Here is a 72089-nt window from a genome sequence, read left to right on the forward strand (position 1 = left end):
CACAATTTGTGGCTGCCTCTACTGGACCTGGCTTCACCTTGGAAGGACCAGATTGCTCTGCAAAGCTGGCTTTTATCACCACTGGTCCCGGGGTTGGGCCAGCAAACGTCCCAAGGCACCCCCGATGCCGCCCCTGTCTGCCTCTGCGGGCCGGCCAGCTGCCTACTAAGCGTAGCGACCGAGAGAGCCTCTGGCAGATTCAAGAGGATGGAGCTAATGGGTCTTTGGTGAGGGGGGTGGTGCTGCTGTCCAGACTTCAAGGAAGATGGTAGGTATGGCCCTGGACCCAGGACCAGTGAGTCTGTCCTGGATCTTGCCCAGACTTGGGCAGGTCAGAGCCCCTAGTATTCAGAAGGTTGTGGTCTCTGGGGCCCAGAGGTTGGGTCTGCTGGAAGCCAGGAGGGTGTTTCTATCTCCTGTGAGCGGGGTGGCGCCAGTCAGGTTCATGGCAAAGTGGGGAGAATGACTCCTCCCCCCTAACTAGTCACTAATGCCCCCTCAGCCTGCCCAGACTGTTACACCCCGCCCCAGGCTATGCTGCTGGCTCCCTCAGTGAGGCGACGGAAATTCCTATGGATGGAGCATGAGAAATTCCTAAGGGCAGGGTGTGAGGAATTTTTAAGGGTGGGGTAATTGCTTTTCTCCAGGCTGCTTGGAGGGCATTGCTCCGCCCGGAAAAGATGTGTACTGAGATTGACTTAGCACTGGAATACAGGCAGTTGTCCTCCTGTGTCTCTTCCCAGAGCCACAAACTCCAGGCTTTCTTCAGGAGACTCCAGACTACACCACCCTTTCTCTGCCGAATCCAGGGTGAGTGGCTGTGAATGCAGTTCTGCGTGTTGTCTCCTTAAGAGTGTGTCTGTGCCTCCAGTGGACTCTGCCTCTCTTTGGGGAAGAGGAAGCCACCCCCCACCCTCGCCCCCCCCCCCCCCCCCCCCCCCCGCATTCTATGTGAGCGTCTCTTCGGGGCTCTGGTACTCTGGGCTTGGGAGCCAGGCCTGGGGTTTAGACCCTGCGTCTCTCTGCGGGAACACTCTGCAGCTGAGGTACACCCCTAGTGCATTGCCCATGGGAGCAGGGACAGCCTTTTCCGCTTCTCCGCCCTTCCTACCAGCCTTTACATGGCGTCTTTTACAGCCCCTTGGTTATATATCTCCTCTTCAGCCAGTCTTCAGTTGGTCAGGGTATGTCCTCCGCGCCCCACCCCAATTTTGTTGAATTTCCATTTGCGTTCCGGGAGGAGGTGAACACAAGATCCACCTACTCCGGGGCCAACTTGAAAACCACTGGGTAGTTTTCTGGAGTACGGAAAATGGCATGCTTTCAACTGTTGATTTGCAAGATCCTTGTGATACAGAGAAATCTGATCAGATCACTGGGGAGGAGCAGGGAGGGGCTGTAGGAGGAGGCTGCTGGAGGCAATGGTAAACAGTCTAAGACAGATTGGCTGAGAAGCTGGATGCCTCTGGAGCACATGGAATTATGGGCCAGATTTAAAATAAAAGGAGGGCAGAGACTGGCTCTAGGGCACTCCTTGAAGATGCCTGGATGATCGTGCTACAGCTGCCTGCAGACAGTATATTGGATTGCAGAAGGAACTCCGGGCACAGCCTAGGATCAGGCTGGCCTGGCGGAGGGTGGCAGGGTTATTCTTTGGGTGTTCTAGAGGGGCTGGGCTCTGAGGCAGAAGCCTGCCATTCTTCCAAAATTGTGTAGCTTTTGTATCTTAGGTTGTTTTAGTTTGTAAACAAATCCTAGAGAAATAAGATAAATAAAAGTGAACAGGGGGGAATGATAAGGGAATCTAGGAATTAAAGATTTTAGCCTTAACTGATACGCTTAAGTGACTAATGCACGTGGAAAGCTGTTATTCCAAAATTGTGTAGCTTTTGAATAAAGACTCCTTTCCTTTTTCACCAAATCTCTGTCTCCAGAACTAAGCCTGGAGGGCGGTGGCAGGCAGCAGGACCCCGCTTGCTGTTTGGTAACGCTTGGCCCTCAGGGAAAATAAATAAATAGATCGTGAGAATGTTCTAAGGTGAGGAGAACTAAAGAAAAGCTGAGTGAGGGTGTAAGTTAAGCCAGCTCAGGCTGGGATGTAACCCAGGAGGCTGGACTCCCTGATCCTCCCAAAAGTGAACTGACGCTTTGCTCCCGGTTAGAGAGACAATGCCAGGCTTCCTTGGGCACCGGATGGGGAAAGAGGCTGGACCTCCAAAAAACAGCCACACGAGGGTACCCTCAAGACAGGAGGAAATGACATTAATAAGGAGTCTCTTATGTTGGGTACTGAATGCATGCCAGGCACTGTGGAAAACATTCTCCATACATTCTCACTTCTTTTTGTTTTTACAAATATCCCTGTGTATACGTGAGGACTCCAAAGCTAAGGAAGCAAACAAAAAAGGTAAAGCAACTTAACCAAGGTAAGCACAGCTAAGTCATGGCTTGAGGTATATCTATAGGCATATTTTTATTAGATCATGCCTGTAATTTGCCTCAGATTATGACAAAGAAAGGTGCCAGTTAAAATTTTAAGCGCAAGTTGGAGGATAATTGGTTCCCAGAGAGAAAAACATCTGAAATGCCATGTAAAAACTGTCAGTCAAGACAGCCCTTTCTTCTTGGTTCCTAAACAGAGTTGGAGCAAAGTACTTGTTATGAAGAAAATTTCTTATGTTTGACCCCCTTTACCCTTTATTAGGAACTTGTGATGGAAGAAGTTTTGACCTTGGGTGGTGGGCACACAATACAAAATACAGATGATGTCTCATGGAATTGTATACTTGAAACCAATGTCATCCCAATAAATTTAATTTAAAAAAATAAAATTCCTAAGAACCTTAATAGGGCTTCTGAAATTCAAACTCAAAGCACATCCTGAGGCTCAAAGTGGAGAAGTGTTTTGCTCTGCGACTCTGTCTACATATCCATTTAACTCCAAGGTCCATCTACTTTGAGGAACTTAGGCCCAGTGATTTAGAAATATGCAAGAACTGCTGGGGGAATAGCGCCTTCATTGCTCATGCCCATCCTAAGCACAAATATCACCAGTTATGTTCCCTTTTATGGGTCCTATCTGCTTCTGAGAGATGGACAGCAAAGGGTCAAAGAAATTCTCAAACTCAGGGAAGGCGTGAGGGGAAAGAGACAGAGAGAGAAAAAGGAATTAGAAAAACCAAGATCTCGCTTGTCCCCTGCCCTCAGTCACACCCAGAAGTGGCCTAGGTGTGTGCCCTATGGAGTTGGGGGAAAGAGAAGGGAATGGGGTTGTGGAGGGCTCCAACAGGGATGGTAGCTGTATTTTGCATTGTTTTATCGCCATACATATCTAAACATCGGAAACGTAACTAAGGCAAATGTTATTTTTTGGTTCATTCTGAGTGCTGTGTACTGGAGTACAGGTTCTCTGACTCACTATAATTTCCTGTATGCTTTAAAATCTGTTCATGATTTTAAAAGGACGGAGAAAGACAGCTTCAGGTTGATGAAAGACCTCACGAAGGCTTGAACTTGGATCTTAGAGTATTCAGAGAGGGCCCACAATAACCAGGATATAGAAAGGTGACAATGGCAAGGTTGGCAAGGGCCAAGGCATGCAGCTCACTATAATGAAGCCATGTTGAGGAGTTTGCACTTTGCTGGAAGTGAAACCAGGAGCCCTTCTGAGGTTTTTTTGTAAGGGAAGCAAAAGGAACCATTCATTACTGGTGGAGAAGGAAGGGGGGTTTGGTCGAAGTGGGTGACCAGTTAGGAAGCTATGGCAGGAACCCCAGCGCCAGGGGAGTTGGAGAGATTCCAGTGGTGTTTGGGAGGGGGAGGGGATAAGGGTTGCTGAACAACGAGATAGTGGCTGGGGGAAGGTGTGGGAGTGTGAGAGGAACGAAATGAGGGTGCCCCTCCATTTTTATTTCATTTGAGTACCTGGATAGATGGCGATGCTATTCATTGAGACGGGGGAGGCTCCTGTGGGAGGGCCAGAGTTGGGGGGTCTAGAGGGCAAGAGGTGAAAGAAGCTCAGGAGTTCCAATTTTGCCGTTTAAGGATGAATGCCTGAGACATCCAGGTGAAGATATAAAACAGGCAGACTAAAAAGTATGGGATCACAACCTCATAACTTTTTCCACCCCTCCCCAAAAGTAGGACCTTATACTCTTCCCTTCTCTGCAATCTGCTCTTCTCACTTAATCATAGCGTATTTGGGGGTTCCCCCTAAATCAACCCACATAGACATAATTCATGCTTGTTAATGGTTGCATAGTAATCCATGAAATGGCTGCACTACAAATGTCTTCATTCACACCCCAACTGATGAGTGCTTGTTCTGTGTCCTACTTGGCCCAATACGAATCCTGCAATAAGCATGCTTGTGCCTGTGTCCTGATGTCCTGCGCTCTCATATCTATAGCCCCCCAATTCCCATTCTTTCTCTGCACCACATGTTGGTCTCCAACGGACCATTTGCTAAATGTGTTGTATTTATTCAAGACAACTTAATAATCATTGTTATTATTTGTTAAATAATAGAGGCACACCCAAGCACTTTCCCGTTCTTCCTAAACAAACACCTAAGGCTGCTTTTTTGTTGGCCTGTATCCTGTGATTATTTTCTTTTGGGAGGATTTGTGGGCTCAGTGTGAATCGGCAATTTCCCCACTCCAAGATACAGTTCTGCTTTTATTCTCTATTCCCCTGAGCATGCTTCCTACAACTATGTCAATGGGAAATTCATGGAAAGAGTGTTCTTTGTGCAGACCCCCTTTTTCAGTGTTTTGATTGATTTTTGCACATAGAGCTGATCTCTCCGTCCCCCGATGGGTACTCCCCACTCCTTACCGCCTCCCATTCTTTTGTACTCTTTTCACCCTGCTCTCTGAATGGCATCCCCACACCTTTCTACTTCTCCCTCCTGGTAGGAAGAAGGAGGTGGGCCATATGAAGTGGAAGAGGAGTACTGGCTCCAAGCACTCTTTGAATGTCTCAGCATCTGAACTTACCTCTTTTGAAAGCTCCACTGAGAAATGAACAGGAAGAGAAGTCCAAACCTTAGCACACAAAGTCTTTGTTGTCCCATTTTAAACCACTTCCATGCACGTGCAGCCAGGCGCACCGAAAGCAGGACTGAGTGAGGACATTGAAGCTGGACCAGGCAAGCCTAGGAGGGAAGTCATGTTTGAGGTCGGTGTGTTCAACTGTCCAGTCCTTCTCAATGTCTTCTGACGACTCGTCATTTTTGACCCAACTTCTAGGTGTTGCCCTGTCTCAGGGAATAGCGCTGTACCTTCTTCTGACCATACTCTCTCTAGGTGATCCTGCCTAGGCTCATGGCTTTAAGTACTATCGGTTTCCTGTTGTCTCAATAATTCTGTTTCTGCAGCCAACATTGATAACGAATAGGCTCCAGACCCCAACGTGCGCAAATAAGAGCTCTTGACATTCACCCCCAACTTTCTTTCTCCCTTCTCCACATCTACCACACCCATTCCTTGTATTGTCTGTGACCATACATAACACCTCCATGACCAAGACTTGCAAGAAAATACTCTCATAGTAATCATTCGTCTATTAAGTTTGTCTTAAGTATGACTTAAGTATGTCAATTAAGTCGTATACTTACGACTTAAGTAAATTTGTCATAAGTATGACTGCCTTCAGTCCATCAGCAAGCAATGTCTCTTCTCTTCTTAAAATAACATGTGAACCCATGCACGATTCTCCAAATTTGTGCTGCCGACCTGGGCCAAGCCACTGCCATCTCTCACCTGGAATACTGCAAGAGGGTACAAATTGGTCTCCCTACTTTCCTTTGTGTCCTGCCCACTGGTACTATGATCCACAGAGAGTGGCCAGAGAAAATGATTGAATATGATTAGATCGTGGCACTCTCTTGATTCCGTGTTCTCTCTGGCTCTCCAGAGTACTTTGAGTGAAAACCAGACTCTTCATCATGGCTCTTTCCCAGCACTGCACCTTCCTGTGTTTCCTCCATCTCCTCTTTCATTGGGCTCCAGCCACACTGGCATCTTTTATGCCTCTCTGGTGCCCCCTCTTTTCTGCCACAAAGCCAAAGGAGTTGCAAGCTTCCTTGCTGGGCAGGTTTCCCCCCTGGTTCCTAGCTGAAATGGCCACATTTCATTGTCCTCAAAAGGGCCATCCCTCAAGTTTAACACTTCTCTTGAGTTCTAGCTAACGTGTACCAAATAATCCTGTTTATTTCTTTGAGGGCACTTTAAGTACGTCTACATTCCCTGATGTGTTTGTTGCCTGTCTTCCCCACCCGAAGATAGGATTCCTGAGTGCAGAGACCCTCTGAGTAGAAGAATGCCTGGTACACTGTAGGCCCTCCATAAATGCTTGTGGAATCCTTGAGTGAGTGGAATGAATAACACTTCCTTCCACAAGAAAGGGACCTCTCCCTTCCTCCAGTGAAGCTCCACAGGGCTCTTCAGTTTTGCTTCTGTCACAGTACCTACTGGTCAGAACACTTCTCATTGCAGATGACCAGGAATTAATGGGAAAAAAAAAAGGAGGAGGGAGCCCCATAGAGGCATCTGGGAGAAAGGTCTTGGAGAGCAATGCCTTAGCTCCTCTCCTTATCACTTCAGTAGCCCTGTTTCTGTTGCTGGAGGTTCAGGGGCCTAGGGATTGTCTTCAGGATTGACAGGTTTGGGGATTTGCTGGCCACAGCACAACTTCCCAGAACCTCTCCCTGCCCCCTGCTGTTTCACTGATCTCTATTGGTTCTGTGGGCTGTAAGTCAAAGGCAGGGAAGGAGCTCTTGTTGAGTCCTGGTCCTTGAATATGTCCCCCTTGTCACTTCTGTTCCCTAACAATGGGCCAAGAAGTTCTTTTCATCATCCCCACACCCCCTAACCTCTAGCAGTCATGGCTCCTCCCTTAGCCTGTGCCTCTTCTGGTCCCTCCTTGGATGGCCACCTGGTATGGTGATGTATAGCTGATCTGCCTCCTGCATACAGGTTACCTAGACCGCCCCACCCCGCCGCCGCCAGAGATGGCTCCTAACAGCAGTGACAGTGATCACTTTGGTCAGGCACCAGCTGTACAACAGGCTTCTCCTGAGTCTCTGTCTTTTCCCTTTGCTGGCACTAGCCCTGTCCAGGGGCAGAGGGCCGGCCTTTGCAAAGTGACGAGGTACCTGTCTATGTGTCTGCCTCTCAGCCACGTTGGGATGCGTTCCAGGCAGCAATGGGAAAGTTCTTACTGCCTCACACTCCACAGTGACTCAGTCAGTTTCACAGCTTTAGGGTGGTTCTATCTTGTGCAACTACCCAGATCCAGCCAATACGACCATCACAGAAAACAGCTTTCTTTACCCAAAGAAGGTGGTGCATGGATGGGAGTGAGGAGGAAGAGAGAATATGTGCAGGGCAGATGCAATTCCTTGGCCACGTTAGTCCAATTACATAGCACCTATAGCCCTCTGCTGGCATTTCTGTTATGTATATGGGCAGCCTGAGCTTTAGTGGAGTGAGACGCCCTGAGGGAAGGCACTATGGTTTGATGTTTCTTTTTTTTTTTTTTTTTAATATCTGACCCCCACTCCAGCCCACAGTTCAATGCCAGGCTCACGGTATGCCTCAAAACCCTGTTTATGGAAGGAAAGGAAGGACAAAGGCAAGGGTTGTTCTGACTCTTCACACAACTGGGAACTGGGCACATCTGACTGTCTTCCTTTTGTTCTGTCAGCTCTCTGTCAGTCGTGTGTGTGTGTGGTAGGGCACACATGCATCTATATGTGTATTGATGCACCCTGTCTTGTCACGATATAATTGACATATAACATTGTTTAATTTTAGGGTGCACATCATAATGATTTGATACATGTAGATACTGTGAAATGACTACCAGAATCAATTTGGTTATCCATCACTTCACATAGTTCCACATTTTCCCCCTTGTGATGAGACCTTTTAAGATCACTCTCTTAGCTACTTTCTCTATTGGTGTTCAATTTGTACGTCTTCTGAAGCTGCGATCATACCGATTCCCTCCTTGAACGTGCTGAGTGGTGACTGTCGGCTTGGGTATGGAGTCCAAGCACTGTACCCTGCTTTTCAGGGCCCCACACTTTCCAGCTCCCTCTCATGCTGGAGACCATGAGCTCTGTGCAGTCCAGATTTCAGGCATGAACATAAGTGACCACGCATGTGCTGGCATGCCACAGGGACTTGGACACAGACTGATCTGTCTGCCTGGAATGCCTTCCCTCCTGCCTCAGCACGGTAGGCTGCTACTCATCTTTCAGAGCTCACCTTTGGAGTTTCATCTTCCGTGCAGCCTCGCTTGATTCCTACCAGGAGGAGTCAGTGGCGGGGTTCTCCTCTCTAGCGGAGGTGGGACTGTAGTCTCTGTTACATGATACTCTAATGGTCGCTCGCTTGCTTGTCTCCTCAGCATTTGGCCTTGTGTGGTCTCTGTGTTCCCACAACACACACTGCTCACCTTTTCTTAACCCCGCCCCACAGCTCCAACACAACAACGCACACTGCTCACTTATCACGTGGCTTGTCCTTAGTCCCCAGTGCCAAGTACTGATCAGGCTTCCATAAATAGTTCACTAGGTGGTGAACTGGGACCAGGCACCTCATTCTAGAGAGATTTCCGGTTTGAGTTTTGTTTCGAACACGGATGTGCATTTCTTGGTTTGTTTTGGGAACCTCAGCACCTTGAGGTCAGAGCCAAGACCAAAGAAGCCCCCGGCTCTGGACCAGGCCATGTCCCCCAGTCCTTGGTTCATGTTTCTGCTGGGTATCAGTGAAGACAGCAGTATGGACAGGGGGCTCTTGATTCCTCCACTGCCAAGCTGCATTTGTTGAAACTGGGGAGTGGGAGGAGCTGGAGGGCTGAAGAACCCAGGTCCCTAGGTCTCCCATGGTCTGGGGGAAGGACAGGGTTTCCAGCCCAGACTGTGTGCTCCCAAGGACAAGCTCAAAACCAGAAGACTGTGTCCTTATGCCTGCCTCCCAGGGCCTTGCAACCTCAAGGACGGACATGCAGCTTGCTCCATGGATACTAATGGCATGGCACTATGAATGTATGAATGCATGTTCTTCTGTTCTCTATTCCCTCTTTTGCAAGTGTTACAGAGGAGGCAAAAAGTTGGAAAAGGGGGAGGGACCTTTGAGAAAATGGGTCAGCAGGCTGCAGGAGAGCTTGCCCCACTTGCCCCAGCTCCCACTCAAAAAAGGAGTTGTTTCTTTGGGGGCAGTGATGTTGGAGAGAGTGTGTGTGCCCGTTGAGGTGGGAAGAATCCCTGAATGTGAGAAAAACATTTTGCTTGGCTCTGCTCAGGCCAGGCAAGTGTATTCACAATGCCACTCACCCCCTCTTACCACGTAGTTGATTCAATCCCTTAAATGTTCTTTGGAGAGAGGAGGGATCCAACAAAAACACTCTAAATCGAACCTGCAGTCCCTCAGGGCACCGTGGAGCCCTTTCCCTGCTTCTTTATAATATTTAGGCGACCTGAGAAGCTGAGGACTCACACTCACGTCACCCTCAACCCAAGCTTCCCGGTCCTACCCCCTCCCACCTCCCGCAGCCCCGCAGCCCCGCAGCCCCGCAGCCCCGCAGCCCCGCAGCAGCCACAGGGGGAACCAAAGAGACAGAAGCTTTCCCAGCTGCCCGGACCGCAGACGCCAACACCCCCTGCCCCCCACCACGCGCCGCCCTCGCGCGCCCCGCACGCTTGCCCACGACTGAGCAGCGGCAGCAGTAAACTGGAGGCTGCGGCGACTCGCAGAGGCGCGCTCCTGGCAGTGTTTGCCGTCCCAGGTGACTTGGTCTCGCCAGGTCTGCTGGCCCAGGGTCCCCTGCCCCAGCGCGTCCCCGGCTGGGTTCCGGCACCCACCAGCCCTCCTGCCCTCTCCCGCCTCTACGATCCCCCCGCCCCCCAGATTGCGGGAAGGGAGGTCGCGACAGCGGCCCGGCAGCACCGGAGACCGTGGCGACAGCGGCGACAGTGGCGGCGGCGGTGGCGGCAGCGGCTGCAGCAGCGGCGGAGGCTGCGGCGGCGACCGTGGCAGAGGCGGTGGCGGAGGCCTCCGTGGCAGAGACGGAAGCAGAGGTGGAGACTGAGGTGGAGGCCGAGGCCTCAGTAGAGGAGGCAGTGGCAGAGGCCACCCTGGGGGGAGGCGGCAGCCGCCGTGGCCGGGGAGGAGGCGGAGGCCGCTCTGGCGGCAGCAGCGGTGGCGGTGGCAGAGACCAGCGCGGCCGAAGCCGCTGCAGCAGCAGAGGCTGAGGCGCCCGCGCTGGAAGAGAAGGATGCGGCTGCGGCTGCGGATGCGGATGCGGATGCGGCTGCGGCGGATTCGGCGGCGGCGGCGGCGGCTGCAGCCACCGCGGATACGGAGACGGGCGGGGGCTCCGAAGAGAACCCAGACTTTCCTATGGCCTCATTGTACGTGGGGGACCTGCACCCTGAGGTGACAGAGGCAATGCTGTACGAGAAGTTCAGCCCCGCGGGGCCTATCCTCTCCATCCGCATTTGCAGAGACAAGATCACCCGCCGCTCCTTGGGCTACGCATATGTCAACTACCAACAACCGGTGGATGCCAAGCGGGCCCTGGAGACCCTGAACTTTGATGTCATCAAGGGCAGACCAGTGCGCATCATGTGGTCCCAGCGGGACCCCTCGCTGCGCAAGAGCGGGGTGGGCAACGTCTTCATCAAGAACCTGGGCAAGACCATCGACAACAAGGCGCTGTACAACATCTTCTCGGCGTTCGGAAACATCCTCTCCTGCAAAGTGGCCTGCGACGAAAAGGGGCCCAAGGGCTATGGTTTCGTGCACTTCCAGAAGCAAGAGTCCGCCGAGCGGGCTATTGATGCGATGAATGGCATGTTCCTGAACTACCGCAAAATTTTCGTTGGGAGATTCAAGTCCCATAAAGAACGAGAGGCTGAAAGGGGAGCTTGGGCCAGGCAATCCACCAGTGCTGACGTCAAAGATTTCGAGGAAGACACCGATGAGGAGGCCACGCTGCGATGAAGATATCCCAGGAGCAAGCCAGCCAGCAGAGCCAAACCTTGGCTCCCACCCGGTTTACAACTCCCTCTTTGTCCCCCTAACCCACCAGCAGTGTATTGTATTGGGAGTGCAGCGCGCTCGCGCTCTCTCTCTCACTCTCTCTCTCTCTCTCCCCCCCTTCCCTCCCTCCCTCCCTCCCCCTCTTTCCCTCCCCCTCTGCTGCCCTCCTTTTCACCCTCTATCTTCTCTTCTCTTTCCTTTCCTACCCTCTCCCCACACCCACCAAGGGCGTTGTGAATAATCGTGCTACTCTGTGCCATTTGATGAATTAGAGGCTGCCTCTTCTCCTCCTGGTTTGGTTTTAAAAAGCACCTTCTCTCTTTGTTTACTGCACAGGTGATACAATTTCATGGTAGAAACATCAGAAAAGAGAAGGAAATCAGATGAGGGGAAACCAAGAGAGTAATTGCTCCCCCCTTATCCTGCTACCCAGAGAAAACTACTTCTACCTTTATCGGTGTGCTGTTTTTTCCAGGCTGTCTTCTCTCCCTCCCGTTCTCACCCCCCACCTCTCCTTCCCTTTGAACACACTGTTATAGACTGGTTCACGTATGTGGTGTTTCTTAACCTGCTTTTTCACAAACTAAAACCAAACAAAAATCAACCCGCTGAACTTCTTTCCATGGCATTCAACAGGCTCCTGGAAATGTCATATTCAGTGCCTGCCGAGTGTATCGATGGATCTTAACATTTCTGTAACCATTCCCGCATTTTTGGACATTCAGGTGGTGCCTAGCTCTTTCCTTATGTTTAAACCCAACACCGCATACTCTGATGAGTGACTCCTTGTCAAGCCAAATCTTTGCTGGCATACCGGACAGTCATATTAACTGCGGAATGGCAGGATCCACATATGGACATTTTGAAGACTTTCCCTGTCTGTTGCCAAAAGACCCCTTCATGAGTATTGTACCGATATGCATTCATGCCCACCAGCGCAGCTAGTAAAAAAAGAGTATGCCCGTTTCCCCTGCATAGTCTCCTGGTAACTGTAATTGATGTGTGTGAGTGAGTGAGTGAGTGAGTGAGTGTGTGTGTGTGTGTGTGTGTGTGTGTGTGTGTTAGCCAGCTTGATGAGCTGCAAACGGCATTTTGCTGTCTTTGGTTGTTTTGCTGGATTTAAGTACCGCTTATCACCTCCTTCCCCTGTGCCTCCTTCCTACCATTTTCCCATTGTCAAGAAAAAACAAAACCCTCAGCTTCATTGCAGAAGAAAATAATCACAAAGCAGACAAGTTAGCAGAAGGAAATTAATGTCACCAGTAATCAATCCTTATGACCACCCATGTCTTCCTGAATCATTTTTAAGTGCATATGCCTAACAATTTTCACGTGGTATATATGTGAATTTTAATGTATATACTGTTTCAATATCTGCTTTTTCATACATAAATATACAATGTGTATATATAGAGATGTATAGTTAGATATTCTCAAACTTCTTTTCATGCCATTAAATATTCTTCTAAAATAGTTTCCATGGTGGTTTAGTGTTGCAGTGAATGGGCTAGATAGAGGAATGGGCTAGATAGATGTATGTATGCATCTATTTCCATATTTAGATATAAACATGTCTTTTTTTCACTGCTTTATTATTGTTGAATATATGAGTGTTTTTTTCCTAATCTAAATCCAAACTTCTAATAATATCTAGTGCACATACCTTGCTTACATTCAAGATTATTTCCTGAACATTGCTAAAAGACAAATTGAAGGCTCAAAGAATATGGAAGGTTCAAAATCTTTTTTTTTTTTTTTTGCACCAGTAGTGCCCTGTTGGTGAGAGTGCAGACTGGTGCAGCCACTGTAGAAAACAGTATAGAGTATTCTCAAAATATTAAAAATGGAACTCCCTTTTGACTGAGCGATTCCACTTCTGGGAATACATCTCAAGAATCCCAAAACACTAATACAAAAAATATATGCACCCCTCTGTTCATAGCAGTGCTACTTACACTAGGCAAGATTTGGAAGGAGCCCAAGTGCCCATCAGTGGATGAGTGGATGAAAATGCTGTGGTGTATTTACACAATGGAGTACAACACAGCAGTAATAATGAAGCAATTGTTACGTTTTCTGACAGCATGGATGGACCTGGAGAATATTATGCTAAGCAAAATAAGCCAGTCAGTGAAAGATAAATATCATATGATCTCACTTATATGTGGAATCTAATGAACACACTAGACTAATGAACAAAATAGAAATGGAAACATAGATACATGGAAAAGACTGACAGCTGCCAGTGGGGAGGGGACTGAGTGAAATGTGGTTGAGGGATTAACCAAGAACATGTATGCATGATCCACTGACAAGGACAAGGCTGTGGTGATTGACTGAAGGATGGGAGGCAGTGGGGCTAGGTGAAGGTGGGCAGAGAGAGTGTGGAGACAACTGTAATAGCATAAAAAATAAATTTTTTTTGGTTCATTATTAAATGAGTATTCACCAAGATAGTATTAACTTACCCTCCTCAGGTCATAAATATTGTGAGAGGTCCTGAATGGACACCTGGACAATTTTCTGGACTTGCTATTGCAATTGTTTTTGCACTATCACAAGATTTTATAAGGGGAATTGTACCTATTTATTTTTATTTATTTTCAACATTTATTTTTATACAAATAATGTGGTATCATAATAGACACTTTTTAACTTATAAGGAAAAATTCAAAATCACTCCCAATTCTACCACTTGAAAAAAAATTAAAACACATGAAATATGTATATAAATAAATAATGCTTTCAAAGTGTAATATGTATTGTTTCATTGTTGGATACTGGCATTATAATTGGTCTTATCATCTTTCCAAATTATTAAATATTCTTCTCTGATTTATTTTTATTTTATGTTCCATGTTATAGATGAACTATAATTTCTAAAACCCAACCCCTTTATGTGTGTTTAAATTGTTCTTTTTTTCCCCAGGTAAGATTAACTCTTCCAGGAACACATTTGTAGCTGAATGTTTGCTGACACATGGAAATATTTAATTGTCTAATATACCGTGCCAGTTTGTTGTTGAATGATTCTTCCACAAAGGTTATGCCCGTGAATGGTGTAAGAGAGTATATTGTGAGGTGGCGTGGGGCTCTGGATCTGTGGGTGCCTGTTTAGGCACCAGCTGAGGAAGAGGGCGGACTCTGTCCTGCAGAGTACACTCCAGATTGTCACAGATGGGGAAATAAAATAGGTCATTCCAGACACTTTTATCAGTCTGCCAGGGAAAGGGGTGGTGATTCCCTCTGGTGGAGAAGGCCCCTAGCCCTTCTCTTGAAGTGGCTTTTACTGAGAACCATATGTGCAGAGGTATATAACATGGATGCAAAGCTCATCAATCAATGTCAAGAGGCTTTGTTTACCAAAAACAAATAGAGATCATAAATAATAACTGAAGGAACACAAGAGATTTGCTTCAGGTCAGGGTCTGGTAGACAGGGTGGCACCCATTCAACCCTGAAACCTGGGAAATTGATCACATTCTGTGCTCAACCCCAAACATCAGTACTCATTAACTTGAGGGCATTCTTAGCAAAGTAAGTTTCATGGGACTTAATGCATTCCTTTTCTAGAGCCTAATTGTCCCCGAGAACCGCCTGAGCCAGTTTAGGGTTGTACCTGCCTTTAGTATTGTTTCAAGCCTGAGCCAGGTGGGCAGGGCAGAGCCACCAAGAGATAAGGAGACTTCTTTCAGATAGAATGAGGACTCTGGACATATCAAAGCCAAGGGGTGAGGGTCTTTTGTTCTTCCTCCATGTCCCCCAAGTCCTTCTCATGATGGCCCATGTGGCTGTGCCTGTCTTAGGTTGCCCCTGCCATCGAGGGGTCTTACCTGTCATTGACTAACTAGCCATCCTCCAGGGCCAAGCAGGTTGATGTGAGGGAAGCAGGGTCTGTGCCCCTGCCAGGGGGACAGGTTTTGTTTCCTCAGTGGCCTATTTTCTCAAGACCTCTTTGCTCAGCTCCAGCCTTGGGGCCCTCTCGCCTGTCGGCGAGGCTACAGTCCCTGAGACCAGGTGGGACGGTTCCCAACAATATTGCCCTGCTCATCTTAACATTTTTAAGTTATGAGAAATTGGTTAAACTTGTGAATTTATCCTTTATTATTTCACTTTAGAAGTGCATTACTTGAAAAAGAGGATATACATATTAAATATACATAACAACCACTTTGAAATTAATTATTTTTGCCTTTGCCAACTTGACCTATATTTAAAGCAAATAATATAGCAAACATATATGAAGGACCCATAGACAAGGACAAAGGTGTGGGGACGGACTGTGGAAGTGGGGGCAGGCTGGGTGAAGGAGGGCAAAGGGGAAACAGTTGGGACAACTGTAATAGCATAAGCAATAAAATATTTAACAACGACAAATATAGCATCATACCAAATGTATTCTATCAAAATTTTATTTTCAATACATTGTAAATACATCTAAAGCATCTTTGGTTACTCAGTATTTTCTCACTACTCACTATCATTGTACAGGTGTATCAGAATCTGTTTAAATGTGTTTCTTTACTTTGGTCTTTAAAGTAGTTTACAAATTTTCTCTATTAAACTCAATCTGTGGTGAATAACTTTGCTGCAGAATTACTATACTTATTTAAATACATAAATGTGTAATTAAAAAGCAGAGATCTTTGGAAAAATTTTAACTGTACAATCACGTGGCATGATATACCAATTTAAACTTCCACTGATACTTTGGAAGAATGACCATATTCCTGTCCGAATTCTTTCTTTGTTATTATTATTACCTTATTTTCTCTAATATAAAAGTATAAAAAAAATCTGACTTTTTGTTTCCCTATTTAAATTTTTTAAAAATATTGTGTTTTGTTTATTTAAGGAATATAAATTCATCTTTAAAAATTACACAGCATTACCCTGGATGATGTGGCTCAGTGGTCTGGGTCCCAACCTGTAAACCAAAGGGTCGCTGGTTTGATTCCCAGTCAGGTCATATGCCTGGGTTTCAGGCTAGGTCCCCAGTAGTGGGCACGTGAGAGGCAACCACACATTGATGTTTCTCTACCTCTCTTTTTCACCTCCTTTCCCTCTGTCTGAAAATAAATAAATAAAATCTTTTTAAAAAAATCACACAGCATTTATAGGCAAAATTAAAAAAATAATAGCATTGATAATAAAACTTTTAAGCTTTTATGTATACATATAAGTATATAATAATTGCATTGTATAATGCATACATTATTACATATAATTCATGTATACTTTATAGGAGGTCTGCCCAGAAGATATCCAGTCATGTAATATGAAAAACAGAGATATTTATTGAAGAAGATACAAGATACAAGAAACACTGTACGTAGGACAATGATGCCTCAGTTCTCTTCACAACAAGCACTTTAGGACTTCACACAGTTCTCTCATTCTCCATTATCTGCCCCTTCATAGTTTCCTGAATCTCATCAACAGTCTGAAATCTTAAAAAAAAAAGATTTTATTTATTTAATTTTAGAAAGAGAAGAAGGGAAGGAGAGAGAGAGAGAAAAACATCAATCTGTGAGAGATACATTGATCAGTTGCCTCTCATATGCTCCCAGCTGGGGACCTGGCACACAACCCAAGTATGTGCCCTGACTGGGAATCAAACCTGCAACCTTTTGGTTCACAGGCTGGTGCTCAGCCCACTGAGCTACACCAGCCAGGGCAAAGTTTCTTTCCTTTCAAGGGTCAATTTAGTTTTGGGAAAAGCCAGAAGTTGCAGGGTGCCAAATCTGGGCTGTTGAGAGGCTGAATCACCTGGGTGATTTGATGTTTCACAAAAAATCTCTGCACAAGATGTGATGCATGAATGAGCATGCTGTTGTGATGAAGCTTCCAATCACTAGTTGCCTATAGCTGCAGCCTTCTGAATCATCCAAATAGTTTCCGCAGAGGTATGTTCAAGCTTAATGTAAAATTTGATATAGATTCATTGTTCTCCTCTCTCAGTCATTTTGAATGTGATGGCCACACAGTACACATGATCACTCAATGGCATCTATGACCCCCCACTGAATAGGACAGAAAAGTCATCACTGTTCACTCATGTGAATTCCAGTTCACTCTCTTTGGCTGCCAGGTTACATAGATACCCTGCAAACAGTTCTCATTATATTAACAATGTCTACACTTTTTCCGGACAGCCCTTATAATATGACTTGTAAAATATCAAGTCATATTTTACATCTTCACATTGTTTTAAAATCTTTATTCAGTAATAAATAAATCTTGGTTTTATTTTCATGTTTATTTTTAAATTATTTATTTATTTTTATATTGTGTGATTCTTATGTAGTTTTAGTCCCTCGTCTCCATTTTTCTGCTATTGTATTACATGTTAAATGTATGAACATTAAAGAAAATGTGGGATCCAAGATGGTGGAGGAGTGGGTGGGAGTTATACTAACCTCTTCCCTCAACCAATCTGGAATTACAACTAAACTGTGTAGAAATCACCCGGAACAAACAACTGAACAATAGTGAGAGAGAAGCATTATAAACACGGTCAGACAGAAGAATCAGCTTCAGCACAATGTGACCGGTAGGGAATGCAGTGGAAACACAAGAGGGATGGCTGGGTGCTCCCAGGCAGTGGCTGAAGCACAGAAGGGATATTTAAGCTGCCAGATGGATCCCCCTGAGAACTGTGGGGCCTAAACCCTAAGCTGGGATCCCCAGCCTAGAGCACCAGAGCCCAGAAAGTACATATATAACATTCAGCTGCAAAAAGCGGCAGGGCTGCTCTCTGCCAGAGACAGAGTGCTGAAGATACAAAGAGCCATGTAAGGGTCAATGCATAAATTTTCATCTGCAGCCACTTACCCTGGGCTCTGGCAAAGGGGAGGGAGCAGAGTGGACTAGAAACACTTGAGGAGAGACTGGGTACAGAGGCTTTGAGGAGAGAACTGAGAGGGTAGCTGCCAAATCCTGGTGCTGAGTCATCCCCCACACAACAGCAGCCATCTTGCTCAGGTAGACCACTCTCCTCTGAGTGGCAGCAGCCTTATGGGAAACAATAGCTCCAGCCCCAGGAGAGATTCTGCCTCACTCTGTGGAGGTTAAGTCTGACTGCTGAGTGCAGAATGACTAGATTAACAACTGAAGGAGGCAGCCACAGACAGTAGATCTCTGGTAGTCTTGAACAGGCTGCCTAAGGCCAGAGGGGGTCAACATCTGACATCACCAGAGGCAGATCCAGCAAAAAAAAAAAAAAAAAAAGTGGTAAATACTAGATGCTACTGAGATGAAATCCACTATAGCCTTCTCCATGATTTGTGATATTTTCTTTCCTGCATAGTTTGATAACATTCATTTCTTGTCCTTCAAGTCTGTGTATATTAAGGCACTAGATTTTATGCTATAGTTTATTTCAATTCACATATTTTGTCCCTCCCTTCTCCTACCCCATTTTGTCTTCTTTCCTCTTATTATTTTCATTTTAAATTTTGTTTTCCCTCTTGCTACAACTTGTTTCCTTTCCACACTCTTATTATTTATCCCCTGTCTAGCCTCTCAAAACCAATTTTCTTGTCAATGGTCATCCCACATTCTTTTTCCTGCTCTTAAAATACCCGCGTTCTCTCTCCACCTTTAGTAATATTTCCTTGTTGTGGATAGGGTAGTTGTTGCAATTTTTCAATTTTATCTCTAGAACTTCACCATTTTGTATTTCAAATCTTAAATTTTACTGTTCCCCTCTCCTACTCTTTTTTTTATTTTGAATATTAATTTTGTGCTGTCTTGACCATTTTTTCTTTTTATTTTTTTCTTTCATCCTGCCTTTTCGTTTCCTTTTCTTTCTCAAATTTTAATTTTTTCCTATCCTAGCCTGGTTTTTGTTCCTCACTCTTAGTATTCCCTCTCCCTCTATGATCTTAAAATAACTTCCCTTTCCTCTAGATATCTCTTAAGCTTTTCTTTCTTTTCTCCCTTTTATTCCCATCACACCTATATGAATTTTAGATCATTTGTTGTTGATAGTGCTGTGGTGTATCTTTTTCTCCAATTTGGTTCCTACTTCTTATCATTTATTTACTTTTAGTGTCATTTTTCTTTCTCTCATTTTATTTTAATTTCTGTTTAAATCTAATACTATATGCTTCCTTTCCCTTACTTCATTGCACTTTCTTTATTCCCTCTTTTATTTATGATGTAAATTTTATTTTCTCTCTTCACATTGCTCTGATTCCCTACTCTTAATATTGATCCTCCCACTACCTTCTCAAAATCATTCTTGTTTTAGTAGATGATCTCACATTCACCCTCCTTTCTTATAATAAATAACCTTAATGTCTTTACAGCCTTATTAATAATACTGGTTCATTTGCTTTTGATAGTAGGATTGTAGCTGGGAGTTATTTTTGTGGGTATGGGTTTGTTTCCTGTGCTTTGTGGTTTTGTTCTGGCAGCACCTGCACAACAGCATACAAGACATGGTGGGTGGAGTGACCCTTTCTCAACCAGCTGGAGGGAAGGACCCATCAAAGAATGACCCAATGACAATCAAAACCTATTTACATCCAGAGACCCAACATATATGGCATAAAGCGCAACCCAAGAGCACCCAGTTCAGGAGATCAAGGAGACTGCACCACTGAATCCCACAGGTCTCTTACCATAGAAGTTCACACCATGAAGACAGGGAGTCTAAGCAGATCGATTTTAGAAGAAGAAACAAACAAGAAGAGTCTCCTCCAAAATGGGAAAGCAAAGAAACAACCCTCAATTAAAATGAAAGGAGGAATCACCAAAAAGAGCGCTAAATTAAATAGAGGCAAGTAAACTATCAGACATTGAGTTCAAAACAATGGTTATAAGGAAGCTCAATGAGCTTAGTGAGAATTACAAAGAACTACAGGGAAGCTACAAGGAACTTACTGTGAACTACACCAGGATGAAAAAGGACATAGGAACTATCAACAAGAGTCAGAAGGAAATGAATAATATAATTTCTGAATTGAGGAACACAGTAGAGGGAATCAAAAGCAGGCTATATGAAGTGGAAGATTGAATAAGTGGACTGCAGTCCACAAGTTAGGAAAAAATTTCCAGAAAGAGCAAGAAAAGGAAAAACGTTTCCCAGAAAGGCTAAAAGAATGCACTTCCGCCAAACCAGCATTGCAAGATATGCTAAAGGGACTGATTTAAGAAGATGAAGAAAAAAGCCCTGGCTGGCATGGATTACTGGATTGAGCACCAGCCTGTGAACCAAAGGGTTGTCAGTTTGATTCCCAGTTAGGACACATCTCTGGGTTGCAGACCAGGTCCCCAGTGGGGGCATGCAAAAAGCAACCACACATTGATGTTTCTCTCCCTCTCTTTCCCCCTCCCTCCCCCTCTGTTTAAAAATAAATAAATAAAATCTTTTTAAAAAGACGATGAAGAAAAAGAGTGAGAGAGAAAGAGAAACGTAGGTACAAAGGGGAAAAATGGCAATGAATAAGTACCTATCAATAATAACCTTAAATATAAATGAATTAAATGCTCCAATCAAAATACATAGGGTAGCTGAATGGATAAGAAAACATAATCTATGCATATGCTTCCTACAAGAGACTCACCTCAGAACAAAAAACCTACACAGACTAAAGTGAAGTGTTGGGAAAAAATAAATTCCAAGCAAATGGACAGGGGAAAAAAGCTGGGGTAGAAATACTTATATCAGAAAAAATGGACCTCAAAACAAAGACCATAAAAAAAGACATAGGAGACAATTCAAAATACTTAAAGGAAGACTCCATCAAGAAGACATAAACATTGTAAACATGAATGCACCCAAAATTGGAGCACTCAAATATATAAGGAAAGTCTTGGAGGACTTCAAGAAATATATAGACAACAATGCACATACAGCAGGGGATTTTGACACCCCACTGTCAACAATAGATAGATCTGCCAAACAAAATATCAACAAGGATAAGACACTGAACAACGCACTAGATCAAATGGACTTAACTGATATGTATATATATAGAACTTTTCATCGCAAAGAAGCAAATTACACATTCTTTTCAAATGCACTTGGAAGATTTTCAAAGATAGACCACATGATAGGACACAAAACAAGCCTCAACAAAGTCAAGAAAATTGAAATTATAACATGCATTTTCTCAGACAACAAGGGCTTGAAACTAGAAATGAACCTCAAACTTTAAGCAGACTCATCAAGAAAAAAAGAGAGAACCTAAATAAATAAAATCATAAATGAAAGAGGAGATATTACAACTGATACCACAGAAATACAAAGGATTATAAGAAATCACTATGAACAATTGTATGCCAAGAAATTTGAAAACCTGGGTGAATAGGAAAAATTTCTAGAAATATGTAATCTTCCAAAACTGACTAAAGAAGGAGCAGAAATTCTGAATGGGTTGACAATATCTAGTGAAATTGAAGCAGTAATCCAAAAACTCCTGACACCAGAAGCCCTGGATCAGAGTGTTTCACAGGGGAATTTTACAAAACATTTAAGGAAAAGCTAATCCCTACACTTTTCAAACTATTCCAAAAAATCTAAGAAGAGGGAAGACTTCTGAACTCTTTTTATGAAGCCAGTATTGTCCTAATCCCCAAAACCAGATAAAGACTCAAGAAAGAAAGAAAACTGCAGGCCAATATCGCTGATGAACATAGATGCTAAAATCCTCAACAAAATATTAGCAAACTGCATCTAGCAATACATTAAAAAGATCCTACACAATGATCAAGTAGGATTCATCTCAGGGATGCAAGCATGGTACAATATTTGCAAATCAATAAACATAATACATCACATAGACAAAAGGAAAGAGAAAATCACATGATCTTATCAATAGGTGCGGAAAAAAACATTTGCTAAGGTACAGCACCCATTTATGATAAAAACACTCAGCAACGTAGGAGGAGAAGGCGCATACCTCAACATAATAAAGGCCATATTTGAGAATCCTACAACCAACATCATACTCAATGGGCAAAAACTAAAAGCTTTCCCACTAAGATCAGGAACAAGACAAGGGTGTCTGCTTTCACCACTTCTATTCAACATAGTATTGGAAGTTCTAGCCACAGCGGTCAGACAAGAAAAAGAAATAAAAGGCATCCAAATTGGAAAGGAAAAAGTAAAACTATCATTGTTTTCAGATCATATGATAGTGTATATAGAAAACCCTGTAGACTCCACCAAAAAACTATTCCACCTAATAAGTGACTTTGGCAAAACAGCAGGATACAAAGTCAATATTCAGAAACCGAAGGCATTTCTGTACCAACAACAAAAGATCAGAATCAGAAACTAGGGAAAAATTCTATTTGCTATAGCAACAAGAAAAATAAAGTTCGTTGGAATAAACCTAACCAAGGAGGTAAAAGACCTGTACTTAGAAAACTATAGAACACTGAAGAAAGAAAGTAAGGAAGACAGAAATAAATGGAAGCATATACCATGTTCTTAGATTGGAAGAATCAACATCATCAAAATGTCCATGGTGTCCAAAGCAATCTATAGATTCAACAAAATCCCTAAAATACCAAAGTCAAAGGTGTGGTCCAGCCGAGATGGAAGCGTAGGTAGAAATGCTTCACTTCCTCGCACAACCAAAAGAAAGACAACAACCAATTTAAAAACAGTAAAGAACCAGAACTGCCAGCAAATCAAACTACAGGGAAGCCCGACAATCAAGAAGTTAAAGAAACATTCATCCAGACCAGTAGGAGGGGCAGAGACAGGCAGCTGTTCAGATTGTACCCATAGCAAGGCAGCAGATCATGTGGGTGAGGTGGGGGCTGGCTGACTGGGAAACTAAAGACTCAAAAACCTCTAGCTGTAAAATCCTGTGGAGGTTTTGAAGACAAGGAGAAACTCCCAGTCTCACAGGAGAGATTGTTGGAAAGGCCCACGGGATCCTAGAACATACACAAACCCACCCACATGGGAATCAGCATCTGAAATGGCACATGCTGCTTGTGGGAAGCAAGGGAAGTGATTGAAAGGGGGGTGGAGAGCGGAGTGAGCAAGTGACATTGTTTCCTCTCTGACCTCTCCCCCACAGACAGTGCCACAACGCAGCAAAGAAGGTTGCCCCGGCCTTGCGAATACCTAAGGCTCCGCCCCTTACAACATCACAGGTTTGCCAAGATAAAGAACTAAGCAACTAGGAGATAGACAACCTATCTGATGCAGAGTTCAAAACACTGATAATCAGGATGCTCACAGAAATGATTGAGCTCAGTAGCAAACTGAAGGAAGAAATGAAGGCTATACAAAGTGAAATAAAGGAAAATTACAGGGAACCAACAGGGCAGGGAAGGAAACTGGGGCTCAAATCAATGATTTGGAAGAAAAGAAAGAAGGAAACATTCAACCAGAACAGAATGAAGAAACAAGAATTGAAAAAAATGAGGAGAGGCTTAGGAACCTCTGGGACAACGTTAAGCGCTCCAATATCCGCATCATAGTGGTGCCAGAAGAAGAGGAAGATCAAAAAATTGAAAACTTATTTGAACAAATAATGAAGGAAAATTCCCCCAATCTGGTGAAGGAACTGGACTTCCAGGAGATCCAGGAAGCCTAGAGAGTCCCAAAGAAAATGGACTCAAGGAGGAACACACCAAGGCACATCATAATTAAGTTACCCAAGATGAAAGATAAGGAGAGAATCTTAAAAGCAGTGATAGGAAAGAAAAGAGCTACCTACAAAGGAGTTCCCATAAGACTATCAGCTGATTTCTCCAAAGAAACCTTGCAGGCAAGAAGGGGCTGGCAAGAAGTTTTCAAAATCATGAAAGGCAAAGGCCTACATTCAAGATTACTCTATCCAGCAAAGGTATTATTTAGAATGGAAGGGCAGATAAAGTGCTTCCCAGAGAAGATAAAATTAAAGGAGTTCATCATCACCAAGCCCTTATTATATGAAATGTTAAAGGGACCTATCTAAAAAATAGAAGAAGATCAAAAACTATGAACAATAAAATGACAACAAACTCACAATTATCAACAACTGAACCTAAAAAACAAAAACAAAAACTAAGCAAACAACTAGAACAGGAACAGAATTACAGAAATGGAGATCCCATGGAAGGTTATCAGTGGGAAGTTGGAGGGGAAGAATAGAAGGGAAAAGGTACATGGAATAAGAAGCATAATTGGTAGGCATAAAATAGATAGGGGGAGGTTAAGAATAGTATAGGAAATAGAGAAGTCAAAGGACTTATATGTACAACCCATGGACATGAACTAAGAGGGTAGGAATGCTGGAGGGTAGGGAGTGCAGGGCAGAGGGGGGATAAAGAGGAGAAAAAATTGGGACTACTTTAATAGCATAATCAATAAAATATACTTAAAATAAAAGACATATTTCACAGATATGAACAAACATTTCAAAAATTAATATGGAATGATAGACAACCCCTAATAGCCTCAGCAATTTTGAGAAAGAACAAAGTAGGAGGTATCACAATACCTGATATCAAACTATATTACAAGGCCACTGTAATCAAAACAGCCTAGTACTGGTGTAAGACCAGACACATAGATCAATGGAACAGAATAGAGAATCCAGAAATAAACCCTTGTCTCTATGGTCAATTAATATTCAACAAAGGGGGCAGGAGCATAAAATGGAGTAAAAATAGCCTCTTCAACAAATGGTGTTGGGAGAGCTGGACAGTTACGTGCAAGAAAATGAAACTCGATCATCCACTTCCATCATACACTAAAATAAACTCAAGATGGATAAAAGACCTACATACAAGTCATGACCCATAAAAGTCTTAGAGAAGAACATAGGCAAGGAAAATTTCAGATATTCTGTGCAGCAATATTTTCACCGATATGTCCCCCAGAACAAGGGATATAAAGAAAAGAATAAAGAAATGGGACTACATCAAAATAAAAATCTTCTGCACAGCTAAAGAAAACATCAGCAAAATGAAAAGGGAACCAACCATATGGGAAAATACATTTGCCAATGATACCTCAGACAAGGGTTTGATCTACAAAATCTATAAAGAACTCACATGACCCCACTCCAGAAAGACAAACAATCCAATTAAAAAAATGGGCAAAAGACCTGAACAGACACTTCTCCAAGGAGGACATACACAGAGCCCAGAGACATATGAAGGGATGCTCAAAGTTACTTGCCATCCAAGAGATGTAAATTAAAACCACAATGAGATACCACTTCACACCCATCAGAATGACCATCATAAACAAATCAACAAACAACAAGTGCTGGTGAGGTTGTGGAGGAAAAGGAATCCTAGTGCACTGTTGGTGGCAATGCAGACTGCTGCAGGCACTGTGGAAAACAGTTTGGAACTGCCTCAAAAAGCTAAGATTATAACTGTCTTTTGACCCAGCCCTAAGAATCCTGAAACACCAATTCTAAAGAACCTATGCACCCCAATGTTCATAACAGCATTATTTACAATAGCCAAGTGCTCAAAACAACCTAAGTGCCCATCAGTAAATGAGTGGATCAAGAAACTGTGGTACACTTATGCAATGGAATACTATGAAGCAGAAAAAAAGAAGAAACTCCTACCCTTTGAGACAACAAGGATGGAATTGGAGAGTATTATGCCAAGTGAAATAAGCCAGGCAGTGAAACAGAAATGCCATATGATCTCACTTATAAGAGGAACATAATGAACAAAACAAACAAGGGAGAAAAATAGAACCAGAGACATGGAAATAAGGAATAAACTGACAATAACTGGGGGGGGGGGATAAGGTAGAAAAGAAGGAGAAGGGTCAAGTCAAGGAACATGTATAAAGGTCCCAAGGACAAAGAAAATGGGGGAGGGGCAAGGATTGAGTGTGGGAGGTGGAGGATGGGTACGCCAGGGGAGAGTAATGTGGGAAAAAAGGGGGCAATTGTAATTGAACAACAATAAAAAAAGAAAAAATGTATTAACATTGAAGACATTGTTAAAAATTCTGTTATTTTTTATGAAACTTTATAAATTTTAAGGAAGCCGCTAAGAGACAAAATTAGAAGTAGAATATATTTATAGTTTTGTTATTTAATCTTATTCATGATCTTTGGTTCTTTTACTTACTTTCTGTGTATCTAGTGTCATTTTCTTACTCAAATTCTTCTTGTTCTCACCATCTCCTTTATGCTGCGTTTATGAAATATACTATGTCTACAGATTAGAGGCAAAATAATATATTTTATACCTATTGTTTTATAAAATTGCCTTTTAAAACCATTAAAAAGACAGATATGCATTTATATGGTCTTTTGTTATTCTAGAATTATTTTGAGTAATGTTTTGTTTTTTGTTTATTTTTTATTTCTTTTGTGTAGACTCATATTTCTGTGGGAGATGATGGCCTTTCTTCAGTATTTCTTGTAAAGTGGGTCTTCGAGCAATGAATTCTCTCACCTTTTATTCATTTAGGAATCTATCTTGCCTTTATTTTTGGAAGATATTTTGCCTGAGGTAAGATTCCTAGTTGACATCTTTCTTACACACTTTGACTATTCCAACTAATGCCTTGTGGCCTCCATAGTCTCTGATGATGTTAGTTACAGGCTCATCTGACTCAGTTTTCTTTCAAAATTAGCTGTTTTTGTCTTTCAACATTTTTTTTTTTTTTAGTTTGGAATATGACCTTTATTGAGCTTATCCACTGGAGTAGAAATAATGCCTGTACAAAACCAAATGTTTGTTACTATAACTTCTGCATCACAATTAAAATCCGAACAGTTTTTTAAAACCAGTCAACTCAATCAAAACCCATTGATTCAGAATCAATAGCTTCTTTGAAGCCACAGTAATGCATAAATATAGTAAAGACTCGAATGCAGAAATCTGGTTGGTTAGAATGCTAATTAAGCTTCTAACTTGCTCAGCATAATTACAAAAAAGCAAAATTATGTTTTTCACAGGGATACAGCCCACTGGAATCACCAACACTGGACAGCTGTTAGAGTATTTAGAGTCCGGAGATAAGAAGTCCCTGCATCGTTTAGACAGTCTTCTGTTGTCCTTTCTTCCCAGAGAATTGTGGATGTGTGGAATGGCACCACCACCAGCAAATGTAACCTTAATGAGAGAGTGCAATTCTTCAACTCCAAGAATAGCAAGTTGAAAATGATGCAGGGTAATATGCTTTACTTTTAAGTCTTTTTATGCATTTCGTGCCAATTCAAGTACCTTTACGGTGAGGCATTCCAGACAGGCTGCACTGTACACAGCAGTCGTCGCACCCATATGTCCATGACTGGTCATTGTAGATTTCATGTGCGGATGAATACAGCCCACCAGAAACTACAAGTCAGCTCTTTGTGACCAGGAAATCACCTTTGTCTTGGCCTTTCTGGAGTCTCTCCTAGCCCTACTGCCAGCCATTTCGAATTCTGCTGAAGCTCAAACAAGCAAGGCAGAGAAATGTCAGTCACACACCCAGCGAGATCCCGCAGTCTACACCGTGCCACCACTATTCAAACTGCCTCAATATTTTCAATATGATGTGTCTGGTGGTGGATTTCTTGGTGCGTATTTTATTTAAATTTTATTCAGCTTAGACATGTGTGAGGATTAATAACTTTCATTGAGTGGTTTTCAAAATTTTCTGCATCTTTCTACAGATATTTTTACTGTTCATTTCATTCTCTGGCGTCATATATACAAAATTATTGTCCAATTTTATACACAATTAATGAACTTTCAAAAGCAAAACTAAGAAAACAATCCCATTTATCATTTCGACAAAAATATAAGGTAGCTGGGAACAAATTTAACCACGGTGGTAAAAGACCTGTACTCCAAAAACTATACATCTTGAAGAAAAAAAGTACCTTTGAATCACCCTCGCCTATCCCTTGGATTACTGCAAAAATCTCTTAAATGGTTTTCTAGCTTTCACCCTTGCCTTTTCCTCAAGCCTAATTTTAACACAGCAGCCAGAGTGATAAAATATTAAACCATATAGTAAGAAAACATTAAGTAGCACATCATTTCTCTTCTCAAAATCCTGTACTGACCTCTCACGCCATGTCATTCAAGTAAAGCCCAAAGTTATAATATTTCACAAGATACCACCTAATTGGCTGTCCTTTACTTTTAGTCCTCTAGCCTCCCTCCTTCTATTCTATCCTTTACTCCGGCAGTAGAGTCTTTCCTGTTCTTCCAATGTGCCCATCACACTTCCACTTTAAGGCTTTTCTCTAATTCCTCTCACGGCCTGGAACACTATTTACCCAGATATTGACTTGGCTGATTTCCTCAGCTACTTCCGGTCTTTACTCGACTCACACCTTCTCAATGAGGTTAACCATGATCACACCATTTAGTACTGCAACCCGACTACCTTTCCTTAAGCACTGCTTCTCACAGGCCCCCAGTTGGGGACCTGGCCCTCAACCAAGGCATGTGCCCTGACCAGGAATCGAACCGGCGAATTTTCAGTCAGCAGGCCAGTGCTCAATCCACTGAGCCACATCAGCCGGGTCAGCACTCCCCATCTCTACTAGACTTTTAAGTTTTTCTTCCGTAGCACTTACCACCTTATAACATACAATATACATTTTATTTATTTCAGTTTACTTTTATTGTATGTTTTCCCCTGATAAAATATAAGACCCAACGAGGGCAGGGATCTTGGTCTATTATGTTCAGTGATTTATCCTAAGTGCCAAGAGCAGCGCCTGGCACATGTAAGCATTCAGTAAGAAGTTGTTGAATGAAATTTCCAGATTTTTTTATGAATTTATGTACACATATACAGATCCAGAGAAGATAATAGCAATAGTATATGTTTTTATATCTTACACATGAACTTCACGACAACTCAGGTGTCTACCAGCTTCAGTTAGCAACTGTTGTTACAATTCTCTTCAACCGAAGCACTTAGTGCACTGTATTGTGATTGTCTCAGAACTTGCCTGTCTCTCTCACTGAGGATAGGAATTATAGTTTATTCATCTCTGTAGCCCCAGGGGATGACTCAAGGGAGGCACATGAGATATGTTAAATGGATGCATGCATGCATGAATGACTCTGGAAGAAGGTTAATTCCATTTTGTCACTGCTATAGTCTTCTATTATAGTGCTGTGTCTTACTCTTAGCGAGGGCAATATATAAACTACAAGAAAATTCAAGAGCCAGCTCATAAAGTTTCGTCTGGATAAAGCCCAGCAGAACAATTTGGAAAACAAGGTTGAAACTTTTTCTGGTGTCTATCAGAAGCTCACAGGCAAAGATGTTAATTTTGAATCCCCAGAGTTTCAGTTGTAAACAAAAATTACTGCATGAAATGCCGTTCTCAGTAAAAACAAAAAGAGAAGAAAATTCAGTTTTACTTAAAAGATGTAAAAGCCTGCTTTAAACGTAGTTAATTTATAAAATTACCCACAAGATATTTCTTTCTAAACAACAAGTGCATTTAGGGTAGAAAAAAGAGGATTGCCATAATGAGGCATCCTATCTTCTCTTTCGCTCAGGGTTGGTAATTGGCAGAGGGATTAATATTAGTGTGCTTGAAGGTAAGATTATATCCCTGATGTCATTTTCAAAATATTGCAAGTATAGAGGCCACCCCGCTTCCCAGGAACCAAGTTTCTCTTCATTTTTTCTTTATTTTTTTAAATAGAGAAGAGAGAGGTTTTCTAAAAAAAGATTTTATTTATTTATTTTTAGGGAGAGGGGAAGGGAGGGAGAGAGGGAGAGAAACATCAATGTGTGGTTGTCTCTCGTGCACCCACAACCAGGGACCTGTCCCGCAACCCAGGCAAGTGCCCTGACTGGGAACCAAACTGCTGACCCTTTGTTTCGCAGGCTGGTACTGAATCCACTGAGCCACACCAGCCAGTGCTATTTACTTTTCATTTTTTGGTTGATTTTTTTTTGAGAGAGAGAGAGAGAGAGAGAGAGAGAGAGAAACATCCATCTGCTGTCCCACCCATTTATGCATTCATTGGTTGATTCTCACGTGCCCTGACTGGGGGGTCAAACCTGCAGCCTTGGCATATTGGGACAATGTTCTAAACAACTGAACTACCCCGCCATGGCCCAACTTTCTCTTGATATCATCTTAAGGAGAAGGGGGCAGTAACTGATGTTTACTTACATTGTTATGTATCAGATACATTCCACATGTTAATGTTATTTACTCCTAATAAAAGCTCTTAGAGGAAGATACTGCTTTTTCTGTCTTATAGATAAGAACGTTGAGCTCAGAGTGGTATCTTACCTATGAGCACACGCAGGCAAAATAATAAGGCACATATGTAAGCTTAATATCAAGTGCGTTTGCCAGGGTCAATTATATTCCAGACTGACTATTCAAATGGTCTCGTCAAGCTGGAGGTATAACTTAAAATAGGACAGTGTTCAGAGTCCTGTTCTAGATCATAGACTGGTCAGTAAGATACAGTCATTAAAATAGGCAGAGGATTTTGACAGGGACATGTGGATTGGGAGGAAGTGACTGGTGAGAAACAGTATGGTGGCAGAGTGGGAAAGAGGAGCTGTTAGGGTAAAGTTGTAACCAAAGAAGTAGAGGAGGGAGATAAGAAACGTAGCAGCTGCTTCAGAGGCAGTTGTTTTGCTACTGAAAGAGGTTTGCTGCCAAATATTTATGAATTGTGGCTTAGAGTTTTCAGCACTCTCCAGGGTCAGCTTGTAATGTTCTTTCAAAACATTAAGGAGTACGGGAGGTGTGGGGCACAGGCTGTGACTTCCGTAGTCCTTGATTTCTTTCTTTCCATTTTTTAATTTTAAAAAGGGTTTTATTTATTTATTTTTAGAGAGAGGAAGGGAGGGAGAAAGAGAGGGAGAGAAACATCGACGAGTGGTTGCCTTTTGCGCACCCCCCGCTGGGGACCTGGCCCGCAACCCAGGCCTTGCCCTAGAATGGGAATCGAACCGGCGACCCTTTGGTTTAAAGGCCGGTACTCAATCCACTGAGCCACACCAGCCACCGCTGACGTTTTCATTGTGATAAAATATATACCATAGAATTTGCTGTTTTAACCATTTTTAAGTGTATACTTCAGTAGCATTAACTATGCTCACAACGTGGTACAACAATTGCCACTATGTGTTTCCAAAACCTTTTTAATCTATTTTAATTTCCCCCAATAGAAACTCAGCATTCATTAGGTAATAAATCCATATTTCCCCTCTTCTCCAGCCCTTGTAACCACTTACCTGCTTTCAATCTCTGTGAACTTGCCTATTCAAAATATTTCACATCAGTAAAACCATATAATATTTGTCCTTTTCTGTCTGGCTTGTTTCATTTAACATAATGCTTTCAAGGTTCATCTATATCATAGCATGTATGAGAAATTCATTCTTCTCCAGTGGATATGTATGTATACCACATTTTGCATATCCATTCGTCTGTTGATGGACACTTGGGTTGTTTCCACCTTTTGTATATTGTGAATAATACTTCAATAAACATTGGCATAAATGAATCTGTTTCTGATTCTATTTTTGACTCTTCTGGGGTATATACCTAGGGGAGGAATTGCTAGGTCATGTGGTAATTCTATGTTTAATTTTTTGAGGAACTAAAAATTGTTTTCCATAGTGGCTGCACCATTTTACATTTCCACCAGCAAAGTACAAGGGTTCCAGTTTTGCCACATCCTTGACAATGTTTATTTTCATTTTCTAAAAAATTGCATATGTGAAGTAGTATGAGTGGTATCTCATTGTGGCTTCCATTTGAATTTCCTTAATGACTAATAATGTTGGGTTTATTGGCCAGTTTCATACTATCTCTGGAAAATGTCTCTTCACGTCCATTTTCTTTCTTTTTTAATTTTTTTATTGTTGACACTATTGCAGATGTCCTCCATTTCCCCCCGTTTTTCCTTCTCCACCAAGCCCCCACACCACCCTGGCCTTCATACACTGTAGCCTATGTCCATGTGCTTTGCATATATGCATGTATGATCTTTGTCTAATCTCTTCCAGTACCCTTACCCCTGCGTTCTGGGATCTGTCAGTCTGTTCCATGTATGCGTACATCCGGTTTTACTTTGTCACTTAATTTTGTTCATTAGATTCCATACATGAGTGAGATCATGTGGTGTTTGTCTTTCTCTGACTGGCTTATTTTGCTTAGCTTAATAGTTTCCAAGTCCATCCATGCTGTCGCAAAAGATAAGCACTGATTCATTTTTTACAGCTGTGCAGAATTCTATTGTGTAAATATACCACACCTTTTTTTTACCTACTCATCTACTGATGGGCCCTTGGGCTGCTTCCAGATCTTGGCTATTGTAAATAATGCTGCAATGAACATAGGGCTGCATATATCCTTTTGAATTTGTGGTTTGAAATTCTTTTTGATTAAATCTTATTTTGTTGTTATCCTATTACAGTAGTCTCTGTTTTTATCCTTTGCCCTCCTTCACCCATCCCACCACCGTCTCCTACAGCCAATTCTCACACTGTTGTCCATGTCGGTGGGTCATTCATACATGTTCTTAGGATATATTCCCAGAAGTGGGATTGCTGGGTCAAAAGGCAGTTCCATTTTTAATTTTCTGAGGACACTCCGTACTGTTTTCCACAGTGGCTGCACCAATACGCATTCCCACCAGCAGCGCATTAGGGTCCTTTTTTCTCCATGTCTTCGGCAGCACTTGTTTGTTGATTTATTGATGATAATTATTCTGGCAGGTGCCAGGTAATATCTCAATGTGGTTTTAGTTTGCATCTCTTGGATGACTCGTGACATTGAGCATTTTTTCATGTCTATTGGCCATCTGTATGTCCTCTTTGGAGAAGTGTCTATTTTTTTTTAATTGGGTTGTTTGTCTTCTTGGTGTTGAGTTGCAGGAGTTCTTTATAGATTTTGGCTATTAATCCCTATCAGATGTATCATTGGCAAACATGTTCTTCCATCAGTGGGTTCTCTTTCCATCTTGTTCGTGGTTTCTTCTGCTGTGCAGAAGCTTTTCAGGTTAAGGTAGTCCCATGTGTTTATTTTTTCCTTTTGTTTCCCTTGTTCAAGGAGATATATCAGCAAAAATATTGCTATGCAAGATGTCTGAGATTTCGCTGCTTATATATATTTTCTTCTAGGATTTTTATGGTTTCACAACTTACATTTAAGTCTTTTATACATAAGAACTCTCACCACAGAAGGGAATAGAAGGATCATAACTCAACACAGGAAAGGCCCTACGTGAAAAACCTACAGCCAACACCTGACTGAATGGGAAAAAAACTGAAAGCATTTTCCTTAAATCAGGAACAAGACAGGAGTGTCTGCATTACCATTTTTATTCAACACAGTACTGGAAGTCATGGCCACAGTGCTCAGGATAGAGGTGAAATAAAAGGCATCCAAGTTGGAAGAAAGGAAGTAAAACTGCCATTATTCACAGACGACATGCTATCGTACAAAGAAAACCCTGAAGGTTCTAACAACAACGACGACGATGACGACAACAACAACAAAAAGGACTAGATTTAATAAATCAATTTGGCAAAGTAGCAGGATGCAAAATTAATATCCAGAAATCAGTGGCAATTTTATACACCAATAATGAACTCTCAGAAAGAGAAACTATGAAAGCAATCCCACTTACCACTGCAACAACAACAACAAACTAGGTACCGAGGAATAAACTTAACCAGGGAGGTAAAAGACCTGTTCTTGGAAAATTATAGGACATTAAAGAAAGAAACAGAAGAAGACAACATCAAGTGGAAGCTTATACATTGTTCATACATAGGAAGAATTTACATCATTATAATGTCCATACTACCAAAAGCAATCTATAGGTCCAATGCGATTCCAATTAAAATACCAATGGCGTACCTCACAGACCTAGAACAAATCATAAACATTTGTATGGAACCAAAAACACCCCAAGTAGTTCAGTAATCTTGAGAAAGAGGAATAAAGTTGGAGGGATCGCAATACCAAATATCAAACTATACTCAAAGCCATTATAATCAAAATATCCTGGTGCTGGCCCAAAAACAGACATACAGATCAATGGAACAGAACAGATAGCCCAGAGATAAACCCACACTTTTATGGTCAATTAATATATGACAAAGGAGGCAAAAGAAAATGGTGGAGTAAAACAGTCTCTTCAATAAATGGTGTTGGGAAAATTGGACTGGTACATGAAGAAATGAAACTAGACCACCAACATTGTGCAGTTTTAAATTAAAAAGTTGAGGAGAATGGATAGCTCATACTTTAGAGTTATGCATTGAAATATTTACCATCATGAAATAAGATGATTTAAAAAAAATCATTTGATCTCACCTATAAGGGGAACACAATGAAGAGAAAGAAACTAATGAGCAAAATTGAACCAGAGGCATGGAACCACGGAACAGACTGAGAGCGACAAGAGGGGAGGGGTAGGTGGATAATGGTGGAAAGAAGGGGAAGGGCCTAGTCAAGGAACAGGTATGAATGACCTGTGGACATGGACAGCAGTGGGGGGACTGACTGTGGGAGTGGGGGGTGGACTGGGTGGAGGAGAGCGAAGGGGGAAGAATGGGACAACTGTAATAGAATAACAATATTTTTTTTTTAATTAACTGGAAGAGGGGGAGATGAGAAATATATATGAAATAAGATTGGCTATGAGTTGTTAATGGTAGCATCTGGGTGATTGATCATTGGAGGCTCCTTCACGATTCTGTCTTTTCCAATAATTCCCAAAGTATGGTCTCCCAGCAGCAGCACCTGCATCACAAGGGAACCTGTCAGAAAAGCAAACTATGGCTCTCATCCAAGAGTTTGAAATCTGAATCCTATAGACGTGGAGGTGAACAATCTGCCTTTTAACAAGCCTTTAAGGTGATTCTGATGCAAGCTAATGTTCCAGGAACACTGCTCTACTGAAGTGAACCTGGATATTGCTTGTGACTGTGTATACAAGATCTACTTGTATCTGTTTGATAATATCCAGAGTAAAATTTAAAAAGCAAAGAAGGAAAGGAGGGGGGGGGGAGGGAAGGAGGGAAGGAAAGAGAAAGAAAGAAAGAAAGAAAGAAAGAAAGAAAGAAAGAAAGAAAGAAAGAAAGAAAGAAAGAAAGAAAGAAAGAGAGAGAGAGAGAAAGAGGAAGGAAGGGAGGAAGGAAGGGAGGGAGGGAGGGAAGGAGGGAGGGAAGGAGGGAGAGAGGGAAAGAAAGAAAGAAAAAAGGAAAGGAAAGGAAACTGGCATTCCAGCTGTTTAGTGATCAAAATTTCAAGGCAGGTAATCTTAATCTTACACAAAGATGTCCAGGGGACAGAAAAGAGAGACTATTCCCCAGCTCAGTCTATGAGACTAGGATGCCTTGCCCCTGAACCTGCAAACATAGTATTAGAAAGAGAGACATCAAACCAATCCCGCTCATGAACAAAAGTTGAAAAACCTTAAGCAACATTGAGCAAGCTGAACCCGCCAGAACATACAAAAGATGTACGGTCACTAAGTTACGTTTATCCAGGGAGAGCAAAACAGGCTTAACATTAGAAAAATGATAGATCGAAGGGGGCATGGGAGAGGTTTGTGTGCCCCCAATGTAGTCTGCTGATTGCTGCAGGTGCTAATTGAATGTGTATGTATAATTTCTGAAAATCGTTAAGATACTCACTTACGATTTGTGTTCTTTCTGATTATAAGATGAACCTCAGTACATATTTCAAGGGAAAAATCTATAAATAACACTCACTGTATTTAACAGGTTAAGTGAACGGAGTCTTGATCATTTGACTCAAGGCAAAAATGTGAAATTTACTACCCATGATTTTTAAGACAAACTTACTCGTATTAGACGAGGAATATAAGGGAAGTTTCTTAATCTGATAAAGGGAAAGAGAGACAGGAAAGAGAGGGAGGAAGGAAGGAGGAGGGGAGGGAGGGAGGGAGGGAGGCAGGAAGGCAGGAAGGCAGGCAGGCAGGAAGGAAAGGAGACAATGAATCACAGCAAACTCATGTTAACGTGGAAATGTTGGCGGCTGTCTATTTTATTAGGAACAGCCCACAGATGCCCACTGTAGCCGTCTGTGTTCCAACTTGTGGTGGATGTCCTAGCCACCACGGTAAGAAACGTGCTGGTTGATTGCTGTACTTCTGTTACAGGTTCGCAGAAAACCATGGAACACCTACAGAGAAATCACTAGATATCACTGAGTTGAGCATGGCGGCTGACTGCAAGATCAATTCACTTTTTAAGGAGTCACAAGGATTTCTGTAAGTTAGATACAAATAGAAAGATGTCGTTTAAAACAGATACCATGTACAAGAGCAAAGGCACTGCAGAGTATCTTAGGATAAATACAGTAAAAGATGCACAAGGTCTGAGTGTACAAAAGATAACACTAAATACTAGACTGAAAGATTAAAACGGTAAGGAATACCCACACAAATGGAGAGCCAGCCCACGCTGGTGACTAGGAAGGCTGGATATCACGAAGACAGTCAATTCCCCCTTAACTGATCTGTAAATTCATTGACCAAAAGAGTCCAAATCTGTCACAGATGAGTTTCCAGGGAACGTGGCATGCTTATCCTAACATTTATACGGAAGGGCAAAATGCAAAGAATAATGAAGGGATGCCTGGAGACGACGCCTAAGATGTGGGGGCTTGCCCTACCGGAGGCCTCGATGTCTTACCGAGAGATAAAAATTAAGCCAGTGCGGCCGTGGCACGGGAATAGGGAAATGTATGCAACAGAGCGTATGCTCCGAAACAGAGACACACAGAATCGGACCAAAATGACTCCAGACGCTGCCGAATGTCCCCCGGGGGGTGCAAAATCGACCCTGATTAAGAATCCCTGGCATAGGAATACGGATCGATCTTAAAGAACACATTCTGAGTCTTGTAACAGCAAACGACAGAATACCAAGTGCACGAGTGAAAAATGCACGCCCATGCAATATTTCCCATCCAAAGGGAGAGCAGTGTGGGAAACAAGGCTTGGAGGAGCACAAAGCTCCATTTTGCTTCACGAGTTATTGGCCGGCGTAGTAGAGCAAGGCTGAGGGAGGCGAGGGGGCGGGACTCTGGTGGGTGAGCCTCAGGAACTCGAAGCTCATAGGTCGCCAGCCACAGCGGACTGTGGGAAGGCAGCGCTGGAAGCTCATTGGCCTTTGTGGGATGGGCGGGAAAGGGAGCGGGCGTGGCAGCGCCTTCCGTCAGGCCTCTCGTGCCAGTGCGTTGTACGAGCTGCTGGAGGCTGAGGTAACCACAGGCTAGTATCAGGAAGAGGGACCCTCGTTCTCCACGCCTCTTCTTTCCTCCCTCCCTCCTGCTCTGGGCCCCCAAACCCGTCTAGTCTCTTCCGCCTCCGCAGGGTACCTCCCCCGGCTCCTGATGTCCACTCAGCTCCCCCTTGCCCACGCACGCACTCTGTAGGACCCCTGTGGGAAGACCCATTGCCCCAGCCTCTTGAGCCCTGGCCTTTGGCCCCTGGGGCAAGGCTGCCTTTGATTCTGAGGTGAAGGCGGCAGCGAAATATTGGGCTGCCTGAGAGGAGGTGATGCACTCCGGGTGTGTGGGGGTGGGCGTGGGGGTGGGGGTGGGGTGGGGGTGGGGTGGGGGTGGGGCAAAGGTGCCCCATAGTTTCCGAATAGTTTCGCTTCCGCATAGTTTCCGAAGCGTGGAGCGGAGCATGGGAGATTGTTGGGAGGCTGTGGAGGGAACGCATGGGTTTGCATGAAGGCGGCGAGGGGTGTGTTGGTGCAAGAGAACAGTTAGTGCAGCGAGGAGCTGGCTGCTGACTAGATCAGGGTCTGGCATTCGATGCGGGGCTCAGCAAACATCTGTTCGATGAATGATCGAGGCGAAGAACAGAAATAATTATTGAAAGAGGGGCTTGGGATCCTGAAAAATAATATGCTTTCATGGGGTGCAAAGGTCTGCCAGGTTAAAGGGGCAGCAAGGAAATAATTAAGATTAAGGCGGGCTTCGAGAAAAATATCAGAATGGAGTGTGGTGAAAAAAAAATTGAATGTAGGGCATACATGAGACTAGAAATAGAATTGAGTGCCTGGGGCATAGATTCCTGAGTGGGAAGTGAATGAATGCAGAAGATTCGGAAGACAATTATGGAAGTGGATGCCAGGAATGATACTAGCTGGGTATAGCAGAGCACAGGACAGTACACGAGAAGGGCAAGTAGTACTTGTTGCAAGGGGCACGAGAGTGCATGTGTGTACCCGAAAGCGGGACCTATGTAGAGTGAAAGTAAGCAAGGAGAGTAATAATTGGATTGAAAGTATACAGGAGCCAAGTCAAGAGTTTCTTGGAACAAGGCTATGCGTGAGTGAGCCTTCTTGGGAAGGAGGCTTACAAGAGCAGGAAGGGAGGGTGCAACGTGATTGCAGCGGTGAGCTGGATGGAAAAGAATCCAGCCCCTTCAGATGGGCTTTGCCAAGGTCAGAGGCCGTGTGTGGGGGGGGTAGGGGATCATGTGGCCATCGTGACCTCTGCTCCCGGGCCTAGAACCAAGGATCCCAGCGAAATGCCCGCCGTGCCCTGCTGCACCACTGGTCGTGAGACCAGAGTCCCACGGGGGAATCGACGTGGCCTCAGAAGATCGGCACGTCATCGCTCTGCCTGCCGCCAGAAGCACGGCATCGCTGACCAAACCGAGGACCGCGAGCAGCGCTGCCGCTTCCAGACCCGTGAGCTCGTCTCGTGAGTACGGTGTCTGACGAGGGGAAGGGAGGGCGGGCCTCCTCTAAACGTGACTGACTTTGGACCTGCAATCTCCCACTTTAGGAAGCACCGCCGGGTCTTGCCCGCCAAGGGTTCCTTGAAGAGGAAGCCGGGGGCACGCCTAAAGAGGCGCCTGACTCGAGGACTGATAAAGACTGGAGCCGCACCTCCCGAAGAGCACAGTTTTGTCAACAAGTTGGCCACTGAAGAAGGAGTTCTCAGTGAGTAGTGTCTCTGTCCAAGGAGGGCACCTGGGTTTGGGTATAGGGAGCACGAGTAGTTCTGTCACCAGCCTTACCACCCAACTTCAACGCAGCCTTGGGCAAGTCATTCCTTGGGCCTTAGCTTCCCCAGCTGCAAAAGGTCATCAGCATTGTCTGTCAAGTGTTGGTGGGAAGGAGAAGTCTGGGGAGAGGTGTTGAAATGGTCCACGGTGCGATGAGGCCTCAGATTGGGGGCGAGGTAGCGTGGGGGCGAGCTGAGGGGGAAAGGATCTCCTAAGCTGTTTCCAGTCTCCCACAGCTGGGAAAGAGAATGCCATGCCCCAGCTTAAGGCCCACGCCTGTGCAACCGCCAGGGAGGTAAGGGGAGTCTGGGGCCAGTGGGGGAGGCTCCCAACCCAGCCACTGCCCAGACGCCTTCTTCTGTGTCTCGAAGTTCTGTGTTCCACCTCTAGCCCTACTGCAACTTGCCATGTGACCTTGGGGGGAAAATACTTCTCCTCTCTGGGCCTCAGTTTCCCCCGTTGCAAAATGAACAGCTGGTCTCCAAGGCCTTCCCAGCTCTGACACTCTGGACTCCTATCCTCAGCCCCAAACATGCCCACATGTCCTCTCCACGGCCTGCCTCCTACCTGAGTCCAACCTGTGCTCTCTGCTCCTGCAGGCAATCTCCCAAGGGGCTCTGCTGATGGATCTGTCCCCAGACTGTTTGTCTCTGTCCTGGACTTCAGCTCCCTTGAAGAAGCAACCAACAATTTCTCCTTCCAGGAATTCCCACTGGCCCCATGTCCTGATCAGCACGTGAGTAGACTGAGAAGAAGCATGCAGCTGGTTGTGTATTGTGTTATTGGGTGCCCATCCTTGTGCTTGACGCCATGGCGGGCGGAAGGAGGAAGTGGAGGCAGCGGTGCAGGAGGAGGAGGAGGAGGAGGAGGAGGAGGAAGGGGAGTAGGCGGCGTCTCAGACTAACAGGCAAGGACAGGGCTCTCCCAGCTTTGCCACCTCCTACTTGGCGGGAGACTTTGGACAACGGTGTTTACGTTCCCGGGTCTCCATTTGTTTGTCAGTGTACTGAGAGGGGACAACATTCTGCACCCATAGCATTGACAAGAGGACTAGCGTAACAGCTGCCACATAGCAGGCCTTTAACAAATGGAGGCTCTTATTCCATATGCAACAGATTGATGGGATAGAAGGTCCTGCTGACAAGGAGGACCGTGATGGTGGGCACCACAGAGGCTCAGGCGAGAGTCCAGAGGCCATTAGAGAAAGCTTTCTGGAGGTGCGCCAAGCTGCTCCTTCCGGTCCCATGGGGTTTGGGGGCTATGGAGGCCAGAACCAGTCTCTGAACGGGGACAGTAACCCCAGTAACCACATCTCTCCAGGTGCTTTGCAGATTAAAACACAGACACCTGTGATTTCCCATAATCTTCCCCGTGGCCCTGGGAATTCTGGAAATGCTGGCAGGAATTAGTGTCTCAGGAAAGATCTAGAGAAAAGAGATGGAAACGGAAACAGGCCAGGCAGGGGAAAGGGCTTGCCCAAGCCACAACGAGTAAAGGCAGTCAGCAGGCCTTCGGACTCCCACATTCGGATATTGCAAAATCCTGCCCGTCTCTGCCTACTGGTAGTGTGTGTCTTACAGAGGGTTTCATCCCCCGGCTTCTCCTTTCCTTGTTTCTAGACGCTCAACTCTGGTCCTCCATCCCTACGCCACCCTTGACCCTCCTCTACTGCAGCCACAGATCCTGGGAAAATAGTTGGGTCCAGAGCGCTGACCGGGGGCCAAGCTTAGTGAATGGGGAGAGCAGAAGGCCTCGGGCTGGGTGGAGCCTTCAGGGGAACCGGGGACCGAGGAGCACTTGTCACAGGAGGCGGGGAGGTGGGGGTTCCCAGCTCCCATTCTCTCGCACCCTTTTCTTTGCAGGTTCCCACAGCTCCTGACCAGCCCTTGGCCTCTGCCTCCGCAGAGTGGCAGCAGAGGCTGGAGGCGGCCGAGGCACTGCTGATTCTGAAGGGATCTTCCCAGGCCCCTTCAGGCTCCATCTCCCCGCTCCAGCCTTGAGTTGCACCAGGTAGCTTGGTCCTTGAAAGGCAACACGGGGTGGGAATAGTTGGGAAACGCGAGGGCGCTGTGGTAAGCGGGGCCTAACTGGAAAGGCAGGGTTGGTGGGTTGAACCTCCCTGGGCCCAGGCACCCAAGCTCCTCAGCCTGACGCCTGAGATGGCGGTCGATGGCTGTCCAGTGAATCACCAGTTCGTCCAGCTTTGCACTCAACAGCAAACGTCCAGAGCCCTGCTGTCTCGAGACAGGAAACTGGGGCCCTGAGAGTGGCCGGCACTTGCCCTAGGGCGTGTAGCATATCAAGGGGAAGAACCAGGCCTCCTGACTCTCAGCCCAGAGCTTTCCTCCGCAGACCCTTGTCATCTGCTGTGGCCTGGGGAGGACACATATAGGGGAACACGTGCTGAGTCTGGAAGGGGATTCTGGTCCCTGCCCTCGGGAAGCTTCCAGTGTAGATGTGGCGCTCGGATGCCTTTACGAGCCGTGTTTTGCAGCTAAATCTCAATGATGAGCCTGGAGAGGGAGGACTGGAGGAGGTGTGAGGACAGAGAGACCCTTGGGGAGGCTGAGAGGGAAGGCTGGGCCCTCCCAGACCAAAATTGTGGGTGGGGTATAGTGTGTGAGTGAGGCAGCAACGCTGGAGGAACTTCTGGAAGAGAAGGGGGTGAGGCTGGAGAGGCTACCAATCACAGAGGTCTGACATGCCAGGCTCAGGAGGCTAGGCCAGCAACTGTGGGTGGTGAGGAGCTGGTGGGGGGGAATGTGTGAGCTCAGGAGGAGCATATTCAAAGACCAGGGGCCTGGCTAAAAGGAATGTGGGGATAAGATCCTGGAGGGAAGCAGGCAAATGAGAAAGAGGAAGGGAAGGTGAGAGGTTCGATTGGATGTGGTGACAGGGAGGGAAGCAGCCATGGACCCAAGTTGAGAAGGGGAAATATTTTGGTCTACGTAAGGGACATGGTCTCTGAACTGCATCTAGCCAGGACCAACACCCTCACACAACGTTTTTAGAAAAGTATCTCCTGTGATATGCCTCTTCCTGGAGAACAAATGCTTGTGAAACTGGAGAGGAAGAGATAAGAAGATGTTTTTTCCTTTTTTTTTTTTTTGAGTACTGTAACACTCTTGGTTCACTGGAGAGCTCCTGGGAGGTGAATGCATGGTTCCAGATAGATATAGTAAAATTCATTACTGCCATTTAATGAGGGCCTTGTTGTATCAGACATTCTGTCATGTGAGTCGCAAACAAATAGATATCTTTCTGATTGTTCTGCAAGTTGAGTATCAGTCAAATGTACAGAAGAGCACACTGACCCAGAGACTTCAAGTGATCTGCCCGGGGTGACACAGATGATTAGTGGCAAATCTGGGACTAGACCCCCAGATCATACTAAGATTTGAGCTCACCCTATCCCACCCTGGCCCCTGAGAAGCTCTCCCAGCCTGAGTCAGGCTTCTGTCTCTTGCCCAGCAGCCACCAGAGATTCCTGCTGTCTCCATTATTATTGACTGCTGCATAATGAATCATCCTCAAAACATGGTATCTTAAAATGATGCACAGTTATTATCTCAGGGGGTTGTGGATCAGGGACCTGGGCATGACTTAACTGGATCTTCTACTTTCCATCTCTCACAAGACTGCAGTCAAGACTGTGGTTTCATATGAAGGCCTGACTAATAAAAGATCCACCTCCAAGCTCACTCATGTGGCTATTGGCAGGATCCTGCTCCTTGTGCGTTATTGGATCAAGGCCCTCAGATCCTCTCTGGCTCTTGGCCAGAGACTGCCATCAGCTCCCTGCCATAAGGCCATTTCCATCAGAGCAAGAATGCAAGAAGAACAGAGAGAGTGAATGGCAGTCAGATGAAAGTCACGGTCTTGGTATAGCCTAACTTCAGGAATGACATGCCATCACTTTTGCCAAATGCTATCGGTTAGAAGAAGCAAGTGATCAGGTACCCCACATTCAAGGCGAAGGGATTATACAGGGGCACGAGTGCCAGGATGCAGGAATCCGTAGAAGCCATTTTGGAGGGAGAAACAGAGGCTTAGACACACTTTCTCTCTGTGCTTACCTCGGTGTAGCAAGCTCCTACTGGTATCAGCTGCCATAATGGAGCTAACGGTTAATGGGTCACCTTGGGCAGTGCTCTGTAATCCCAGACAGCTTCCAGTAGGCCCATTGGATTGGGCCTCACCAAGATTTGGATCTGCCTGGCCCTGCATTCTTCCCCACCCCGACAAGCCATACTTGGTCATTGATCCCATGAGGTGTGACAGCAGCTAGCAAGAGAGCAGCTCCCTGTGTGACTAGAACACTTTTATCACTTGAGCAGGGCTGAGACCCAGGATAGTGTTCCTGGCCTCTCTAGGAAAAAAAAACAGATGAAGAGCCCAGCTCCTTTACTGAGACAAGACCAACCTCTAGAGAACAAATTTATAGAAGGCTCGGTCCTGGGTTATCTGTAAAAGCTGCTGAGGAGTTCTTGCTTTTCCCCTCTGGTTGGGATTCAGGGTTGTAGAATCCCCCGTGCTCACCCGGAGACATCAGGGGACCATTTCTAAGAGGATGTGGGGTCACCCTTGCAGGAAGGAAGGAGAATGGCTCTGAAGCTACACAGAGACCTAGATTATTCAGACACCAGGGAAGGGATCTACTTTAGGTAGGAGATGAGTGAGGATGGGTTGAGGATGCCTTATATGTCCATGGTATTTAATTCAAAAGTCAAGAGAAACCTGAAGCACTTATGGCAAAATATTATTAAATAGGATTGGTGGATGCTGTATTATTCTCTTTGTTTTCAGGTGAGTTTGAAGTAGTATGCTTCTTTAAAAGTAGAAAACAGAAGAGAAAGAGCAGATTGGTGCAACCACTGTGGAAAACAGTGTAGAGTTTCCTCAGAAAATGAAAAATAAAACTGCTTTTTTACCCAGCGATTCCACTTCTGGGAATATGAGGTTTGTCCAGAAGGTATCCAGCCATGTACTGTGATAAATGGAGACATTTATTAAGGAAGATACAAGATATAAGAAACATTGTACGTAAAACAATGAGGCCTCAGTCCTCTTCAAGGTAGGCACCTTGGGATCTCCCACAGTTCTCCCAATCGCCATCACCTGCCCTGTCATATTTTCCTGAATCTCAACAATGATCTGAAATCTCTTTCCTGTCAAAGGTGATTTTAGTTTTGGGAAAAGCCAGAAGTTTCAGGATGCCAAATCTGGGCTGTAGTGGGGCTGGATCACCTGAGTGATTTGATGTTTTGCCAAAAAACCCTGCATGAGACGTGATGCATGAGCAGGCTCACTGTCATGATGGAGCTGCCAATCACCAGTTGCCCAAGCTGTGGCCTTCTGGATCACCTGAATAGTTTCAGCAGGAATGTTCAAGCTTAATGCAAAATTTGATGCAGATTCATTGCTCTTCTCACTCGGTCATTTTGAATATGATGGCCACACAGTACATGTGCTCACTCAATGGTGTCTACCGCCCCCACTGACTAGTACAGCAAAGTGATCATTGTTCACTCATGCGTATTCCAGTCTATTCCCCCTGGTTGCTGGGTTACATCGATGTTGCACAAACCATTCTCATTATATTAACAATGGCTGGAAATTTTCTGGACAAACCTCATTGTATATCCTAAGAATTTGGAAACACTAATCCAAAAGAATATATGCACCCCTATTCATTTCAGCCATATTTAAGATAGCCAACATCTGAAAGATCTGGAAACAGCCCAAGTGCCCATCAACAGATGAGTGGATAAAAAAGCTGTAGTACATTTACACAATGGAATACTATGCAGCACTAAAAACAAAGGGCCTCTTACCCTTTTAGACAGCATGGATGGACCTAGAGAGTATTATGCCAAGTGAAATAAGCCAGGTGGTGAAAGACAAATACCATATGATCTCACTTACATGCGGACTCTAATGAACAAAATAAACTGACGAACAAAATAGAAACAGAGGCATTGATACATGGAACAGACTGGCAGCTGTCAGAGGGGAGGACAGTTGTAGGGCTGGATGAAAGAATGTGAACAGTTTAACCAAATATATATATCCCATTGACACAGACAACAGTATGGTGAAAGCCAGAGGGAAAGGGGCTTGGGGTAGGTGGAGGTGGGCAGAGGGGGGGATAGATATGGAGGGAAAGAGACTTTGCCTTGGGTGATGGACATAAGATGCAGTGTGCAGATGATGTTTTGTTGAGTTGTACACTTGAAACCTGTATGGTTTTGTGAACCGATGTCACCCCAATACATTCAATAAAAAATTACTTTAAAAAGAGAGATTCTCATAGCTCCTGCACCCCACATTTCCTTGGTGCAGCTGAGAGCCAAATGCAGCAAGTTCAGGGGTCTGGTGAACTCGGGTTGGGAGCTGGACTCCCCTGGCATAGCCTTAGCCATGATTGGAACAGTCCCAGAAAGCCCAGGCTTTCCCCAGTTCTGGGAAGCACTCACCAGACTCAGCTGTTCCCCTGCTGCTATTTTACTGGAATACATAGCAACACCAGCTTATGAAGGGACATGGTGTCAAAATGTGAGATAAATGACTGGAGGTGATGGACAGGCCAGGTGCCAGAGGGACTCTTTTCAGGGGTGGGGTAGGGGTTGTTTGGAGTCAGTTTATAACTTAGTGGCTCTAATGCCTCTGAAAGCCTTGGGTTCTGCAGCATCTCTCCTTCTGACCCAACCCAACCTCTCTGTCTCTCTACTGGTATCCTCATCCCCTGCCCCAGGGCTCCCACTCAGTCAGTCAGTGCCCAACAGCCATATTTTTGAAATATTTGAAACCAACAGATCAATCAGCCTCCATCAAACATAGTCTTATTCCAACAGTGACGGAGGGGAAAAAAAGCAGAACTGCTCCAAGGCACAGGAGTACAGACACATGTGGCTAAGTAATGCAGTACACCCTCTCCCCAACACCTCCCCACCAAAAGAGGCAAACCTTAAAGCACAGGAGGTGGATGTCTGTGGAAAGGGATAATAAATACCAAAAAGCCAAAGGAACAAAGCATGTCACATTTATTTTAGACCAACTGTCAGAGAAACTGGGGAAGTAAGAGCATGTGACAGCAGAGGGGGCTTGATCACCATTCACGGGTCTGCGTCTGCGGCACCGCAGTGTCAGTTTCCAAGTTATTGGTATCCTCCTCTATAAAGGCAAAGCAGAATGACAACTAGACCCTTGGGAACCCTGGGGAAGTCAGGCTTGGCCCAGGGGCTCTCTGCATGGAAAGGGAATGGGAAGCACATTGGCTTGGTTGTGAGCAGTGAGAGAGGCAGAGGCTGGCTCCAAGCTCTCACCTGAAGGACTTGGTGAAAAATGCCAGGGCTCTCTGGAACCAGCGCCTCCAAGACCCTTGGGGACCAGCAGACTCCCTGGGTAAGCCCGTGCCATTGGAGGAGTTCTCCGTGGTGTTGACAAAATACATGAAGGGCACAGTGTGTTCTGCTGAGCCACTCCTGTCCTAGAAAATAGAGAAAATTCATTCTGGCCAGCACTGACATCTATTCCTTCTTTCATCAGTGTTTGTGGAGGGCCTACTGTGCATTCACCAGGCTCAGTTCTAGGCACTGAGGTTACAACAGTGAACTCTAGAGACCTAGATTCCAGCCCTGGAACTGATGATCTGTGACTCTAGAGGGAAATTGGATTCACCAGGTCGAGACTCAGCAGCAGCCGGATGCTAATGAAGTTCATCTTCTGTTCAAACTATTATTCCTGTAAGTCCCTGGACTCATCCCCCCAAAAGGGTAACAATACCAGTGTTTCTCAAACCCTCAGATATGCTGTGGAGATGAATGAGGTAAATCCATCAGCACCTGTGAGGTGCCATGTGCCCGTTCTGTCTGAAAGGACTTATTGCTGGAGGCCAGCAGAGCTCTTCATTCTGTTGCGTGTAAAGAGGCTAACGATGTCCCCTCCTTGAACTCCATCCCCACCTCCCTGGCCCAGATTTCCGCCCTCCCATCCTGTAGAGGAGGACACTGTGTTCAAGCTGTTGATACATTCTCCAACACTCCTTCAAATACTAAGATGCCTCATTGTTTCCCTTTCCTCTCCCCAACTCTCCCTTAAACCCACTCTAATCTGGCTTCCAGCCCCACCACTCCACTGTAACATGGATGCTTAAATGACTAACTGAGAGGGATGGCTTCCAATTTTCACATCCCTCTATTTATGACTCTATAAATAGACAAGGAAAGGCTGATTTGTGCATTGTTTACTTTAAGCTTTAAAGAAACTCAAACCCAGGTAATTGTCGATTGTACTTTCTCCTCACAAGCCCCATCCTCATATCCAAAAACCCAGTTTGTAGACAGGAAGGCTCTGCCAAATCCCTGAATCTGCCCCTGAATTTGCAGTGAGCAGAGCCCCAGCTTTGCTGGGGATGCATGATCAAACTCCAGGTTTCTCTTCCATGTGTTACTGGAAGTCAAGCCAGGCCAATCGAAGGAAGCACAGATCGAGAAACTTTTGTCTCACAGAGACCCCAAGACCTTTGGCTATAATTCTTGAGAATTGAGCTGCTCATTCAAGGCTCAAACTCAAGGGAGCCCTGGGGACCCCTCCCAAGGACCTTGAGGATTCTCAAGGGTGTGTCCTGGACTCAAACTAGGTTTTCTAGAGCACTGCCATGGGCCTTAAGGGCATGACATCTTAAGACCTTGAGCCCCAGGGCGCCACACTAGGAAGCATCAATTGTCCCAGCTACTTCTAATTCTGGTCTGTGGTAGGAGGAAGAAGGAGAATTTGGAGATGCACAGTAGGGTAAATATATTAAAGTTCATTAATCCTTGTTCAGTGGCTCTCTGAAGAATCTACACCGATTCACACTAACAATGCCAGTGTACGATACCTATTTGGTATCATCAATTATTTGAATGTTTGTCAATTTGCATTTTGAAAACATGAACATTTTTGTTATTTAATTTCCATTATTGTTTGTGGTGTTGAGCTCCTACTGTTTTTGTACTGGCCGTTTGCATTTCTGTAAACAGCCTGTTCAATTTTTTTGCTAACTTTTCTACTTTTGTTTGTTTGGCTTGTGTTTTTACAGTTGTTTCATCAAAGTTCTCTGTATATTGTAAATATGATTCTTTGGTCTGTTATATTTGAAGAACATGTTTGCTCCCAGCCTCTCACTTCTGTTTTCACTTCATTTCCCCTGTCTTCTCATAAGGCCGCTTTTCATTTGGGGTATACATACTGGCTGCTTGATTTAGTATTCACCATAACTGTGCGAGGCTGGGTGTACTTACCCCAATTTTCAAATGTGGACAAGACTTTGAGAAGGTGCAGTGATTTTGCTCCCAGATGGTAACCTGAGATCCTAACCAATATGTGTGCAAGAATCAAAAGCTTTGCAATATATAGATGATGTATCATAGAATTGTACACGTGAAACCTATATAATTATATTAACCAATGTCACCCTGATACATTTAATTAAAAAGAAAAAACAAACTATGTAGTGAGTTGGGCTCATGGTAGGCTGTCAGCCAACACTAAGGCCCCTTAACATCTGCCTCCTCCCAGGCACAGAGGGAACATGAAGTATATAGCAAGGCTAGCCCCCTTTTACCCACAGAGGAATGTGCCTGCTTTAAACCTGCTCAACAATGTATTGCAGGAGAATGGGACATGATAATGGGCCTGATGGACACAAGAACATTGCAATGAGAGTCAGATTTGGGGGCCAGGACCAGACCCATCACTGACTGTGGCTTTGGCTAAGTTACTGACTATCTCCTGGCTGCTTTGCTAAAACCAGAATAGCAGGTCTGACCCTCCTTTTATGAGTTGGAGTGAGAGGAATTCTTTGACCCCAGCTGGGTTCCAAGGAAAGGTGGTGTGACATACCTCTAGCAATCATTTTGGCAGCCCATACACTCCTCCTCACTGCAAGCTCTCAGCTATTGCTAGTGTCTTCACTCTTTTCATGCAAATGGTTGAAGAAGCATGCCTGGAAGACAAATGAGATCCAAAGCCTACTCCAAAGGACCCTGCTTCAAGGAAACTGCTGAGTGTCGAGTGCATGTCGACTCTGGGTCCAGTTCAACACCTGCTGCTCTGAGGAAGTGGCACCCCACTTAATCTTCACAGCCCTTCTGAGAGCTAGATGCTATTATTCCTGTAATCTTTCGACTCACCCCCCACCCCAATCACAGAGGATGATAACATCAATCCTTCTCCATCCCTCAGGCATGTTGTGGAGATGAATGAGGTAAATTCTACAGCAATGGGATATATTAGAAAGCACAAGTCCAACCAGATTACTCATTCAGTCAACTACAGGAAAACCAGAGCTGCTTGTAGTCCACATGAGATAAACACTCTTATTACTATTCATTACCAATTGCCCACTGGTGATAATATACCTGATAGAGTTACAGATGCCATCCAAAAAAAAATCATGGTTCTTGTCCTCTAAAGAATATGAAGTCACCATTACTGGGGGCCAGGTTTTACCTGGCACTTCTCTACATTTTCTGTCCCATTTAGTTCTCATGGCAAATAGAGAACACAGGATTATGATTTCCAAGTCTAGCTCCTGCCTCTGGGAGGAGATAGTTTACATTCCCTTCCCACCCCAGAGGACATTGTTGAGTAACCCAAGGCCAAAGCTTGCCAAACCATGCACCATGGTGTGTGCCACAAATGGTTTATGGATGTCCCCGAAAGATAGGTCTCATTGGCTCTCCAGTGGCAAATCTGGGCCTGAGGCAACCTCTTTTGTTCATTCACATTGATGCTTCATACTCATATTATCCCAAATGATTAAGAACCACCCATTTCGAGCCCCCAACTTCGCACCATACACCAGAACATGATACACTTATGTGTGTTATCATGTATAAATATAACAGAATATGTATTCACACCCCCAGTGGGGTAGAATTTTGTTGGTTTCCTTTGGCATTGTGAGCATATTTAAGGTAGCTTCTCACAAAGCCATCGGCTCCATGAATTTTAGCAGAGTTCAGGTCCAGACCTGACATCTTCAGCCTCCCACTGAATCCTGCTTCTCTATCTGGGATCCATATCTTGTTGCATGGTAACCCCAGAACACGGGTCACTCAAGCCAGAAACCTGGTATCACCTTGGGCCCCTCTTTGCCTCTCCTCCCCAGGCCCACGTCCAACCTAAGACAGTGCCATCATTTCTATCCTATGGAAAACATCTCTCAAATCAAGCCACTTCCCTCCATCCCCTCTTGCACTACGTTTTAGCACACATTTAAAAACCCACAAGAAAGTGGGCATTCTGTGGGAGTGGCTTCTCCGTCAGCCTGTCTTTTGTCTAAGATTGAGAGCAGGAGTGTCTGAAGATAGCCAGTGGTGAATGAAATTCACTGGTGGGGTCATGGACACAAGCAGAGACCACACTGGCTGGACCCCTCTGGCAAGATCTCAGTGCATTTCCTCACACTGGAGTCTCAGAAAAACTGAGTCCCTCTTCATAATTGGTGTAGGGAGACTGGGCCAGCATTTTGTGGGAGTGGTCCTCAAGAGTGTGCTCTCCCTTGTGAAGGCTGAAAGGTTGAGCTGTCCACCCTGGGAAGCTGAGGGGCCCACACTGGGGATCCCAGTGAGATGCAGTTTTTCCAGTACAGTAAGAAAACAGAAAGTTAATGTGATTTGATGGGAACCCCTATGAGGTCCACTCACTCATTATTCTGTGCTGGGAAGGCCCACCAGTAGACTCCGTCTTTGGCATGAGACCAGTGGTTTTCAGACAGTGCTCAGGAGCACCCCGAAGTTCTGTAGAATTGTCCTGGGGCACCATAGGGAGCAGTGGGTAAAGGATACAGCAGATACAGTTCTTTTCCCCATTGGGTTACCACCATCATTTTATTAATAGAAGTAATTCCGCAGTGGTGTGTGGTGTAGGATGATATTGGACCCTGTCACTTAGGACCTCTGACCCCCTTAATGTTTCAGCTTTGTTCGCTGTGGGACTGCAAGTACATAATCTCCATTCCTAAAAGGATGAGCTGTGACACACAGTAGATCAAGACCCCATGGCTCCTAGTTGGGAACAGAGGTGCTTAGACTGAACTGGTATAACAGAAGGACCCTTGCCTCAGATTCACCAGGTACCAGATCCTGGCTCTGTCTCTTGCTGGTGATGTAACCTCAGAATAGAGTTCACACCACTCAGCTTGTTTTGGATGATAACACAAGAATGAAAGAAACACACATAAAACCCCTGTAACACAGAAGGCAGTGTAGTGTTAGGCAGAGCTGAGGACAAATACTGTCATCTTCTTAAGGTTGCCCAGGATTTACTGGGATATAGGACCAGAGAGAATGAGTGTAGATGGGCCAAAATCAAACAAATGGACAAACAAACACACTCAATCTCTTGCCTGCTCGCACACTCCAATGGTCATCTGTTCACCATAAGAGCAGGCAGATTTGGCCAACCCCGTACCCTCTACTGAGAAGCAGCCTGCCTTCCTTACCTATCTGAGCCATCGCTTGGGTGCAAAGATTGTGACATGATGTAGTTGGGGGTGGAGGTGGAGATGTAAGCAAAGGAGGAGAGCTCAAAATTTGGGCTCAGTCATATTTTCAGAAACAAAGATGGAAAACTGATGACCCACTCCTTTCCCTACTGCTGACCTGTCTGACCCCTTTCTCCACATAATTGCCCCCTATGCTCTGACTCTTCATGGGGTAATGGGACCCCTTTTGAGATGCACAAGTTCACTCATTCCCAGTCATGGCTGACAGTAAGGGGAGGCATATTTAACACTTTCCCACAGATTCTGAGCCCTCCATAGCCAGAGAAGGATCAGAAGGCTTAAAGATGCACAGAGCTAAGAGAATACGACCTACTGAAAACTCAGGCAATCACTTCCAGAAGTGCCGAGCCCAGGGAGTAGGAAGGTTTGCCCAAGGTAAGCCAGGGAGAACATGGTTCCCCCCAGCAGGGGGAACTGGGATGTAAATGGGGAGGCATAGGGGAATACCCTGTGATTCTGAGGCTGGCAAAGGAAAGTATTTTCTGCTGCAAAGCTACAGAATCCAAAGGCTTATAAAAAGCGGGGGCAGGTAAGGCCAGGTGGTACATTAAAGCCAAGAGCGGCTGAGATGGATGATGGAAGCCTGAGATCAAATCAACAGCAGAGGTGTTCCTTTCAGGAGATGATGTGTAGGGTTGTGTCTGGGTGTCAGTCAGCATCTGGCAGGTAGTGAGCATATATCTCTGGGTCCAGAGGGCTTGGAAGCTGTTAGGGTCAGATTTGGGAACCCTGGACAAGATGGGGTTGTACCAATGGTGAGGAACAGAGGTGAGGGCTCCTCGTTGCCTAGTCCCACTATATTAAATCCCTTTCTGCCACTTGGGTTTCAAGCGCGGCTGCCAAGTTGTGCCCCATATTTGATTATTAGATTTCATCATATCATTTCTTGTTTCAACAAATATTCACATCCTAAAACACACATACGTGCACACACATGTGCATGGAAAGATTCTGCCTGATACCTCCAGTCATGTCCAGTGACTGATGTGACAGCAGCTACAAAGGAGAGTACGCCAAATAGGCTCCCCAGCCCTGGGAGTTGGAGCTGCTCCCTTCTTTTGGACAGGGCTGAGACCTAAGATATGAGATCCCAGACCCCTTTAGAGAAGCGGCAACATAGACCTGAGCATCTCCACTGAGTTAAGGCCCAGTTTAGGAGAACAGAGATGTCGTGGTGGGGCGGGCATGGCGTGGTTCCTAGGCCATGAGGAACAGCTGCTGAGACACCAGATCTAAGGCAAACAAGTCACACTAAGATTAACCGTTTCCTCTGTTCTGTACCTATGGTTCCCACCTTGGCTGCCCTCTATGGATGTAGGAAAAGGGCTGTGAAAGGACTGTGGGACCCCCAAATGTTGTTTACTACCTGAGCCCTACCTCCGCTGCGGTTCATTAGTGTTTAAAGACCCAGGACCTCTGAACAACTAAAGGGCAATTAATTCATACAGAAGGCCCTGTCCAAGTAGTCTTTCCTCTCCTGGCCTTGCATGGAGGACTATGTGAGTTAAGGGAAAAGAATATTTTGGTGTTCCTGTGTTGTAATTAAGATCTTTGATCTGAAAGAGAACATGCTATACTTTTGTCCATTGGTCTGATGATTCTTGGTGTTGCAATACATAACAGTCGCAATGTTTTGTGAGGTTAAAGGGACAAATATGCTCCAGCCCCTCTTGATAGACTTCCCTAGCTGATACTGTGTTGCAGTACATACCAAAGTCACCTTAGGAGGTGGAAAAAAACACTCATCATATGAAAAGGAACAATGTGTAGTTGGAGACAAGGTTACCTGTTGGAGGGGTTCCATCTTGTGGTGGAGTAGGGGTCTGGGAACTGACTAGGCACATATGGGCCTAAGATATTTTCTTAGAATCTAGGGATTCTTTTTCTACATGGCCCTCCTCCCTCCTCTCCATGTAAAATAAGGCCTTATTGTTCTCAGATAAGAATGTCGTGTGTGGTGTTAGAGAAAGAGAGTTGTTATCCTCCCTCATCCCTGTAGTCATTAACCCCATCAGGGTCAGAGCTGTCTGCTGTGGAAAGTTCAGTCTTCATTAGCTGAAGTCTATTGCAACTGTGACTGAGGAACCAGCAGCACTGCCCCCACAAAGGAGTGTGTACAGCCTTATAGGACTAAGTGAGATGATAGCTCTCTCCCTCTGCCGCCACCCCACCCCCACCACACCAGCACCACAACTGACAAGCCTCAATTCACCTGAGGCTGGTGTCAGTGTTGAAAGTCACATAGTTAAAAAGTTGAAGCAAAAATAGTCAAGCATAGAACATTTATTTCAGGCCAAGTGTCTGAGAAGCTGGGGAAGTAAGAGCATGTAGAGGCAGAGCATGTGGCATGAAGAGATCAAAGGGACCTGATCACCATTCACGGGTCTGCGTCTGCGGCACCGCAGTGTCAGTTTCCAAGTGACTGGTATCCTCCCCTATAAAGGCAAAGCTGAATGACAACTAGACCCTTGGGAACCCTGGGGAAGCCAGGACTGGCCCAGGGGCTCTCTGCGTGGAAAGGGAATGGGAGGCACGTTGGTTTGGCTGTGAGCAGTGAGAGAGGCAGAGGCTGGCTCCAAGCTCTCACCTGAAGGACTTGGTGAAAAATGCCAGCGCTCTCTGGAACCAGCGCCTCCAAGACCCTTGGGGACCAGCAGACTCCCTGGGTAAGCCTGTGCCATTGGATGAGTTCTCCACAGTGTCAGGCAAAACAACAAATTCCTTAGTGACTTTAAGCTGACCATTCATGTTCTGGAAAAAAAAAAGAGTAAGTAGTCTTATCCTAATGCCCCCTGTCTCCCTTATATTCATAATCTTATTCAACAAGTAGTATGTGCATGCCCAGCCCCATTTTAAGTGCTGAGAACACAACAATACTGCTACAGACCCAGCCCTAGGTCCCTCGGGCTGACATCTCAGGACCACAGAGAGAAATCAGACTCACCAGGTCAGGGGGTGGAAGGAAAGGAGTGAAGATCATGATTCCAAGAGAGTGCAATGTGCCCGTAGTGACCAAACAAGACTTCCTTGAAGACAGCAACTAAGCTTCTCACTCTGCTGAGTGCAAAGAGGCTAAGGGTCTCTTCCCTCCACACCCTTTCAGCACCTTTGGCCACGCCCTGTCTTTCCTCCCTCCTACAGTGGAGTGCATTGTATCCAAGCAGTGGATACATTTCTGGTATGGGACATCCTTTCTGTTCTTGTGTACCTGACTCCCACCCCTCCAGCCTCTCTCTTTTCTTCCTTCTTTTTTTTTAATCTCTCCCTTCTATCCTTCTTTCCTTTTCTTTCTTTCTCTCCTTTCCTCTGAACCTCCCATCAGGCTCAAACCAGGTGTCTGCTTGCTGAAAAACAACAACAACAGCAACAAAGCATAGGTGCTCATGCAGATGGTGAGTTGTCATTTGGTGGGGATGCCATACACAGGAATGGGTTCAAACGAGTTATTAAAGCAAGGAAGGTGATCTGGGTGATTGCATCCACAGTCCAAACCAACAGCAGAGTTTCTCCTTTCATAGGGTTATGTGAGATGCCACGTCCATGAGGCAGTCAGCATCTGGTAGATAGTGGACAGGTGGTTTGGAGTCTGGAGGGCTTGGAGTCTGGAGGGAGAGGGGACAGACCTGTGCTGGGTTAAGCTGAAAGCAGAACAGCTGAGGCGTGAACTCGTTGTTGCCCATTCCTGCTCTACGTAATTCCATCTTTGACACTTGGATTTCAAGAGAAGCTGCCTAGGTTTACCCCCGTTTACCACCGAGAACTAGGAGGGTCTGTGCCACTGACTTCAAAAGGCAAACAGTACCCAGAAGGGGAAGAGGAAGTAGGTGACCTCAGAGTCTCTTATTTGGTTTTTAAAATAATAGTGTTGTTTAGGAAAGCATCTTTTATATAACTGTGAAGACAGAGGACTGATCTCTGGGAGCCTATCTTGGGCTTGGGCTATGGCCTGGTGTTATAGAAATGAATGAGTCTCTGTTGCTGTTTCAAGCTATTCTGTGGGAGAGAAGCAAAAAAAAAAAATGATTGCAATAGAGAGAGGTGGAAAGAAGGTTACATACTTACATGGCTCTGGGCTGAGGAAGGAGGTGCAGCCACCCAGCCCTGGGAGTTGGACTCGAATCTTGGAGATTTCCCAAAGGAAGCATACCTGAAATGAGTGAAGAAAGAAGCTGGCCAGGAAATAGAGGAAGGGGAGAGTTTTGCAAGCAGAAGCCCAAGAAAATAAAGTGAGTTTTTGCAATTGAAAATAAGCAGACCTAGGTTTCTGTTCTAGGGGTTAAGTAGAAGTCAAGGTCAGTTGTGAGGTTGCAGCACTGGAGTAGAAAATGGTGTTGCACAGAGATACTAAACCTTGGTTTTTGAGAAGCAAAAGTTTTTGGGTTTTTTTTCCTTTTAATTTTACTAAGGATCCATCAATTATTTTCACTTTGTGATTTATACTATACTAAATTTAAATTTATTGGAGTGACATTGGTTAATAAGATTACATAGGGTTCAAGTGTACACTTCTATGATACATGCTCTATATATTGCATTGTGTGCTCACCACCCAAAGTCAAATCACATACTTTTTTAATGAATTTCCTACCCAAGGCACCTTTGCCTAACCTTAAGACGCAGAACTTTTCTCCTACATTTTCTTGTAAGATTTTCAATTTTACAATTTACACTTAGAGCTCTGACTTATTTTGAGTTAACTTTTGCTTACAGTGTGAGGTACTGGAGTTTGTTTGTAGTTTCTTTTCCCCTAAGGAGATTCATTTTTTCCCCATCACCATTAAGTAATTATTAATTTAATCATCTTAGCACGTTTGTCACAAATCAACTTACCATATATATGTAGGCCTGTTGCTAGGTCTTCTATTTTATCTATTTATTGATCCACACGTCTAACATTATGGTAATACTAGAGTGTCATGATTTCCAGACCTTTGTTTTAAGTCAGGGAATTTTGTAGTGTAAGTCTTCCATCTTTGTTCTTTTCAAAATGGCTTAGGATATCTTGTGTCCTTTGCATTTCCATATAAGTTTTAGTAGTAGCTTTTCATTTACATTATGAATATGTCAAATCTATAGATGAATTACTAGAGGGTTGACATCTTAAACATTTTTTAAGTCTCTCAGTCCATGAACTTAATATGTATACTCCCATTTATAGAAATCTTCCTTAATTTCTCTCAGCAATATTTTATAATTCTCTATGTACAAATCTTGCAAATATAACATTAAAACTATCAGTAGGTATTTCATTTATTTTACTCCTATTATATGTGATTTATAAAAAAATTCATCTCCAAACATTTGTTCCTAATATATTGAAATTTAAAAAAAATTTTTTATATTGACTTTATCTCTTGTGACCTTGTTAAATTGCTTATTACATCTGGGAGATGCTTTTTTTTTTTTTTTGTATTTTCTGTATAGACTATAATGTCTTTAGAAAATACAGTTTCTTTTTCTTGCCTTATCAGCTAGGACCCCAAGTATGATGTTGACCACACATTGTAAGAGTGGAGATACTGACACATTCCTAATCTTTAGGGAGAAACATTCCTCAGTCTTTTGCCATTAGCTGATGCCAGCACCAGGTTTTTGGAAGAAGCACTTTATCAGGTTGAAAATGTTCCCTTATGTTCTTAAGTTAGCAGATTTTTAAAAAAATCGTGAATAGATATTTTATATTATCAAACAGCCTTTCTGTCATATATTGTGATAATCATTGTTTTTCTTTCATTCTCTTAATATGGTAGAATGCACTGATGCATTTTTTTAATGTTAAAATAATCTTGAATTCCTAGAATAAACTCTGCATGTTCACAGATTATACTTATTCTGTATCACTGAATTTAATTTTTTAAAATTTCATTAACAGGTTTTATATATAAGTTCATCAGGGATATTGGCCTGTAGTGGTTTTTCCCCTTTGTAGGGTCTTTTAAAAAAAGTTTTTAAAATGATTTTATTTATTTATTTTTAGACAGTGGGGAAGGGAGGGAGAAAGAGGAGAGAAACATTAATGTGTGGTTGCCTCTTGCGCCCCCTGCTGGGGGACCTGGCCCACAACCCAGGCATGTGCCCTGACTGGGAATTGAACCAGTGACACTTTGGTTTGCAGGCTGGGTCTCAATCCACTGAGCCATACTACCCAGGGCAAAACAAAATTATTTTGTATAAAAGTAATGCTGACTTCATAAAATTCCTGTATTTTCTGAAAAAGCTCTGTAGGACTGCTACTATTTTTTTGTTGTTGTTTTAAATGTGTGATATTGTTTATGAGTGAAGTTAGCTAGGACTATTTTTTTTATGGAAAATTTTTGAATTAAAAATTGAATTTTAAAAATCTTTTAATACCTTTTTAAAACAATCTTTAGAGACGGCCAGCAATTAACTATATGTACTTATTAGAAGATTAGACAATTTAAGTATATGATATCATTGGTAAATCCCCACCTTTTCTCCCGAAGAAAATTTTGCCTTTCATACACAGGAAGTAAAGCAATTTTCCTTGGAACTGAGTGGACCTTCTTTCTTCTCTCTCTCTCTCTCTCTCTCTCTCTCTCTCTCTCCCTCATTGTGGTAAAATATACATTACAAAAACTTATTTTAACCATGCTAAGTATAAAATACAATGGCATTTATGTTGTTGTGAAATCATCTCACCATCCATGGCAAGAACTTTGTCATCGTCCCAACCTGAAACCTTGTACCCATTAAACAATAACTCTTCATGTCTTTCTCCCCTCAGACCCTGACAATCACCCCTCTACTTTCTGTCTCTATGAATTTGACTACCCTAAGCACCTTAAATAATTATAATTGTCATTTGGTTTCCGGCTTATTCATTTAACATAATGTCTTCAAGGTTCATCTTGTATTCATCTTGTATTCAGAATGTGTTGTGGCATACATCAGAATGTCTTTCTTTTTAAGCCTGAATAATATTGCATTGTACCACATTTTATTTATCTTTTCATCCACTGATGGGTACCTGGGTTCCCATTTTCTACATCTTTGAATACACTTGTTATATTCTGTTTTTCCTCTTTTTTCTTCTTCTTTAAAAAAATAATAGCCACTTAGATGGATGTGAAATAATATCTCATTGTGGTTTTGTTTTTCATTTAGCCTAATGTCTAGTTACTTTGACTACTTTTTCACGTGCTTAACAGCCATTTGTATACCTTCCTTGCAGAAATGGTTATTGAAGCCCCTTGATGATTTTTTAATTAGATTGTTTATTTTTTAAAATTATTTTTGAGTCATAGGAGTTGTTTGTATATTCTGTATGTTAATCATTTAAAAGGCACACGATCTACAAACATTTTCTCCCATTCTGTGGGTTGCTTTTCTACTCTCTTAATGGTGTCATTTAATGCCCCAAAGTTTTAATGTTGATGAAGTTTAACTTATGTATTTTCCCCCTTGTTGCCTATGCTTTTGATGTCATATCCAAGAAATCATTGCCAAATCCAATGTCGTGAAGCTTTACTCTTCTGTTCTCTTCTGAATTTTATCATTCTAGCACCTAGGTCTCGGTCTTGGATCCATTTTGGGTTAATTTTTATAACTGTGTATGGGATGTCTCCAACTTCACTCTTCCATGGGGATATCAAGATTTCCCAGCAACATTTGTTGAAAAGACTGTCCTTTCTGCAGTGAAAGGTTTCGGTAGCCTTGTCAAAAGTCATTTGACCACATATGCGAGTATTTATTTTCTGACGTCTCTATTCTATTCCATTGGTCTCTATCTTTGGCTTTATGCCCATACTACGTACACTCTTTTGATTACTGTAGCTTTGGAGTAGATTCTGAAATCTGGAAGTGTGAGTCCTCCAAATCTGTTCTTTTTCAAGGTTGTTTTGGTTACTGTGGGTCCCTTGAGATTCCATATAAATTTTAGGACTTTAAGAAGTATTTCCACAAAATTAACATCATTGGGAATTTGACAGGGATTGTGCTGAAACTTTAGATCACTCTGGGTAAGACTGCCATGTTAATAATATGAAATCTTCCAATCCAAGAACGTGAAATGTCTTTCCATTTATTCGTATCTCTTTTAATATCTTTCAGCAATGTTTTTCTGTTTTCATTGCACAAGGCTTTCACCTCCTTGGTTAAGCTTATTCCTAAATACTTTATTCTTTTTGATATAACTGGAATTGTTTCATAATTTTCTTAATTGCTTGTTCATTGTTAGTGTACAGAAGTGTAAATGATTATTGTCTGTTGATTTGTATCCTGTAAGCTTTCTGAATCATTCGAACACTTTTAGATTTTGAATCTTTGGCATTTTATCTGTATAAGATAGTGTCACCTCTGAACAGATATAATTTTACTTCTTCCTTTGCGATTTGGATGCCTGGTTAAGTGCTCTGGTTAAGGCTTCTAGTACTATGTTGAATAGAAATGGTAAAAGTAGTCACCCTTATCTTATTCCTGATCAATGAGGAAAAGTTTCTAGATTTCACCATTGAGTGTGATGTCTGTATATGGATTTAATTATGTTTAGGAAGCTTCTTTCAATTCTAACTTTGTTGACTTTTTTTTTATCATGAGTGGGTATACATTTTCTCAAATTCTTTTTCTGCATCAACTGAGATGCTGTGGTTTTCTTCCCCCTCATCCGTTAATATGATGTGTTACATTGGGGAAAGAAAGAGAAGACACAAACAAGTGGAAGCATGTACCGTGTTCATGGATTGGAAAAATTACCATCATTAAAATGTCCATTTGACCAAAAGCAATCTATAGATTCAGTGCAATTGCTACTAAAATACCAATGGTACACTTCACAGGTCTAGAGCAAATATTCCAAACATTTGTATAGAACCCCAAAAGACGCCAAATAGCCTCAGCAATCTTGAGAAAGAAGAACAAAGTTGGATGGATCACAATACCTGATATCAAACTATACTATAAGGCCACTGTATTCAAAACACTGTGGTACTGGCACAAAGACAGGCATCTAGATAGATCAATAAAACAGAACAGAGAACCTAGAAATCAACCCACGCCTTAGGAAGCAAAGATTACGATGGAGTAAAAGCAGTCTCTTCAATAAATGGTTTTGGGAAAATTGGACTGCTACAAGCAAGAAATGAACCTAGACCACCAACATTGTGGATTTTCAGAAAAAAGAAGAAAAGGAGAATGGGTAGCTCATATTTCAGAACTATGCATTGAAATACTTACTGTCATAACATGATTTTGAGATTTAAAAAAAAATCTTGAAAAAGCGGTAACAAGAAAATATATATGAAATGAGGTTGGCTGTGACTTTTTAATGGTTCCATTTGGGCGAGTGAAAATTGGAACCTTCTTCACTATTCTCTCTTGCACAGGGGTTCTCAAAGTGAGGTCTCCTGCCAGGAGTACTTGCATCAACAGGGAAACTGTCAGAAAAGCAAACTCTGTGTCCCGCCCCAGATTTTAAAATCTGAGACTTAAAGATGATAGGTGAGCAACCAATCTTTTAACAAGCCTTTAAGGTGATTCTGATGCAAGCTAATGTTCCGGGAACACTGCTCTACTGAAGTGAACCTGGATATTGCTTGTGACTGTGTATACAAGATCTACTTGTATCTGTTTGATAATATCCAGAGTAAAATTTAAAAAGCAAGGAAGGGAAGGAGGGGGGAGGGAGGGAAGGAGGGAAGGAAAGAGAAAGAAAGAAAGAAAGAAAGAAAGAAAGAAAGAAAGAAAGAAAGAAAGAAAGAAAGAAAGAGAGAGAGAAAGAAGAAGGAAGGGAGGGAGGGAGGGAGGGAGGGAAGGAGGGAGGGAAGGAGGGAGAGAGGGAAAGAAAGAAAGAAAAAAGGAAAGGAAAGGAAACTGGCATTCCAGCTGTTTAGTGATCAAAATCTCAAGGCAGGTAATCTTCTTTTTTTTTCTTTTTTTTAAAAATTAATTTATTTACTTTTTAAATACATTTGTCTCTGCCTTCCCCCCACCTCTTTCCCTTGCCCCCTCCCACCTTCCCTCCCTCAGCTCTTCCCCTTTGGTTTTGTCCATGAGTCCTTGCTATATGTTCCTTGACTTTCCCCTTCCCTTCCCTTTCCCTGCCCCCCCCTTCCTTCTGGTCTCTGTTGATTTCTTTTCCTTTCAGTGTTGCTGGTCATATTTTCCTTGCTTCTTTGCATTGTTGGTTAGGTTCCGCTTATAGGTGAGATCATATGGTATTTGTCTTTCGCCCCCTGGCTTATTTCGCTTAGCATGATGCTCTCCAGTTCCATCCATGCTGTCGCAAAGTTTAGTACTTCTTTTTTCTTTCTGCTGCGTAGTATTCCATTGTGTAAATGTACCATAGTTTTCTGATCCAGTCATCTACTGATGGGCATTTAGGTTGCTTCCAACACTTGGCTATTGTAAATTGTGCTGCTATGAACATTGGGGTGCATAGGTTCTTTTGTATTGGCGTTTTGGTGTTCTCAGGGTATAGTCCCAGCAGGGGAATCGCTGGATCAAAAGGCAGTTCCATTTTCAGCTTTCTGAGGAAATTCCACACTGCTTTCCATAGTGGCTGCACCAGTCTGCATTCCCACCAACAGTGGACTAGGGTTCCCTTTTCTCCACAGCCTCGCCAGCACCTGTTGTTTGTGGATCTGTTTATGATGGCCATTCTGACCGGTGTGAGGTGATACCTCATGGCGGTTTTGATCTGCATTTCTCTGATGGCTAGTGATGCTGAGCATCCTTTCAAATGCCTCTGGGCCCTCTGTATCTCCTCCTTAGAAAAGCATCTGCCCAGGTCCTTTGCCCATTTTTTGATTGGATCGTTTGTCTTCTTGGAGTAAAGTCGAGTGAGTTCTTTGTATATCTTGGAGATCAAACCTCTATCTGAGGTATCATTAGCAAATATATTTTCCCAAATGGTTGGCTCCCTTTTCATTTTGCTGATGTTTTCTTTAGCCGTGCAGAAGCTTCTTATTTTGATGAGGTCCCACTTGTTTATTCTTTCCTTTATGTCCCTTGCTTTAGGAGACATATCAGTGAAAAAATTGCTGCGTGGGATATCTCAAGGCAGGTAATCTTAATCTTACACAAAGATGTCCAGGGGACAGAAAAGAGAGACTATTCCCCAGCTCAGTCTATGAGACTAGGATGCCTTGCCCCTGAACCTGCAAACATAGTATTAGAAAGAGAGACATCAAACCAATCCCGCTCATGAACAAAAGTTGAAAAACCTTAAGCAACATTGAGCAAGCTGAACCCGCCAGAACATACAAAAGATGTACGGTCACTAAGTTACGTTTATCCAGGGAGAGCAAAACAGGCTTAACATTAGAAAAATGATAGATCGAAGGGGGCATGGGAGAGGTTTGTGTGCCCCCAATGTAGTCTGCTGATTGCTGCAGGTGCTAATTGAATGTGTATGTATAATTTCTGAAAATCGTTAAGATACTCACTTACGATTTGTGTTCTTTCTGATTATAAGATGAACCTCAGTACATATTTCAAGGGAAAAATCTATAAATAACACTCACTGTATTTAACAGGTTAAGTGAATGGAGTCTTGATCATTTGACTCAAGGCAAAAATGTGAAATTTACTACCCATGATTTTTAAGACAAACTTACTCGTATTAGACGAGGAATATAAGGGAAGTTTCTTAATCTGATAAAGGGAAAGAGAGACAGGAAAGAGAGGGAGGAAGGAAGGAGGAGGGGAGGGAGGGAGGGAGGGAGGCAGGAAGGCAGGAAGGCAGGCAGGCAGGAAGGAAAGGAGACAATGAATCACAGCAAACTCATGTTAACGTGGAAATGTTGGCGGCTGTCTATTTTATTAGGAACAGCCCACAGATGCCCACTGTAGCCGTCTGTGTTCCAACTTGTGGTGGATGTCCTAGCCACCACGGTAAGAAACGTGCTGGTTGATTGCTGTACTTCTGTTACAGGTTCGCAGAAAACCATGGAACACCTACAGAGAAATCACTAGATATCACTGAGTTGAGCATGGCGGCTGACTGCAAGATCAATTCACTTTTTAAGGAGTCACAAGGATTTCTGTAAGTTAGATACAAATAGAAAGATGTCGTTTAAAACAGATACCATGTACAAGAGCAAAGGCACTGCAGAGTATCTTAGGATAAATACAGTAAAAGATGCACAAGGTCTGAGTGTACAAAAGATAACACTAAATACTAGACTGAAAGATTAAAACGGTAAGGAATACCCACACAAATGGAGAGCCAGCCCACGCTGGTGACTAGGAAGGCTGGATATCACGAAGACAGTCAATTCCCCCTTAACTGATCTGTAAATTCATTGACCAAAAGAGTCCAAATCTGTCACAGATGAGTTTCCAGGGAACGTGGCATGCTTATCCTAACATTTATACGGAAGGGCAAAATGCAAAGAATAATGAAGGGATGCCTGGAGACGACGCCTAAGATGTGGGGGCTTGCCCTACCGGAGGCCTCGATGTCTTACCGAGAGATAAAAATTAAGCCAGTGCGGCCGTGGCACGGGAATAGGGAAATGTATGCAACAGAGCGTATGCTCCGAAACAGAGACACACAGAATCGGACCAAAATGACTCCAGACGCTGCCGAATGTCCCCCGGGGGTGCAAAATCGACCCTGATTAAGAATCCCTGGCATAGGAATACGGATCGATCTTAAAGAACACATTCTGAGTCTTGTAACAGCAAACGACAGAATACCAAGTGCACGAGTGAAAAATGCACGCCCATGCAATATTTCCCATCCAAAGGGAGAGCAGTGTGGGAAACAAGGCTTGGAGGAGCACAAAGCTCCATTTTGCTTCACGAGTTATTGGCCGGCGTAGTAGAGCAAGGCTGAGGGAGGCGAGGGGGCGGGACTCTGGTGGGTGAGCCTCAGGAACTCGAAGCTCATAGGTCGCCAGCCACAGCGGACTGTGGGAAGGCAGCGCTGGAAGCTCATTGGCCTTTGTGGGATGGGCGGGAAAGGGAGCGGGCGTGGCAGCGCCTTCCGTCAGGCCTCTCGTGCCAGTGCGTTGTACGAGCTGCTGGAGGCTGAGGTAACCACAGGCTAGTATCGGGAAGAGGGACCCTCGTTCTCCACGCCTCTTCTTTCCTCCCTCCCTCCTGCTCTGGGCCCCCAAACCCGTCTAGTCTCTTCCGCCTCCGCAGGGTACCTCCCCCGGCTCCTGATGTCCACTCAGCTCCCCCTTGCCCACGCACGCACTCTGTAGGACCCCTGTGGGAAGACCCATTGCCCCAGCCTCTTGAGCCCTGGCCTTTGGCCCCTGGGGCAAGGCTGCCTTTGATTCTGAGGTGAAGGCGGCAGCGAAATATTGGGCTGCCTGAGAGGAGGTGATGCACTCCGGGTGTGTGGGGGTGGGCGTGGGGGTGGGGGTGGGGTGGGGGTGGGGTGGGGGTGGGGCAAAGGTGCCCCATAGTTTCCGAATAGTTTCGCTTCCGCATAGTTTCCGAAGCGTGGAGCGGAGCATGGGAGATTGTTGGGAGGCTGTGGAGGGAACGCATGGGTTTGCATGAAGGCGGCGAGGGGGTGTGTTGGTGCAAGAGAACAGTTAGTGCAGCGAGGAGCTGGCTGCTGACTAGATCAGGGTCTGGCATTCGATGCGGGGCTCAGCAAACATCTGTTCGATGAATGATCGAGGCGAAGAACAGAAATAATTATTGAAAGAGGGGCTTGGGATCCTGAAAAATAATATGCTTTCATGGGGTGCAAAGGTCTGCCAGGTTAAAGGGGCAGCAAGGAAATAATTAAGATTAAGGCGGGCTTCGAGAAAAATATCAGAATGGAGTGTGGTGAAAAAAAAATTGAATGTAGGGCATACATGAGACTAGAAATAGAATTGAGTGCCTGGGGCATAGATTCCTGAGTGGGAAGTGAATGAATGCAGAAGATTCGGAAGACAATTATGGAAGTGGATGCCAGGAATGATACTAGCTGGGTATAGCAGAGCACAGGACAGTACACGAGAAGGGCAAGTAGTACTTGTTGCAAGGGGCACGAGAGTGCATGTGTGTACCCGAAAGCGGGACCTATGTAGAGTGAAAGTAAGCAAGGAGAGTAATAATTGGATTGAAAGTATACAGGAGCCAAGTCAAGAGTTTCTTGGAACAAGGCTATGCGTGAGTGAGCCTTCTTGGGAAGGAGGCTTACAAGAGCAGGAAGGGAGGGTGCAACGTGATTGCAGCGGTGAGCTGGATGGAAAAGAATCCAGCCCCTTCAGATGGGCTTTGCCAAGGTCAGAGGCCGTGTGTGGGGGGTAGGGGATCATGTGGCCATCGTGACCTCTGCTCCCGGGCCTAGAACCAAGGATCCCAGCGAAATGCCCGCCGTGCCCTGCTGCACCACTGGTCGTGAGACCAGAGTCCCACGGGGGAATCGACGTGGCCTCAGAAGATCGGCACGTCATCGCTCTGCCTGCCGCCAGAAGCACGGCATCGCTGACCAAACCGAGGACCGCGAGCAGCGCTGCCGCTTCCAGACCCGTGAGCTCGTCTCGTGAGTACGGTGTCTGACGAGGGGAAGGGAGGGCGGGCCTCCTCTAAACGTGACTGACTTTGGACCTGCAATCTCCCACTTTAGGAAGCACCGCCGGGTCTTGCCCGCCAAGGGTTCCTTGAAGAGGAAGCCGGGGGCACGCCTAAAGAGGCGCCTGACTCGAGGACTGATAAAGACTGGAGCCGCACCTCCCGAAGAGCACAGTTTTGTCAACAAGTTGGCCACTGAAGAAGGAGTTCTCAGTGAGTAGTGTCTCTGTCCAAGGAGGGCACCTGGGTTTGGGTATAGGGAGCACGAGTAGTTCTGTCACCAGCCTTACCACCCAACTTCAACGCAGCCTTGGGCAAGTCATTCCTTGGGCCTTAGCTTCCCCAGCTGCAAAAGGTCATCAGCATTGTCTGTCAAGTGTTGGTGGGAAGGAGAAGTCTGGGGAGAGGTGTTGAAATGGTCCACGGTGCGATGAGGCCTCAGATTGGGGGCGAGGTAGCGTGGGGGCGAGCTGAGGGGGAAAGGATCTCCTAAGCTGTTTCCAGTCTCCCACAGCTGGGAAAGAGAATGCCATGCCCCAGCTTAAGGCCCACGCCTGTGCAACCGCCAGGGAGGTAAGGGGAGTCTGGGGCCAGTGGGGGAGGCTCCCAACCCAGCCACTGCCCAGACGCCTTCTTCTGTGTCTCGAAGTTCTGTGTTCCACCTCTAGCCCTACTGCAACTTGCCATGTGACCTTGGGGGGAAAATACTTCTCCTCTCTGGGCCTCAGTTTCCCCGTTGCAAAATGAACAGCTGGTCTCCAAGGCCTTCCCAGCTCTGACACTCTGGACTCCTATCCTCAGCCCCAAACATGCCCACATGTCCTCTCCACGGCCTGCCTCCTACCTGAGTCCAACCTGTGCTCTCTGCTCCTGCAGGCAATCTCCCAAGGGGCTCTGCTGATGGATCTGTCCCCAGACTGTTTGTCTCTGTCCTGGACTTCAGCTCCCTTGAAGAAGCAACCAACAATTTCTCCTTCCAGGAATTCCCACTGGCCCCATGTCCTGATCAGCACGTGAGTAGACTGAGAAGAAGCATGCAGCTGGTTGTGTATTGTGTTATTGGGTGCCCATCCTTGTGCTTGACGCCATGGCGGGCGGAAGGAGGAAGTGGAGGCAGCGGTGCAGGAGGAGGAGGAGGAGGAGGAGGAGGAGGAGGAAGGGGAGTAGGCGGCGTCTCAGACTAACAGGCAAGGACAGGGCTCTCCCAGCTTTGCCACCTCCTACTTGGCGGGAGACTTTGGACAACGGTGTTTACGTTCCCGGGTCTCCATTTGTTTGTCAGTGTACTGAGAGGGGACAACATTCTGCACCCATAGCATTGACAAGAGGACTAGCGTAACAGCTGCCACATAGCAGGCCTTTAACAAATGGAGGCTCTTATTCCATATGCAACAGATTGATGGGATAGAAGGTCCTGCTGACAAGGAGGACCGTGATGGTGGGCACCACAGAGGCTCAGGCGAGAGTCCAGAGGCCATTAGAGAAAGCTTTCTGGAGGTGCGCCAAGCTGCTCCTTCCGGTCCCATGGGGTTTGGGGGCTATGGAGGCCAGAACCAGTCTCTGAACGGGGACAGTAACCCCAGTAACCACATCTCTCCAGGTGCTTTGCAGATTAAAACACAGACACCTGTGATTTCCCATAATCTTCCCCGTGGCCCTGGGAATTCTGGAAATGCTGGCAGGAATTAGTGTCTCAGGAAAGATCTAGAGAAAAGAGATGGAAACGGAAACAGGCCAGGCAGGGGAAAGGGCTTGCCCAAGCCACAACGAGTAAAGGCAGTCAGCAGGCCTTCGGACTCCCACATTCGGATATTGCAAAATCCTGCCCGTCTCTGCCTACTGGTAGTGTGTGTCTTACAGAGGGTTTCATCCCCCGGCTTCTCCTTTCCTTGTTTCTAGACGCTCAACTCTGGTCCTCCATCCCTACGCCACCCTTGACCCTCCTCTACTGCAGCCACAGATCCTGGGAAAATAGTTGGGTCCAGAGCGCTGACCGGGGGCCAAGCTTAGTGAATGGGGAGAGCAGAAGGCCTCGGGCTGGGTGGAGCCTTCAGGGGAACCGGGGGACCGAGGAGCACTTGTCACAGGAGGCGGGGAGGTGGGGGGTTCCCAGCTCCCATTCTCTCGCACCCTTTTCTTTGCAGGTTCCCACAGCTCCTGACCAGCCCTTGGCCTCTGCCTCCGCAGAGTGGCAGCAGAGGCTGGAGGCGGCCGAGGCACTGCTGATTCTGAAGGGATCTTCCCAGGCCCCTTCAGGCTCCATCTCCCCGCTCCAGCCTTGAGTTGCACCAGGTAGCTTGGTCCTTGAAAGGCAACACGGGGTGGGAATAGTTGGGAAACGCGAGGGCGCTGTGGTAAGCGGGGCCTAACTGGAAAGGCAGGGTTGGTGGGTTGAACCTCCCTGGGCCCAGGCACCCAAGCTCCTCAGCCTGACGCCTGAGATGGCGGTCGATGGCTGTCCAGTGAATCACCAGTTCGTCCAGCTTTGCACTCAACAGCAAACGTCCAGAGCCCTGCTGTCTCGAGACAGGAAACTGGGGCCCTGAGAGTGGCCGGCACTTGCCCTAGGGCGTGTAGCATATCAAGGGGAAGAACCAGGCCTCCTGACTCTCAGCCCAGAGCTTTCCTCCGCAGACCCTTGTCATCTGCTGTGGCCTGGGGAGGACACATATAGGGGAACACGTGCTGAGTCTGGAAGGGGATTCTGGTCCCTGCCCTCGGGAAGCTTCCAGTGTAGATGTGGCGCTCGGATGCCTTTACGAGCCGTGTTTTGCAGCTAAATCTCAATGATGAGCCTGGAGAGGGAGGACTGGAGGAGGTGTGAGGACAGAGAGACCCTTGGGGAGGCTGAGAGGGAAGGCTGGGCCCTCCCAGACCAAAATTGTGGGTGGGGTATAGTGTGTGAGTGAGGCAGCAACGCTGGAGGAACTTCTGGAAGAGAAGGGGGTGAGGCTGGAGAGGCTACCAATCACAGAGGTCTGACATGCCAGGCTCAGGAGGCTAGGCCAGCAACTGTGGGTGGTGAGGAGCTGGTGGGGGGGAATGTGTGAGCTCAGGAGGAGCATATTCAAAGACCAGGGGCCTGGCGAAAAGGAATGTGGTGGCTGCGATGGAGGGACTACCGGCAGCAAGACTTGAGATGGGCAAATCAAGCGAGAAAGAGTTCTGTGCAATAATCGCGGTGGCAAAGCCTCGACTGGGTGGAACAAAAAAGAAGGGAGAGCCGGGAAGGGAAATGGATGCAAGCTGGCACTGACCCCTTCCTTTCTGTCCACAGCTCCTGCTGGGGGTAGAGAGGTCCAGACTTCCAGCCCCTCTCTCCATCCCAGGCCGGCCAGCTCTGTTTCTCTGCCTATTGGACACCTGGGATGCATCTCCCTCTTGAGCCAGAAGCCCAAAGGAGGAGGCTTCTCTAGAGTAGTGCCTATTTATGCATTTGCAAAATGTTTAATGTTCAAAATGCTTAAAATTAAAAACATGAAAGCCTTCGGGTCCTTCTCTAAGCTTCCAGACTCTTTTTATTATGTGGGGCAATTCCTTGACTGAGGGCAGTTATTCTTGTACCTCCATCGCTTACTCCCTTGGATCCTGGGGCCTTTTTATGTCTTATGAAAACAAGCTTGTGCAATCTAAGCTGATCAGTCTTGAAACTGAGTTCTGTGTGTTCATATGCTCATATGCCAGAGTTTTTATTTCACTCGTGATCGCAAACATACCAGTGCACTCATGTAGGTACCCATGCATGGGAAAGTATGATGATTTTTTTCATTTTTGGTTCTGGGTATGCGTGCGTGTGTGTGTGTGTGTGTGTGAACAAGTTATAAACTCGTTGTTGTAAGGCACTGCGATATAGGAGTTGCTTCTTACCACAGCATAACCTAGACTATCCTGACTCTAGCAGATTTGTTCAATTCAACTTCCAAAGTGAAAATCGCCATACTCAATAACTGGGATTTCTTAATATGGCTGGATAAGAAAATGATAGAGAAAAAGGGATAGGAGATTTATTCACTCAGCAAGTAAGTGCCTACCCGCTGCCTGGCATAGACTGTCTCCAGTTGTCCAGAGAGCCACAGGTTGAAATGTCTGTAGGATCAAGCAGATCATATAAATGAGAGCAGCCCAGATGGGCTCTGGCCAACTGACAGTGCACATGCTTTACCTAAGGGTGCAGCTGTCTCTTGGCTCTAGACAATTGTTGCCAGGCAGGAATGTGGGCTCATTGTTGCCACAGCTCCTGATTTTTAAAGAGAAGATAGAATTCTAGATTTCTATGTAAAATCTCAATTTTAAAATGTTGGCTATGATTTCCTCTTAAAGCCCTACACATGGGCCACACAAAACGTCCATGCAGGCCAACTTTGGCCAATGGAATGCGGAAACTGAAGCCAGTCAGGACAAGAAGGATCAAAGGAGGGGAGAAGAATTAGACCCAGAGCATACCTTTGATGGACCCATGAAATAGGAAGGATCGTTATCATTTATTTATCCTGTGCCTTCATATGCTGCTAAGTACATACAGTGCGTTGAGTGAAAGCTCCAAAACTTGAGATGGCTGCCATTCAGTGAAAAGATGTTTCAGAAATAATCCCTTTAGTTTGTACTTAAGGTACCAATGCACAATAATCAATCAATTATTATATGCACTTGTTTCTCAGTCTTCTGCTGATGTTTCAAATAAATGAAAAACCGGAGATGTTGCTAGGAAAACAAAGCTCAATTGGACATGCTTGATCACTCGCTCTTTCCGTCATGTTTCCTCCTTTCTACCTTCCCTTACTCTTTTTTATTTTTACCCAAGATGATTGTTTTTGATGGTATTGATTACAACTTATGCTTTCTTGCTTGAGGCCTTCAGAAGGTCAGTTTCTTATATTCTAATGCCAGATACACAAACATGCATAGTCACTCAGCCCAAAGAGCAAGACTCTTGTTCATCTCATGCCTTCTTACTTTCCCTGGTTTGTTACTTAAATCTGTGATTCCCCCCACCCCAGTATCTGATGAACAAGTTCACATATTCACACAGGAAGGAAGCAGTGTTGCCTGCAAAATGACTAAAACCCTGCTATGCAAATGTGTTCCAAGTATGGCACAGTCCCACAGTTGAGTTGGTAAAAGAGAAAGTATATTTTGAGTTAAAGCGTGCAGCATGAGAAGAGGGAGGAAGAGAGAAGTGATGGAGCTTGGGAGAAAAAGTGAGCCTCTCTTCCCTTTGCCCTTTCATTTTTTCTGTGCCCCACCTGCCCTTTCATGCAGGTCTCTTTAGACCTGATATTGCTGCCCCACTCTCACACATTGTACTATATGAGGTCAGCCCAGAAGGTATCCAGCCCTGTAATATGAAAAATAGAGACATTTATTGAAGAAGATACAAGGCACAAGAAACATTGTGCATGGGACAATGACACTTCAGTCCCCTTCCAAGTATGCAGCTTACGACCTCACACAGTCCTCCTATTCGCCATCAGCTACCCTATCATATTTCCTGAACCTCATCAACGGTCTGAAACCTCTTCCTTTTCAAAGGTGATTTTAGTTTTGGGAAAAGCCGAAGTTGCAGGGTGCCAAACCTGGGCTGTAGCAGTGCTGAGTCACCTGGATGATTTGATGTTTTGCTAAAAAACCCTGCACAAGATGTGATGGATGAAAGAGTTCATTGTGTGATGAAGCTGCCAATCACCAATTGCCCGTAGTTGCCACCTTCTGAATCATCCGAAGTTTCCAGGGGAAAATGTTCAAGCTTAATGCAAAATGTGATGGAGATTTGTTGCTTTACTCGCTCAATCATTTTTAATGCAATGTCCACACAGTACACATGTTTAATCAATTGTGTTTACTGCCCCCACTGACTAGTACAGTAAAGTCATCATTGTTCATGCATGTCCTTTTCTGTCCACTCTTCTTGGCTGCCAGGTTACATCAATGTTGCACAAACCATTGTTGTTATAGTAACGATGGTTGGGCTTTTTCCTGCCAGACCTCGTGTACCTTTTAGAAAAGTCTCTTAATGACATATTATGGGCATTTTAGAACCTTGTTATAAATGTTGAATATCAGACCTTCTG

At 44.7% G+C, this 72089-nt stretch overlaps 2 protein-coding genes and 1 pseudogene across 2 annotated transcripts in view; 2 read left to right on the forward strand and 1 right to left on the reverse strand.

Moving 5' to 3' along the window:
- Nucleotides 1-10394: 10394 nt before the first annotated feature.
- LOC129075470 (polyadenylate-binding protein 1-like 2) lies at nucleotides 10395-11012 on the forward strand. The gene has a single exon (XM_054579546.1). The coding sequence runs from the start codon at nucleotides 10410-10412 to the stop codon at nucleotides 11010-11012; it is 603 nt and encodes a 200-aa protein (XP_054435521.1). The 5' UTR covers nucleotides 10395-10409.
- Nucleotides 11013-27024: 16012 nt separating this feature from the next.
- LOC129075471 (histone H2A.Z-like) lies at nucleotides 27025-27407 on the reverse strand (annotated as a pseudogene).
- A 38409-nt stretch (nucleotides 27408-65816) lies between these two features.
- LOC129075547 (doublesex- and mab-3-related transcription factor C2-like) overlaps nucleotides 65817-72089 on the forward strand; it is a 14637-nt gene continuing 8364 nt past the window's right edge. The window contains 6 exon segments of the mRNA XM_054579607.1: nucleotides 65817-65992; nucleotides 66077-66234; nucleotides 66898-67034; nucleotides 67417-67650; nucleotides 68166-68313; nucleotides 69299-69438. Coding sequence (XP_054435582.1) covers nucleotides 65817-65992; nucleotides 66077-66234; nucleotides 66898-67034; nucleotides 67417-67650; nucleotides 68166-68313; nucleotides 69299-69438 — 993 coding nt within the window.

The sequence above is a fragment of the Pteronotus mesoamericanus genome, unplaced genomic scaffold, assembly GCF_021234165.1.
Source record: "Pteronotus mesoamericanus isolate MK-2021 breed Mesoamerican mustached bat unplaced genomic scaffold, CSHL_Meso_final contig_55, whole genome shotgun sequence".
Lineage (NCBI taxonomy): Eukaryota > Metazoa > Chordata > Mammalia > Chiroptera > Mormoopidae > Pteronotus > Pteronotus mesoamericanus.

Coding starts and splice junctions, on each gene's coding strand:
- LOC129075470 (XM_054579546.1), top strand. CDS start 10,410: ATGGCCTCATTGTACGTGGGGGACCTGCACCCTGAGGTGACAGAGGCA.